At 29.8% G+C, this 72,089-nt stretch overlaps 5 protein-coding genes and 1 long non-coding RNA gene across 11 annotated transcripts; 3 read left to right on the forward strand and 3 right to left on the reverse strand.

The window, feature by feature from the left end:
* Nucleotides 1-7,212: 7,212 nt before the first annotated feature.
* Nucleotides 7,213-10,346, forward strand: LOC137812755 (NAD(P)-binding Rossmann-fold superfamily protein). 2 transcript variants are annotated; one of them, XM_068614943.2, is made up of 8 exons: nt 7,213-7,968; nt 8,051-8,282; nt 8,408-8,487; nt 8,616-8,772; nt 8,960-9,041; nt 9,290-9,377; nt 9,528-9,574; nt 9,780-10,346. In XM_068614943.2, exons 1-8 carry the CDS (start codon nt 7,845-7,847, stop codon nt 9,975-9,977), a joined length of 1,008 nt encoding a protein of 335 aa, XP_068471044.1. In that variant the 5' UTR covers nt 7,213-7,844; the 3' UTR covers nt 9,978-10,346. The 2 variants fall into 2 exon arrangements, with proteins under 2 accessions (XP_068471044.1, XP_090155277.1); XM_090299151.1 differs by having other exon boundaries at nt 7,368-7,968; nt 8,051-8,260.
* A 4,747-nt stretch (nt 10,347-15,093) lies between these two features.
* Nucleotides 15,094-19,877, reverse strand: LOC137812756 (uncharacterized). Its single transcript, XM_068614944.2, has 9 exons — nt 19,680-19,877; nt 19,431-19,584; nt 18,010-19,273; nt 17,789-17,879; nt 17,497-17,654; nt 17,356-17,407; nt 16,540-16,619; nt 16,331-16,424; nt 15,094-15,990 (listed from the first exon to the last, which is right to left on the reverse strand). Exons 3-9 carry the CDS (start codon nt 19,159-19,161, stop codon nt 15,458-15,460), a joined length of 2,160 nt encoding a protein of 719 aa, XP_068471045.2. The 5' UTR covers nt 19,162-19,273; nt 19,431-19,584; nt 19,680-19,877; the 3' UTR covers nt 15,094-15,457.
* A 10,565-nt stretch (nt 19,878-30,442) lies between these two features.
* On the reverse strand, nt 30,443-31,890 carry LOC150029205 (uncharacterized). 3 transcript variants are annotated; one of them, XR_016518877.1, is made up of 2 exons: nt 31,750-31,890; nt 30,443-31,366 (listed from the first exon to the last, which is right to left on the reverse strand). It is a non-coding gene; the product is annotated as an uncharacterized LOC150029205 (long non-coding RNA). The 3 variants fall into 3 exon arrangements; XR_016518879.1 differs by having other exon boundaries at nt 30,443-31,378; nt 31,750-31,887; XR_016518878.1 differs by having other exon boundaries at nt 30,443-31,306; nt 31,750-31,874.
* On the forward strand, nt 30,709-33,879 carry LOC137812764 (putative methyltransferase PMT18). The gene is made up of 5 exons (XM_068614954.2): nt 30,709-31,389; nt 31,729-31,939; nt 32,123-32,420; nt 32,941-33,405; nt 33,507-33,879. Exons 1-5 carry the CDS (start codon nt 30,709-30,711, stop codon nt 33,733-33,735), a joined length of 1,884 nt encoding a protein of 627 aa, XP_068471055.1. The 3' UTR covers nt 33,736-33,879.
* A 1,409-nt stretch (nt 33,880-35,288) lies between these two features.
* Nucleotides 35,289-41,577, reverse strand: LOC137812765 (serine/threonine-protein kinase STY13). Of its 2 annotated transcripts, none has more exons than XM_068614956.2 (3): nt 41,293-41,577; nt 39,534-40,528; nt 35,289-35,935 (listed from the first exon to the last, which is right to left on the reverse strand). In XM_068614956.2, exons 2-3 carry the CDS (start codon nt 40,442-40,444, stop codon nt 35,596-35,598), a joined length of 1,251 nt encoding a protein of 416 aa, XP_068471057.1. In that variant the 5' UTR covers nt 40,445-40,528; nt 41,293-41,577; the 3' UTR covers nt 35,289-35,595. The 2 variants fall into 2 exon arrangements, with proteins under 2 accessions (XP_068471057.1, XP_068471058.1); XM_068614957.2 differs by having other exon boundaries at nt 39,534-40,517; nt 41,293-41,491.
* A 9,682-nt stretch (nt 41,578-51,259) lies between these two features.
* LOC137812766 (SH3 domain-containing protein) lies at nt 51,260-70,238 on the forward strand. 2 transcript variants are annotated; one of them, XM_068614961.2, is made up of 29 exons: nt 51,260-51,423; nt 51,523-51,777; nt 52,026-52,085; nt 52,436-52,528; nt 52,930-53,158; nt 54,361-54,467; nt 54,676-54,738; nt 56,221-56,321; nt 56,462-56,556; nt 56,689-56,709; nt 57,032-57,127; nt 57,215-57,335; nt 57,443-57,583; nt 57,714-57,904; nt 58,727-58,998; nt 59,673-59,774; nt 60,014-60,190; nt 60,293-60,481; nt 60,719-60,960; nt 61,038-61,184; nt 64,040-64,256; nt 65,866-65,994; nt 66,087-66,224; nt 68,280-68,324; nt 68,645-68,824; nt 69,477-69,536; nt 69,668-69,747; nt 70,017-70,055; nt 70,133-70,238. In XM_068614961.2, the coding sequence occupies exons 1-27, from the start codon at nt 51,418-51,420 to the stop codon at nt 69,740-69,742; spliced, it is 3,552 nt and encodes a 1,183-aa protein (XP_068471062.2). In that variant the 5' UTR covers nt 51,260-51,417; the 3' UTR covers nt 69,743-69,747; nt 70,017-70,055; nt 70,133-70,238. The 2 variants fall into 2 exon arrangements, with proteins under 2 accessions (XP_068471062.2, XP_068471059.2); XM_068614958.2 differs by lacking the exon at nt 70,133-70,238 and having other exon boundaries at nt 69,668-70,059.
* Nucleotides 70,239-72,089: the final 1,851 nt, after the last annotated feature.

A 72,089-nucleotide genomic window follows, 5' to 3' on the forward strand; every position in this document is an offset into this window, starting at 1 on the left:
TCTATATACTTTAAAATTTCCTAAAATGCTCTTTATTCTAGAAGTGATGAAAATCTAAAATTAGAAATGGAAAAGCAAATATGGAATAGATTATTATAAAGAATTTAAAAATTAAAAAAATTCTGAACTGTAAAAATTATGTTCAATTTAAAAATTTAAATAAAAATATTTTTGTTACAAAGTGGATTTAAGCCTAATTCAACTCCATAAAATCAACTCATAGAGTTGAGATTTACATCCACTTATATACAATGAAAGACTCTAATATCTAGTCGATGTGGGATATTTCTATGTATTTCTTTTATTTAAAGATATTTCACGTTAAAATTAGGTCGAAGTTGAAATTTAATTGGAGGAAGTAATTGCCATGCCCATCATCAAACCTCGGAACTCATGGGCTTGGCGTTTTACCTAACAGATCTGAAGTCACAACCCTTTTTTGTAAAAGACGTAACAAATAAATAAATAAATAAGCAAAGAAGGAATCAAATTTGAAGAGGTTCGAGAATCTCTTCTTCCATCTATTAGGAAATTTATTATTCCGTGAGGATAAAAACAATCTGGTGATACTATATTTACAAAACACAAATGTGATGTGTGTGATGTACTAGTATTTAATATTTAGTAGTTGTCAGAACTCTGGTGGTAATTTATATTTTATTGAACGGTTCAGGTTTTTTTATTTCTCTGTAGGTGCTACTTTGAATCTGCAGGAACCAACTTCATTGGTTGGTTAATGTATAGCGTGTCCCCAGTTTGGCACTAGTTTCATTTCATTTTTTTCAATCCAAGATATGAAATCTTCAATAAGGTTATTTGTTGTGTCAAATTGCTTACTTTTTAATGTTTGGGTTCACGAGTCAGAAAAACTTCATTTGCGTTTCTGGCATGTGTCACCAACCATTCTCTCTTTCCTTTTACTTTTTTGGCATATGTTGGTGGAGATTTGCCTCAACCTTAACTCACCAATCAACAAATGTCAGCTATTATTCTGTAATCAATAAAGGAATAGACTATGGATTAAACAAAATTGGTGGATGGATGATTAGTCTCACTAAAACATTTTATAGTTTATTTATGCTGATTAAGAAAATTCAAAAACTTATTCCTAAAACCAAGGATGCGGGTCCTCCAAGATTCGACTCAAAACCCATGAAAGAGTGGCAATCATTGAAGAATTCTTGCATTCAAATGACACCACTCAATAATGAAAACAAGCCAAATGTGTTGTTTATGGTGCCTTTTATTATTATACATTTAGCCACCCTAGAATGAATGAGTGAGTGGGAAGTAATTGCACCAAATACCACAATTTAATATGTGATTTACTTAATGGATTTTGCTTCTCCTCACTCGAGTCCCACAATTGATTGGTCAAATCAAGATGGCTACAAATCACTAATCACCCAAACTAGTGCATAAGGGAAAGATAGATATATTTGGTTCATGATTGTGCCATATTAAACAATGCACATAAAATCTAGGGTTTGATAGTATGGGTTGTGTTTATATGCAGGAGACAAATCAAGAAGAAAACCACTTTTAGGCACAACTAAACTAGTTCTAACCGAGGTACGATTATGCCTCCCTCAGTCCATTACTCCTTTTTATCTATCATAAACTATGTTGCAATCACCACCATGTGCTTCAATCTATAAGCATTTTTTTTACCCATTACGTTTTAAAAGTAATTTTATTCACATCAACTAGATATTTCATTTTTTATAACTGGATGTAAACTCCATTTTATAAATCGATTTTATAAAATTGAGTTAGATTTAAAGTTCACTTTTTAGTATGATATTAGAGTCATTTAAAGTTTATAATATCGAGAGTTTGTTGGGTTTATTATGTCACCCGCTATCGAACCGATATCGGACCACCCATAACATATATTTCCACGTACAAGTTGGTAATCTCAGCGTGATGAGATGCGTTAAAAATCTCACATCAATGATATTAGCATATTTCAAACCTTATTTATAAATCACTTTTATGAAATTGAGTTAAATTTAAAGTTTACTTCTTATTATCATATTCATATAATGGATATTACCAAAATTATTGATTATACTTTTACCTTATAGTTTTTAAGTCAATTCATAGTGCATCCTTTCGTAAATATATATAATGGGTCCTTTTAGTTCACAATTATTTGGAATCACATGAGTCTTTGAATTCATTGTATCAGCAGAATCCAGGTCTCATGTTTTCATTGCACACAATGATGATAGACAAACGTTAAATGCATGCTTTGGTGTTGCTCAATTTATATCCATAGTCAAGTCAGTCTGCAAAACAATTCTATTTTAAGTGAGATCACTATGATTCATGTTACATATGAACTCGATCTATTAAACACCTTTAACTCTATTTTTTAATTCTACCACCTTTTTCTATTCAAAATATTTTAATTTGTTTAGCGTTTATGATATGTATTTATATTCATTCTTTTTATACACTCTTTTTTATTAGTCTTCTATTTTTTTAGTATTAGATTTTATTTTGTTTATATAAGAAATGTTGTACACTCTTGGACACATTTTTTTTTCTAATATGTTTCAATCATTGGTTAAAATTTATTAAAAACACAAATCATAACTATGACACCATAAATAAGAATTAAGACTTACAAAATGGTATAATTTTTAAATTCCACAATATAAAAAACACTCATAAAACATAAACAAATTATTAATAAGAAAATATCGAGGTATTGGTAAAGATATCACATAATATAAAACCAATATTAATGACATAAATAATAAAGACATATATATTTATTTTCTAAGAACATTTTCGTTAGAGGTGATACGAATATTATAAAACTTTTTATTGAATTTTATTGACATTATATAACATTTAACACTGAGTTTTAAAAAAGATCTCCATAAAATTTTATTAGACTTATTAATTAGAAAAATTACAAAATCAGTAAAATATATTAGTGTCAATAAGCTTCATTGAAATACCACTTATTATGTCATTGTTAATATTGTTGTGGAAGCATTGTGACCACCATATAAATATATACTTTTGAATTAATTTTAATATGATCTCTTTTTAATTGCCTGTAATTAAAAGAAAATGAAACACTTACAATAAAAAAACACGTTTGTTTATAGTTCATTTCGAAATAAATATGGTGCATAATCTATTTTCAAAAGATTAACTATATGAAGACTATAAAACTTGCTTCGTTTAAATAACTAGACTTGATTAAAAAATACAATTAAAAAATTCTTTATTAGAAAGATAATGGAGGAGTAGTGATTTAAATACAATTAATGTTTAGCATAGAAAAAGATAATTAGTATTTGAACAATAACGATTGACCAATAAAGGTTGAATTGGGAGAATATGGTGAAATCGAGGATTGACCAGTGTTTTTTAAAGTCTCACATGTTCATATTAATAATGCAACTTTAGATTTTCTTTTATATTTAATAAATATTTACTCGTGTTTTGTAGTAATCAAGAATTAAGTAAATTAACATAAGGAAGATTAATTTTATAAATTAATAATATGTAAAAAAAAATCATCGATTTTTCCACAATCAACATTTTCAAAATATTTGTATTAAAAAAACAACTTCATATATATTTATTTTATTTTTTATTTCGAAATACACTCTCAACTCTCTTATACTATATTGTACACTACAACTATAAATTTTACAAAGTTTTATTTAGTTTCTGATCACTTTGGATATCTCTATGTTGAATAATAAAATTAAGATTTGAATTTGATAAAACCATTTAATTGGAGTACATTGAGATGACATAAAAAAATCTTAAATTATATAAAAGATTATTATTATTATTTTAAATATATTTCTACTAACAATAAAACAATATTACTGAGATTTATAATCTCTTAAATTTTTAATTACATTCAATAATTTTCGCATGTATTTATGTATTAGACGAAAATAACAAAAATGAATAGAATAAAAAGTTGTGTAATTATTTTATTATAGATAAGAAAAATATTATACTTTTAGTTTCAATAAAATAATGTTAAGAAAAAAAGGGCGTAATATCAATTATTTGGCGTACATACATAGATATTGTGCAGCGTTGATCTCTCTTCCCAATTCCTTGCATTTATTGGATTTCATTAATGAACATAACGCCCATTACTCACTTCATTTCTTCTGCCCTTTTCATCTTCCTTTCTCTATCCGCAACATAATGTTAAATTATCATACCATCCAATCACAAATCTATATGTTAATAACCTTCATTCCTAAATAAATATTGTATTCTTTAGATTATATCATTTAAATTAAAATATTCAATATATATTATTTTTACACTAAAGAAGAAATCCTCTTCTCAAATAATTACTAGAATTGTGATGATTTTTTTTTTTTTATACATCTCTATACTTTCAAAAGACATTTGATTATGGTTAGAGTATTTATTGTTATTGTAAAGCATACATTTATTTTACTAGTGAATGTGTATTTTTAGAGATATAAGATAATGAGTCATTGTTTGAAATGATTTATCAAGTTAATATTGTGATTGGGAGAAATTATGTTCATGTAAGAATGACAATGCAATACAAGAACTACGGGCTCATTTTGTTGGTCTGATCCGCATAAAAGTTGTTATTCCTACTATTAAAAAATTAAAATTTTATTTTTGTTTCAATTCATTCAATTAATATAAAAATATAAATTCAAGTATAAGGGTTGTTAGAAGGTTTGATTAAAAATAATGAAAGTTTTGTTTTGCATCTATTTTTCCTATATATATAAATGAATAAAAGTATTTTATCAAAGTTTGGTACAAAATATTTTAATAAAGATGACTAATTTTTTATCTATTCTATTGATTTTTTTATATAATATTTTTTATTAATAAATTTTAAATATAAGACTTAACTTAAAACTAAATTCATTATCACTCTTAATCATAACCCTTTAAATGATTAAAATAAAACATTTCTTTTTTTAGTACATTAAATTCAATTATTTTAAAATAAAATAAAATAAATGTCACACTATAATAATGGATGAATGTAATATGATATTTCTTTTTTCTTTTACAAAAAAATAAAATAATTATTTTTATTTATTTATACGGGCTAGCGGACCAACCTGCGCCCGTCTTGTTGTTGGTCCGCATGGACTGCGAGTTATGCGGACGGGCATAAGATGAACTAAATTACTAAGTTTGTCCTGCACTTTTTGGTAGCAGGCTGCATACCAACCTATATAACTCGTTACACATTGTCATCCCTAGATATGTGTTTTTCTTTATTAATTGCCTTAAGACGAGATTTATTATTTGGTGACCAATGTATTCAATCTTCAAGCAATGTGTGTCGATAACTTTTTAGCCACTTAAATAACATGCATAAATATATATTTTTTTATTTAAAATATTTTTATTACATGTGTATATTATAAATAAGAATAAAAAATGTTTTCAAATATAATATGAAAATAACTCAAAATGTGTTATCATCAAGTATCTTATTTTTATGATGGGTGTGTCTTTTAATATGATTTTTAGTTTATCAATAACTGAAATTAGGAAAAGATTTTTTTTTTTAAAAAAAAAAGACTATTGTGATGAATAGGGTAGATTTTTTTTATACTTTATATACCTAGTATTCTAATTGAATAAAATGAAGAAAATATTTATGTTAGGTAATAACATTAATTATTTCCTAATTAAAATTATTTTACTCTCTCGTTTTATTATAATTGTCCCTACATAAAATCATGTCACTCAAATGCCGTTGTTAAACATTTTCTCTTTATTATTTATAATAAAGTGGAAGATGCAAGAAAAATAGTAGAACATACACAAATACAATTGAATTTTCTGAAGTAGAAGAAAAAATGGAAAATGATTTCTCTGGTAAACAAAAAGTACTAAATCAGTGTTATGATTTCATACTCTATTTTTTGTTCTTTATTATGATTATTCTGTCATTTTCTGTACAAAATTTAGTTTTGTATTTTTGTCATTAAATAAATTTAAAATGATTTAATTTTTAACTATTTTTCTAAACCAAAAAAATCTTTAACATAATTGTAAACTTTTACTAAGATCATATTAGTTTTTGAATGATGAGAAAAATTGCATTGATTGAGGAAAAATTGGATTCCTCTATGAAAGAGAAGCAATAAATGATGGTGTAAAAAGGTGAGTGTATGCATTGATTTAACATGCAGTGTGGACGTTTATTATGAAAAAGTCAATGGAATCCTAGAGAAGGGTGAGGTTTAAAAACACAGTTTTTTTTTTTGAAATAATGAAAATAGAAAAGTAAATAAAAATATGCAAACATTAATAAAAAAAATTGTGAAAAGTATTAAAATCTATATGAAAACACATTAAAACTTCATAAAACAGGGCATTTCTGCTATCTTAATAAGAAAAAGTTCTTTTAGTTTCATAATTAAAGACACCAGTTAAGATTTGGCATAATTAAATTCTAACTATAGTTTTTGTTATATTTTCTAACTTATTTTTCGCTTTATCTTTGCATACATTTTTTTTTATAAGTTTTTTTTTCTCTCTCTTAAAATATATAATTTATTGTATAAATAATGTTCGGATATGACTAAAGGTTAGAGTGGTGCCAAGAAATAAAAAGCACTATATCTCATCAGTGTCTTTCCCTGGCACATACATTTACACAAAAGCAAAAGCTCATCCCAAACCCTACCTTATCAAACAATTAATAAACACACTCAGTTTTCAAGATTAAATAATCAAAATTTTGATTATTTTCATTCTAATTATATATACGAAGATATTATTTATCCTTATTTTTTACTCCGAACATATATTACTATTATCAAGTCACGTTATTATTATATATAATATTTAAATTAAAATATAGATACACATAATTAACATTTCATATTGTAATTTTATTTTATAAGTTAATTTTTATCAGTTAAGTTTAAAGTTCAATATTTAACATGGTATTAGAGTCATTTCGAACATATTCCAACGAAGATATGTGTTTGTTGGACTTATTAAGCTATCTGTGAACCATTATTTAATCACCTATAATATATAGATTCACATACGAGTTGACAACTTCATGAAAAAATGTGTTAAAAATTCATAATATATAAATGCAAATTTTATCTTATAAACTGATTTGATGAAGTTGAATTAAATTTAAATAATTTTTTAATATACGCAGATAACTAAAGTATATTATTTTTTATTTTAGGTAATACATGCGTGAGAAATGTGTGTTTGTTTTTCCTTTTTTCTTCCCATTTTTTCCCTCTCTTCGATTCCTTCTTTCTGTAGTCTACCTTCCTCAGCAAGTGTCAGAAATTTATATAATGTCTAAAAAATCTTATATATATATATAATGTATATGTGTGCATCTTCTTTTTCATTGTGCTGTGTACCCTTTAACCAATCTGTTTGTGGCAGTATCAGTATCACGCTCACGCTCACGCCTCTTTTCCCCTTCCTCTTTATCATTCCCCACTCACTTTTCTTTCTTTTTATTTTCCTCATCACTCTTCTCTCTCTCTCTCTCACACCCTTTCATTGACATTAATGCAGAGCTGTATATTGCAGTAGCAGCATCTGCAAAACCTGACAGTGAAAAAGAGTATCACCTTTTTTACAGTACAACCCAAAGTCAAGTCCTAAAACTCCTTTTTCTCTGTCATCAGAAAAACAACCAGAACCAGAATAAGAAGAATCGCAACAACAATTTTATTTAATTTCCCCAATATTATACTCCCACACCACTCTCAAAACTCTTCCCTCGCTCACTCAAGACAAGAGTAACGTCCACTCCAAATCCAAAACCATATCCTTCATATATCTCATTTCCAACTACTAACATGATCGACACTCTTAAATACCTCCTCGGCTCAGCCGGTCCAAGCGGCTTCGGCTCCAAATCCACCGCCGAGCAAGTCACCGAAAACCGCGCCGATCTCCGCTCCTTCACCGCCATCATCACCGGTAAATTATTTCCGTAACTACTTTTAATATTCAACATATTCTCGTAAGTAATTATGAAAATTATATACGATGTTGTTATCAGGTGCCACGTCTGGAATCGGAGCTGAAACGGCGCGTGTGTTGGCGAAACGTGGAGTCAGGCTGATTCTGCCGGCGCGTAGTGTGAAAGCTGCGGAAGACGCGAAAGCTCGTATAGTATCAGAGTGTCCTGATTCGGAGATCATTGTTATGGCTCTTGATCTCAGTTCTCTCAATTCGGTTAGAAGCTTCGTAAATCAGTTCAACTCTCTCGGTTTGCCTCTCCATCTTCTCATGTATATGAAACAATAATCGTCTCATGCTTCAATTATTTTATTTCCATTTTTATCTACAAAAAAAAAGAAAAAAAATATTGAAATCAGTCTCGGGATTCTCATCCGTGAATTTGAATGAATATCAGAAACAACGCCGGAAAGTTTGCGCATGAACACGCTCTATCTGAAGACGGAGTTGAAATGACCTTCGCCACTAATTACCTTGGTGAGAAATTAACTAAATTAACTATTAGTTAAATTAAAGAAGTACTTAATGTGATTATTAAGAAATGATTAATTGCAATAATGTAAGATAATTAATTAATTAATTAGTGAAGGAAATGCTTTTGTTAGGTCATTTTCTGTTGACAAAGTTGTTGGTGAAGACGATGGCGGAAACGGCGAAGGAGACCGGAGTGCAGGGTCGGATAGTGAACGTGTCGTCCAGCATCCACGGGTGGTTTTCCGGCGATGCCATTTCATATCTGGCTCTTATAAGCCGTAACAAAAGGTGGCAATAACAACAACAGCACGAGTGTGTTGTGACAGTCATTTTTAGTTTCTTGCTAACAATACTGTGTTTTTTTTAAATTAAAAAAAAAATAGTCAATTTAAGTTGAAATGATGTGAACGTGATGTATACGTGTTTGTGAACACTGCACGCATCTTTGGACTGAAATTTGTCTCGTGTTCCCCAGCCATTACGACGCCACACGTGCTTATGCTCTTTCCAAGCTCGCCAACGTTTTCCACACTAAGGAGCTTGCACGTAGACTCCAGGTAGAACAGACACTTGCTATGTTCATAATCATTCCTCTTTTATTATTTAATTAATTTACATGCAATGCAATATCTCTCTATGATCCTATCCATCTCAAAAAGTCACATTTGTTTGTTTCCCTACTCAGTAATCATGTTTTTTCCCAGGATTTGGATTCGTTTAACCCGTTCTTGCTACTTGATTGGTTTATATCATATTTTATTTGTTTGACACAATATAATATTAATAAATTAAGTGATTTCTGCAGCAAATGGGAGCAAACGTGACTGTAAACTGTGTTCATCCTGGGATTGTGAGAACCAGACTCACCAGGGAGCGTGAGGGTTTACTCACAGGTTGGAATCAAACAAACAAGCCAATCTTGCTTTGTTGTTTTTTTTTTCCCTTTTTCTCTTTTCGGGTGATAGATTTAGCTTCTATTTTTTGTATGATGATGGTCATTGATTTTGGCAATTTCCCTTTCATGTTCTAAAATAATTTTGCAGATTTAGTGTTCTTTTTGGCTTCCAAGCTCTTAAAGACCATTCCTCAGGTAAATTATATTCAATGTAATTTCAAAATAGTGTATGCATGCATCATGGCTCATTATTGCCTATTGTGTCTGTCCTTCCTAATGAAATATTTTGATAATGACAACTGAAAATGTAATGTTATAAATAAGTAGTTTAATTCTTTAATACAAGTTTTTATTTATTTTTTCATTGTGCTGATTTGCTGCAACGCAAATAAAAATGTAGGCAGCTGCTACAACATGTTATGTGGCAACTCATCCGAGGCTGTTCGATGTCTCCGGCAAATACTTTGCTGACTGCAACGAAACCTCAACCTCAAAATTGGGATCCAACTCAACTGAAGCCTCAAGGTTATGGGCCACTTCTGAATTCATGATTTCTAGGGGTCCAAAAGCTGCCTTTGACCTACTCAAAGCACCTTGAATTTTGAAGTTTCTTGGGACACTGCAACACACACACACAAAGTAAGTCTGGAGAGAGCAACCCTAATACTGTTCTACTCTCTCTTGACACTCTAAGATAATGATAGGAAGGGTTAATATTGCACATATGATCTTTATATATATCTAGGGTATAATATACTTAACTATGTCATGTATAATTACTTTGATCATCACTTAGGCTAAACAAAAGGAAACTTGCTGGTTTTATTTTATTGCTGCAAGCAAAAGTCTAAATATGATTGCTTTAGATGCTAGTTAGATTGGGTTGCCATGATGATACAATGATTATGGATTAAACTTGGATCTTAGCTAGATTAGAAATGAAAGTGCCAGGAAAACTCTAATTGTACATATTGTTTATTTATTGTTCTGTTTCTGGGATGTGTATCTGGGGATAATACAAAATTATTCGAGAAAGTTCTGTTGGACTTATTATAAGTGGAGAACAGAGCTTGTAAATAGAAGAAAACAGGTAAATAAGAGAACAAGAACATGGGTCTGGTTGCCCATGTGGTGGTTGTTCTTCGAAGAGTATCTTTCTCTCATGGTTTTTGCGTGGGACCTACTAACATGCTCCCACTGGAAGAGAGAGCGTGCTTCTGAAGAAAAATAATTTTGCAACTACATTTTTGGTTAAACTAATCATAGCAATCCATGGACCAGTGATTGCTCACTCGTGCCATTCAACAAATCAATTTAGGACCATTTCACAAATAATATCATATTGTTTAAAATCTCTTATTTAAAAGAGATATCTTATTCATTTAATAAAAGGTCTGTACTAATTAGTATAAAAATTAGTAACAACGTAGTCACTATAATTAGTTATATTATTGTTATTACATAATTAGTTCTTTCATACATGATATATTTCTTGATTATAATAACAATTAAAAGTTATATTTGAAGTTACTTTAAATCAGTTGACTTTATATTAATGATATATGAAAAATAAAGTGATTTTTGTAATACTGCTTTTTTCCTTCTCCTTTTATCATGTCATCCCATCCTACCCTTTTGCCTTTTCTTTTTAATTTCTCTCTTTGTTGTACAAACTTTTGTATATTAAAATTGTGCAAGTACAATTTGTCTTATTTAAAAAATAAAATAAAATCTCTAAGTATAAATTTATAATGTTGATTTAAACGATTTGTTTACCGTTTCTCCTTATTATATCTTACGCGCCTTTTAAAGCATTTACGTCTTAATTGCTGAAATCGTTTGATTTGTATTATCATGTAATAATGTAGGTTTCAATAAATAATTTGGTGATATTATAGAGAGGTTTGACAATCATAGTAGATTAAAGCTCATTGTTAAATAATGCAATAAAACATTATGATAAGAAGATAGAATCAGACTTATTTTGGTGTACTAGAAATAAGAATCCTTGAAAGTGCTAAGTCATAATGTGGGTTTTGTAATTCATATTTTGGTTAAGTTAGGAGGCGAAAATCTTGTAAGGAAACAAATCAAAAAATAGTGTAAAGAAAAAGTTGTAGTGGTTGGTTTTTGGGAATTCTAAACAAAATTGGCATGGGAAAGATTTTTTGTGGGTGAGTGATCTTTGTCACTTTATCAACTCCTTATTACTTTATAACTTTTCAGTTTATTAGTAGTTCTCGCGTCACTTTATAACTAATTTTTTTTTTCTTTTTATCCATCGCACTTTTTTTTATGGCATTTTACCAATAGTTCTTTAAATGAAATTTCTTATTCATGTTTCATTTAACATTGCACTGCTTATTTTAATAAAATTATCACGTTATATTTGAATTTTACCTATTTATTTCAAAAGTAATTAATTTTTAAAACATAAACCTCATATATATAAATATTATTGTTGACAATAATGACTTTTTTATGTGTGCATTATAATAGAGAAGCATGTGTGGGTATCTTATATATAAAGAGTATATAAGGTTTATATATTTGTTTCATTTAATATTCCTATTATAAAATAAAGTCGTTAAGAGTTTAAGAACATGTGAATACAAAAATATTGAGAGTTAAAAATACTTCTTGAGATGAAATTTCCAGAACTTTGAACCTATAAAATATCTCTATTATCAAATATTAAGCCAACTTTCATAGAAATGTGAATTAATTACTTTTCAGTATTAGTAAGATAATTATGTAAATAGAACTCCGAATAATAATAAATATGAAATGAATTTACTAAAATAACGTCAATTTTTTTAATAGACGTATTTTTTTTATCTACGATAAATATAAAGATCGATGCAAATTGGAATAAAGTAGAAATAAAATGAATAATATTAAAAAGAATCAATTTAAATATTTTTGAAAAGTTGTGGAAGTTAAAGTATCCACTTGGATGGTAATGTTATGATGGATTTGGCACTTTTATCCAATGACTTCACCAATTCAGATTGCGTTATCCACATGATAGCACCAATACCTTCCATCAACCTCTTCTGGCCCATTTTTTTTATGGTCCAAACATGGCCCAAAATTAGATATTTATTTGGCATCCATGTTTTGCCTAAAAATCATTAATTTGGGCAATTGATTATTAACTAAAATCTGGTTGGGAAAGAAGACTCTGTTGAAAATGAACCCTAATATTATTATTTTTTTTAAAAAGCATTAAAACTTCAAAAGCCTTGCTTTGATTTTATTTAGTATTTATTAATTCTAAATGTTAGCAAATATCATGAAGAAACTCATTTGCATTTGTTGCTTTGGTGTAGGTTTGTTCCTCCCAAGTTGAGTTGTCCCACTCCTTGTTTCTTTATAATTTCTTTCAATTTCACATAACAAAAATAGAAGAAAAAAATTGTCCTATTTTAATATAAATTTTACGAATGAATAGTTTATGAACATTGATTATTTAAAAATATGCTTATTGTTTTTTGTGCATATAGGAAGTCTAATTTAAGTAAATTATATTTAATTTTTTTATTAAAACTAGGTTATGTCTCGAAAGTTTATGAGCTGTTATTGAATAAAGTTTTTATTTCAAATAAAATATTTGTAAGATAGAGAGAGGCCTGGTTTGACCAACTAGACCTACTTTCATGGCATTTATGGCTAAACACAAAACGAATTTTGTTTAATACTTGACTCGTTGTTTTAAACTTTCTTTTTAATTTTTTTCTTTAATTTATTCATATTTTTATTAGCCACAACGAGTTTGAAGTTGTTAATTAAGAAATATTAAATAATTTTATTGGAGATTTTAATAAATTCAAAAATATGAAACACCTATATTTATCTATAATTATTGGTAATAATTTTATTTTTACTTCTCTCGTCAAGAACGGGTCCATTAATTCGTATTTAGGTGTAATATTGTAAATGTTTGTGTTTTTTTTTAATTAAAATGATAAATTTACTTTTATAACATATATGATAGTAAATATGGGTGTTAAAAGTTAGTGCATACAATCAAAATAACTTTTTATTTTAATTAAAAATAATGTTTAATATTTGTAACTTGTTACTAACTAGTATTCCCTTTGCATTCAAATATATAAACATAAAAAAAGTGTATTTAGATAAAAATAAATTTCAATAATCTCAACACTATTTAATGTTATCTTAAAAATAATTTTATCTTTAAAAATCTGAGAACATTTTTCAATCAATCACACTTTTTTTTTCTTTTCAAATATGAACAAATTTTAACTTGTTTTGAAATATAATTTCCTTAACTATTTTCATTGTATTTAGTAATATTTTTTAAGAAAGCATTGAACTTAAATTAATATTTCATTTTTGGTTACATCATTATAATATATTTTTTATTTTAAGAAAAAAACATTTCAAAATAATATTAAGAAATTAATAAAATTTAAGACTTTTATGGTAGACTCCAATCTTATTAGTAGACATAACACTTTCACTTTATTCCTTTTATATTCCATTAAGATGAATGTAATGATGAAAGGACCTAAATTAATGACTGTTCATGAAGGCTATGTATACAGTTTCATCCACTTCATTATGGACCTTCTTTGCTAATTCATGCTATTGATTTCATTGAGATGAGTATTCAGATGAACATTTAAAGTATTTTAATGACATGAAAAATAAAGTTGATCATAAAATATACTTTTTTTGACAGCAGTGAGAATATTCTGACATAATACAAATATATAATTTTTAATGTTTTTTTGTTATTAAAAATTATTAAAATAGAAAACTATGTCTCACTCTGAGTCCAACATAGTTGAACTCATTTATTTCAAGAATAAAGTTTATCAAATGAAACTAAATTTAAATATCTGAATTGTGAAGTACCATAAATACTTGTTTATTCACCACTATTACAGCTGCAAGCAAACATTGACTCATGAAACAAATGCTTCCTAGGTCTTCTCAAGATCAAATCTACTTCCCATTTTTTGTGTTCCTTCTAAAAAAAATTAGTATAGAGAGTCATAATAACAAAGACTGCCACTATAGTTTCCATGTGAGCATTAAAAATAGGATAAACCAGCAACTTTTTATATTAGGGTAATGTTGAATTCACAAGCATCTTTTATACTTATAGCTTATAGAAAGTAATACTAGTTGCTTCAAACAGTGTCATCCATTACTTTACATGCAGTTGGCATTTATCTACTTTTTTTATGCAACTGACACGTGCCTCCTGATTATAAGTTTGTAGTGGAAAACAACTATCACAAGAATTTTATGCAGATCAAAGGAGGCTGCACCAGATCAATTGTGACCACACCCAACACTGCACAGAAAATATTTATTTTATTCTGAAGGAAATTAGTATTAGAGACAAAATATTATCCATATTATAACTTTTAAACCATTCTCCCCTCAGAATCTTCTTTCAACAATTTCTTGTCTTCCAATACTCATCTAGATATAATGATGACATTTTTGTTTTATATGACGACTTTCAGATAAAAATAAGATAAATGATCAAGTATAAAACATTAAATATGAGATCAATTACTACAATTTGCTACCTTTCAGGCAGTAAAACACATGTTTGGATAGCAGTTCAAAATTCACTTTAGCATTGAAAGTAATTTTAGAAAGATAGTCTTGTGTAGTTTTTCATTTTGGCTATTTAAACATGCACAATGTCATTAGCATTTCCTGAATCCAGGTTTTGTAAACCAAAAAATCTTGTATAACTTAAAATAGAATACAATCCTCTGTATATACACATGGTCATGAATTACATTTCGACCAGGACCATCAGCAAAAATGAAACTTACAATTCTCTCAACTAACAGTCCTTAAAAATTAAAGAATCATATAATGATATTGACTTGGTATAAAGAATACTATCATGTGAAGGCAATCTCCAATCAGGTACTGAAGTATTGCCCTGGCTGCTATACTATTACACTTGAAAACAATGAAGTTTTGCATTGTAGCAAACTCCACTGTATGCAAGAACCCTCTATTGCTATGTGACCATAGAAACTAACCTTAGAGTGCACCAACAAATGAGCCTAAACCTTGGATTCAGCCACGAACAGGTAATCCATAATTCTGATACACTCTTATGTATCCATCCCATCCTGCTGTCACAATTACTTGGCCCCACAAGTGGGAATTAGACATTCCCTTGCAAGCACTTTTCAAGAACTTGTACTCTGATTTACACATTGTAGGAGAAACAACAGTTTGTGTTTGATTTGAGTCCACAAGTGTCTCCTCGGGCCACGTTGCAGAAACCTTTGGGATCAACTCTGACAAAAATCCCCGACTCAAGAAGAAACAATCCGGTGAAGGCAGCGAACACCTCTGATTTGCATCCTCTCCTAGCGAAGGGGATAAGAGTGTTCCTGGAATTGACTCAATGCCACACCAAGGTACAGCGATTACCGAGTTGTGGGAGAGAAAACTCTCTGAAGACCAAATTTTCTTTGCTTTGGAAGTACTCCTATCATGGCCAGTGTAATTCCAGATACATACATTTGAATCCTCGCTAACGGAGATGATATGTTTCCCGTCAGTGGTGAAGGAAGCATGCATCTGACCTGCACTTCTTAGGCCTGCAGGCAAAGAAGAGGAATAATAAGTAACAATTTGTGTACTATATTTCCCAAATGCAACTATATAGTAATGCTTGTTTCTAATACTTAAAAAGGAAGAAACATAGATGGGTTGTAGCTCCTTGAGTGTTTTTGGTGCTGTTCTCCAATCTGAATAGGAGCTCTACCTCGGTAACCCAAGTTGATATTTAATGCAAATCTTAATGTGCAGATTGGTAATATAAAACTCTAATTTGGATTACAGAACAGCAATAAAGATGCAGCAAGATAAGAATCAGGCATAAAGATGGGATGCACTTCAGAAAGATTTTTCAGATACGGAAAACATGTATAAACCTACCCTTGAATTTGTAGATTATGTCAACTCCAGAAAGTATACAGACATGTGAATCAGCAGAAGCAACCAATAATTTGCTTGGGTCAGTTGGTGAAAACTGCAAAAAATAATCACATATTATATGATTAAATGATCAGTATTCAATAATTTTGTATAGGGCGGCATAGAAAAGCAGATTCCAAACCAGAAAAAGAGTGAGAGAAGTAACCAACCTGAACGCCAGTGATCCTTTTCCCTGATGTCTTCTTTTTTCCTCGTAAACACAACTGAGCATCCAATTGCAGATGATTATCTAGACAAGAGAATGGAAAAATATAAAGATTGTTAGAAGCTGCTACTCATAATCCTTTTTGAGATAAATGGTTTAAGTGTGGACTCTGTTCTATATACTACAGGCAGAATATAACATCAAACAGCAATTCATAGTTTGACCATATGAACATCGACCTCATAGTTGTCCAACCAGTGTAAGTCCATAATTATTTTATTTTTTTGTGAGAGGAGATGTTTTAAGGCTGGGAGAAAAACATAACAAAGGGGAAGGAGGATAAGTAATCCTTAAAAAGGATAAAAAAATAAGTGCACATCAAGGAACAAGGGATATCAACAAAATAAGTTTATCCAGTCCTCAATATAATGGAGCTACTCAAAGTAATATTGACCTGCAGGCCTAAGAATATATACAGAACAAAGAGCAATATACAACTAATAATCACTCACACTAAATGTAGACCTGAACCAACAAACCCATAACCAAAATATACTTTCATGAAGCCATTTATGTTTCTCTGTTTAAGTAGCTAATGATCACAAACGTGGAGAGCATTTGATAATTTACGATGTCCCTCTATGTCCACAAAAGACATTCAGTTTATTTGAAGATCAACAACTAAAAAATGCTCTCAAATAAAGGGGAAACAACCTAGTATATGCCCAAGTTAAATTGCAATTTTTGTTATGGTTCTAAAAGACTTCAATTTAAAATACAACACAGATCCAAACAGTTATCGAGCCAAATATGTGCATACCTTGGATATTGTAGAAACGGCAATTGCCTGCCATGGTGCCCACAATTGTGCCCTGAAAGAATGAGAAAACAAATTTGAGGAACAAAACAGAAGATATATTCCTGCCACAATTTTTCAGAGTAAATGTATAGTGAAACAGACCTTTCCATCTGGACGGAAGCACACAGCTGTGACTATCTCTCTGATATCAATGTAATCGCTGACCTTACAGTGAACAACTTCCCAGATGCGCACTTTTCCATCTATTGAGCCACTGATGAAAAAATTATCATTGATGGGATTGAAATTCACGCATGTCACTGCATCAAAGGCAAAAATAAGAAACTATTATCAGCAAAAAAATGAAAATATAGAGGAACACGTTACAGAACAACCAATATTATGCAAATCATGTATCAACATACATAACTACACCAAGACAATAGAAGCTCACCATAATTATTGTGGGAGAAAACTCTAAGACATCTGTCAATTCCCACATGCCATAGGCGCACTGTCTTATCAACAGAGGATGACAGTAGAAACTACAACATATAAAGAAGAATGTATAAAACAGCAAGTTCAATTTTATAGAAAACTAAATGATAAGCAAGTTTAAAGATTGCACAAAATATAAGAGGACAAATAAGATCATGCTTTCTATGTGAAACTAACCCCTCTTTTGGACCAAGCAAGGTCCAAAATGTCACCACTGTGACCTTGGAACTCGTGCAAAGGTTTTGCCGATATACGGAAGGTCCTTGGTGGGACAATCACACAGGTTGCTTCGGGGGATCTTTTCAACTTCTCCGTTTTGACTAATTTCTCTTTATCTACACCAAGGGGAGCAACACATGAAAAATTATTTATTTTGAAATATATATTTGACGGATCATTGTCCAGAATGTCCAGTTCACTTGATCTCTCATCCTCAACCACCTTCCACACACGTACCATGCCATCATCACCACCACTAGCCAGATATTTTCCATCAAGACTGAATTTCATTGTCAAAATAACACCCTTATGTGCTTTGAACTCCTGCTCAGTGTAAAGGGATGAAAGCTCCTTAAACCGCTTCCTATACGAATGAACTCGAACTCTTTGTATCCCACTTCTATCCACTGAATCACAGTCTTTGCATTTAGTTTCATGAAGCCCATGATTATGAACAAAACAAGCAATAGAATCCAGTTTCCTTAGCCAACCCCTTTTCATTTTTCTTTTTGCAACTCCTAACAAACTAGTGTTTTCAGCATCTCTCTGCAAATGTCTGCGAACCATCGATGAAGGCAAAGTATTTCTCTGAAACTCCTCCAAGCTAATCAATTTGTTTGAACCCAAAACACGCAGGGTACTAAGAGTTCCATCCTGACCCAGCTTATCCACAATATACTGTGTTCCATCATCCAAATTCCTTATCATACACGCCAAATTCTCGCGATTTTCTCGGGAACCGGGAGCCTCGCCTGACAAGGAATCCAACACAATCTGGTTTGAGGTTGAGGGAAGACCCTCCTCAACAGCAAGAGAAGTCCTCAACACCGCCCCACTTGTTGCAGTGATTCGGTCAATCCCACAAGGTTGATCTTCAAACTCCTCTTCCTTAGGTGAGTAATTTAAATCAGACTCCAAATCCATCCATCTCAAGAAATTGAGGCGTCTCTGGTTAACACTTTCAAGGTCTTTTACCCAAACCTTGTGCCTGGTAACATGTCTATTAATACCAGAACTAGATTCATCCGATTCTGAACAATCCGAACCCCCATCAGAGGAAGAACACAATTCCTCACGAGTATCATAAAATTGATCCTCTCCCCCTTCCATATCCCACTTTTCCCCTATTCCCACTTATAATCTCAAGCAGATTCCTTTCTTAATGAACAAACAACTCTGAGTTGAACGGATGATTTTTACTTCAATTGGGGGGAAAGGGTATCTGAAAGCACACAAATCATCAACAGTTATGGCGAATCCAAAAGAGAAACAAAAGAGGAACTAAGAAAGAGACAAAACAAAACATGAATTTGGAGAATGAAACGTAGAAAAACGATAAGAGGCATAGAGGGGAAAGAAAACATGGGATGTTTGCTGACCTTGGTTATCTTCAAAATTGGAGCTTGATCCAGAAATCGAAACAATTTTCATAGGGATCTTCGCTGTGTTTGTTTGTTCAGTCTGCACTGTGCATCCACAGGAATACCTACCCACACCCACCACTTTCTGGTACGGCAAAGAAGGTTAAACAAACTGAAAAAAATGAAAAAAAAAAATGCATTATTATTATATTATTTAGTTAAACTATAAAAAATATTATTATTGGAGAAGAGAAAGAAAAAGATTGCCTCGTTGTGTGCGTGTCCAAGAGTAGAATGAATGAATGAATGATGAGTTTGGAGTTTTTAAGAAATTTACAATTGACTCAGTCTACTCTTACTTCCACTCTGTTATGTTTCTCTGTTTGTTTGATTCCAATTCCGTGTTAATGAACAATTTCTCTCTAATTGGATCAGATACCTTTCTTTTCCACCTTCATTTCTTCCACTTTTTTTCACCATCTCATTTTATTATTCTAATATTCCCCTTCTTCTCTCAATCACAGTTATTTCCCTCTCTTTCTACTATTTAATTACTTGCTTTAACAATATTTAAAATAGCAATTCTCCAATTCCAATTAACCATACAAAAATCCAGAGAATTCAGAATTTGTTATAACAATGATATAGTTATTAACTAAAAGTCAACTGTTGAGATTAATTTCAGTTTATTACTGTATTATATGTTCCTACTTTTATATAAAAATCAGATCAGTTCTTTTGAAGTGGAAAATAAAAATATATTTAATACTAACTTCTTATCTATTTGACCCTGAATAAATCATAAATACATAATTTCTTTTTTTACTTTATATATTTATTTATTTTCAAAAAGTCAACTGTTTTAATTGCAATTCTTAACCGTAACATTTTATTTATTTTCACTGGTATTCAAACATCAAAACACAATGTGTAACATTTTTTTTAACTCAAAATATTTCAATCTACGTTAATTAATTCAATATATTACAGTTTATATCATCTTAAGTATGTAACCATGTTTTAAATAATATTATATTTGTATTTATTTAAATAATAAGTATTACGTCAAATTTTTGAATTAGTAATGACCTAAACCAATAACATCATTTGATCAATACTATTTTACTCGAGTGAATTACAAATTATAATACAAATATTTTACTAAATTCTCTTTGTTTAAACTAGGTGATGTCTTTAAGTATGAATTCATGTGACTTGATATTTTGTCAAGTGATAAACTCAAATAAAACATCACTAGTTCTCACATTTTTTATTGTTCAAGCTACAATATTATATTTTAACGATATATAGTTGTAAAATCTTAAAAAATAAAGAACATAAACACATGTAAATCTCTAAAGACTTACATTGTTTGAGTAATGAACTTTCGGAGATGAGGAAATCGCCACCAACTTTCTCTCACTCAACTTTCTCCTAATTGAGGGAGAAAACTATCACTTGAGCGTTTAATTACTTAAAGGTTGAAGTCCTCATTTTAGTGACACTCAAGCGACCACTCAGTATTCAATAGAGATAAAACAAAATTATGCAAAAAAAAATTGATAATTCATCCAAAATCAAAACCTACCCATCTAACCAACCAATCAAGTTCAAATATAGTTTTAAGCTTAATAAAATGCACATTTACTCGAAATAACTAATCATACTCATTTTAATCTTTCTAAATTCATGCATCAACATTCAGTAATTTTTATTTTAGCACATCAACTGTCAAATCAAAACCAAAAACAAACTCACATTATTCAATCATTCAACGAACAATTTGTTGATTGAAATAATTTTTCTACCTTTAAAGTTGCTTGAATTTCAACAATAACTACAAATAAGTTAAACTTTGTCAAAAATACAAGAGACTTACAATAACATAAAAAAAAACACAACCAAAACACTAAAAATTATAAGAAATCAAACTAATTTAAAATATAATTTTTATCAACTAAATCATCTAATATTAAACTTAAACACTGGTAACAAAAAATAAATTTCGGACATTTTCTAAAAAAAAACATTTATTCTAAATTGAATTTTACTTAGGTAAAAATATCCTTGATTAGTTGATAGAGCATAATAGAATCCGAATTTGAAAGAAAATAAAATTGAAGTAAAAAAATAAAAGAAAAATAATAAAAATGAAAAAAGCAACAACTTTAAAAGAAAATAATAAAGAAGAAACAAAGAGAAAAAAAAAAGGATAAATAATCTAATGAACTTCAATATGTACTTCCTACGTGGATGGATTAATATAAGGATGTTCCTATAATTTAATTAGTTTTTTCAAATTGAAGTTTTGCAAGTAGAACTGTTTTAAATATTCATACAATGAGTTTATTGTCAAAATAGTTATGTTTTATCTTATGATATATGCAGTAAAATGAATTATAGTTCACACTTTAAAGATTATATTTTTAACTTAGGTTTGATGGAAACATTTTACTAAATATATTTTTTTAATACGAAGGTTAGGAAAATAACTATTAATGATTAATTTTATTACATAACTCATATTAATATTAAAAAACTAGACATACTCTCAATAAATTATTCAATTTTTAGACTTTTTAGTTTTAATTGTTTATATATTTTCTCACAATATAATTTTATTCTTAACACTCTCGTGTAAAAATATTTTTCCAAAAAAAGACAACCCATTATTTGGTATACGCGTCTTTTTTTAGTGAATATGGTGAAAGCACGTGTAGAAGCTAAACTCTGATAGCATCATATTAGTAGGCTTCTTCAAATTTTCAACTTTACTCTCTAAATTATATATATATATATATATATATATATATATATATATATATATATCAGAGCTTTTTTTATTGCTCTTATAGTAAAACAATAACATTTAAGTATTATTTATTTTCATGTTATTTTTTATGAATTTAATTTAAGACAATTAATGGTGTTTGTTATTGTTAGATAAATGTTCTATTTTCATAGCGGCTATTTGTAGAGTTAGTTTTAGACAAAATATTTGTATTTGTATATTTATTAAATAAACAATATTTTTTTTATTGATCTCTTCTAGATATGAAAGCTAGCTCAGGATTGATATAAAATTTGATTTTCTTATTTTATATATATAAAAAAAACCTTTGTTAAAGTTTTGTTTGTTTCCACGAAAGACATGTTTTGTGAAAAGGTGAAAAAGACTTGTACAATTTCTTTTAATTTTTGTTAAAAGTACAAAAACAAAATGAATTGTGAGAAGATAAGGAGGACTTTTAAAAAATGAAACAATAATAAGAAAAACTAGAAAAAAAACTATTAAATAATAACTAATTTTAAAAAAATAGTTATTACATTCAATAAAATTAATTTAATTTTATAAATTAATTTTTTAATTTTTTAAAATATTTTTTATTATTAATATAAACTTATAAAATAATTTTAAAATTTAATATTTAACATTAGTTTACAAGCTTTTAACTATAAGTATTTTAAATTTTAGATTAGTTAGTATACTAAAATTTGATTAGTTAAAAAAAATTACAAACTATTATATAATTTTTTATTAATAATATAAATTATTTTAGATATCAATAAAATAATATATTAATTAATGTAACTATTTTTTTAAAATTAGTCTTTATTTAATTATTTTCTTATAATTAACTTTTATTATAATGAATTATATTATAAATATTTTATTAATATTCATATTATTTTTAAAGTCATTTATTATAATTAATTTTAAGTATTTTATTAATATTTATATTGATTTTAAAATTATAATTAGGGATTATGATTTGAATAAATTTGTTATATTGTAATTTTTAAATTTATTATAATGTAAAAAAATTTACAAAATAATATTTAAAAAAAGTATTTTAATTTATTTTTCACTCATTTTTACATTTTTTTCATTTCTCATTTTCCATAGTATTATCCTAACAAAACATAAGAAACACTATTTTTTAATTGTGCACGTGAAAAAGGTTTACTGAGAAAAATTAAACATCACAACTTAAAAACTACTATAATAATTTTAGCTTTGAAAGTATCTTATTTTTCACAAACCAAAAGTATGTCATTCTGAATTGCAATTCTTTGATATTATAATATTTTTAAATTTAATTCCACTACAAGATAGTATACAAAATTAAATTCCTATATAATTATGCATAATAAATTTATTGATTTTATAAAAATCAATCTAAAATTGATAAATAATTTTTTTAATTACTTGAATTAAAACATGTACCCTTGGGAAGTATTACAATTGAATTGATGTTTTAGTATTTATCAATTAATGTCTAGTTTAATATGATTATATTATTACAAAGCGTATTATACAAAATCTCGTTCATATATTACAAACATATTATCGTCTAGTTTATTATAAAATCATCAAAAATTTAATTGAATACCTTAATTTACTAATTATTACTTTTTTGGTAATATAATTTATTTGTAAGACAAATAATTTCAAAATTTAGAATTTTAAAAAAATAAATTTTTAAAAAGATAAATTTTTAATAAAATAAATGAATATTTATAATTTACTTGTATTTTTTTTTTTAAATTACTCTAAAGAAAAAAAAATAGGGGTGTTAATATGCACAAATATCTCAATTCCTCATTTTGTTGGTTAATATAAAGTAAAACATGAATTGCAAATAGTAAGCCACCAAATGGTCAAAATCAAGCTTTTAAGAGATAACAATGCCAACACTTTTCTTCTGTTTACCCTTTTATTCCAAGCCAAGAGATATTAGACTACTCAACAACATCTTCCTATTATTTTACCAACAAAGAATATCTTTGACTAAATTGAAAAAATTCACTTGGTCAAATTTTGGCTTAGTGTTGAACTTTTTTAATCCAAAGAGATTATTCAATTTGTTATTAGAATAATAGAAGATTTAAGACTCAGATGAAACACAAAAATATCAATTTATATAAAAATAAAAATATACATTGATGAGGAAAATAAGAATAATACACACATGTATAGTTTTTAAAAATAATTTAAATGTAAAAATCAGGGAACGACAAACCCAATTTCTTAAGAAAAATTAAATTAGACATAATATTAATCTTTCATGATTTTCTATTTTAATAAATAACAATTTTTTTCTTTTGATGAATGAGAATGAAAGGATATCTCTTATATAAAATATTGTTGAAATTGGTTATGTTATAAATATTAATTTATAAAAAGATTTTTTCTATGTAAAATCTGAGTCATAAAATTATAACAAGTTAACATTCTAGTTCTCTACATCTCAAGCCATTGAAACTCCAACATCAACATAAGTAATTGGTCAAAGTTTTGACCATGTTTCTATGGCCGTCGTATATGATTTTTATTATACCAATTTCTTTGTTATTTAAAAAAGTTATATAGAATCTTAAATGTATCTGAAGTAGCTTAAAAGTTTGATAAGATAAAAAAAAAACCTTCGTTACACATTCAACCATTACATTTATAAATATTTTTCTTAGTTTCTGAATGGTCAAAACCACTTTTCACTTAAGTCAAATAAACTCATCTATACTTAGTTTCAACAAAAATATTTATAACAGTTTATAAAAATTACAATTTTAAAGAAAACATTTTAGCAACAAATAAACGATGAAATTAATACATTTACAGGTAATAGTTTTATTTTATTTATTTTTAATTTTGTAAAAGCATGCACTAACATGATTTTTTATTGTATTTTGAAATAGAATTAAATATGTTTTTTTTTCATGTAATTTCACACATCACATTAAATCGGTTTTTTTCTTAATTTAAACTTTAAACTTTCTAATTATTTGTAATATTGAGATTATTGAAATATAATATTGTTTTTTTTATGTAATAAATTTTCAATGCAAATTATGATATTAAAATATTTGATGTTCATTCAAAATTTATTTGTTATATAAAAAAATTAATAAAAACTTATTTTAATAGTTTTTTTTTTACAAATATTAAAAAATCTAAAATTTGAATTAATAATAAAAATTAATTTCACCTTATAAGCCTACTGAAACGAAAAATAAAAACATATTTAACCATTTAAAATAATATAAAATAAAATTAAGATAAAAACAAATAATTCAACAATTTGAATAATTTCAAAATCATCTAGGTTGGTAAGGTGTCACTTTCATTTTCAATGTTCGAGGTGTATGTGATGGAAATAATAAAGACAAAAATAATCCAGAATTAGAATGTTAAAATAGACTAATTCATCCAAACTTATTATTGATTCACCAAAAATAGCTTAAGAATTTCTATTAATGTTTGTGATGGTGGACACCACGCCTTAAGGATTTTATAAGAATCTAAAATATACTTAAGAATGAGGTTTTTTTACTAATCAGAATTTATTATAATTTTGTTTAAATTTCAAGTTTTTATCAATTTTTGTTTTGAAAATTTCATTTCCACCAAAACAATTGATACTACAATCGTTAAAAAAATTATATGAACTATATATGCATTTGGAAAATAATTTATTTTATATAACTAAGAATGTCAATTGATTTATTATTTTTAATCCTAAGATTTTTAAAGATGTGTAATTCTGAACATAAATCTAATCCATCATCACCCCAAAAATTATGATGTTTCAAAAAAAAATTAAAGGTTTAGGTATTTTTCTTTAAAAACTATGTTACTTAGTGACTTTAATTTTTTAATACTAAAAAACTATTTTCATATATTTTAAATGGATCAAATCGGGATAATTGATTTATCTACTGTGTATAAAAAGTAATAGATTATTGAGAAGATTGCTTTCAACGTTTTTATTGTTTTTTTATACAACTTATATGTTTTTTTTTACAAAACTTAAGTTGTATATTAATTTCAAAAGTTTTTTTTTTTACAAAAGTGAATGTATTTTCAAATCCAATTTTTATATACCTTTTTAAAAATGAAAGAAGATCTTGTAAATAATTAAATGGCATATCCAATCCACTTATTTTTTTCATTGCAAACTTTTACTAAAGTTTTGTTTTTACCGAAGATAGAAATACGAGAGGAATCATGTTTGTATTTATCAATTTACACTGATTTAAGGGTGTGGAAAGATACGAAATCTGCAAAATAGTTTCTACTCATATATAAAGAAAATCAAAGAAAGACACGTAAACATAACGAATTTTCCTTTTTATCCTCTTTTTTATCCTTAACAAAAGTAGTTGTATTTTCATGGTTTATCAGTGAATTTATTTTTTAACTTTTAAAATATAACAATTTTTTTAAAGATAAATAAATTTATATAATAATAATATAAATATATTTATATAGTAATAGAAAATAAATTAGTAATAATATAAATATAAATACTATAAAATAATAGTAATATATTTAAAATTTAAAATAGGAATAATATATAAAAAAGTAATAAAATTATAAATAATACTAGTAACTAAAATAATTTTTTAAAATAATAATAATAATAAAAATAAATTACATATTTAACAATAATTAAAATAAATTTATTAAATAATAATATTAACAGTAATAAAATTTAATTTTTATTTTTATTTGATTTGATTTTATGAAAATATTTTTTATATATATTTATAAAATTTTAATTAACTAAAATTTATACAAAAATATCTCATATTTTACTATTTAAATATTTTTTTTAAAAATGGTAAATTTGTAAACTTACATTTTACACATTTAAAAAAAATTAAAAATTTCTTTACAACCATTATATCACTCACAAACTTCAATAAACTTTCTTCACAAATCCACTTTATTATATCCTAATCCAAACAACCTCACTTTCTTTACACTTTCCTCTCAAATCACTCCAAATACACTTTTTCAAATCCTCTCCCCAATCTAAATACACCCTATGTTATCCACAGGTAATATATCATGACAAATAACTATTTCTAACTAAAATTCAAAATTTCAAACTTGAAAAGTTGTTAAACATCCAACTTTATTTCTTATTTAGGATTATCACTAATTTCAATCAATTTTAATAAAACATTTCTTATTTGTGAAATATGAAATCTGATCACTTTCATACTGTTCATAAAAGTATATTTAACTTTTTTAAAATATCATAAATTATTTTTTACCTTTATTATAGAATTAAAAGAGTAATTAAGTCTATATTTTAATTAAAAAAAATATGAGTTTAGGTCATTCTCGAGTGTTTATGTGAGTTGGTAACTAGTTGGACTATTATAATGAGTTTGTGATCTATTTTTTTTAAGAATAAAATGCATAGCTAAGAAGCTTAAGTCCATAAATGATAAAGTTTTTTTGGTATATACGGGTTGAAAAATTATTGAAGTGTGACATTTTTAATTTATTTAATTTTTTAATGATAAAAAAAGTCAAAAAATATATTTTATTTATATAATAGACTGTATGTAAATATTTTATATTATTATATTTATTAATTACTTTATTAGTTAATTTTATCAAATACTTTTAATCTAATGAACTAGTTCATAAAGTTAGAAGTTATAAATTGTAAGATAATAGCTTATCTAGAGCTACCAACTAATTGTTTTACCAAACATATTCATAGTCAAAATTTAACTACTTTTTACACTCTTTTATGTAAAAACATTAATATTATCACTTAAATGACACGATATTTTGAATTATGAACTAAAATGTATAACTAATTTGCTTGTTCTTGAAATTTGAAGCATGTAATTCGTAAAGACAGCATGAAACCCGATTTTAATGACTAAATTTTCGTTGGAAAGAAACCAAATCATGAATGAGAAGTATATTTCTTACTGTTACCTAGATAAAAAAAAAATCATACTAAAAAAAATCATTAAATAAAAATTAATTTTAAAATTAAAAAATAATTAATTATTATATTAATAAAATTAAATATTATTTTAAATATTAAAAAAATTAGTAGTATCTAAATTAATTTTTATTATTAGTAAATAATTTCTAAACTGGTATGATACCAAGTTTTTAGATACCAACTTTAAAATCTAATTGGTATATAAAACTTAGGTAACTAATTAAATATTAATTTAAAACTATTTATCAATAATAGAAAATACCAATAATTTTTTTAGTATCTAATATAGTATCTAATTTAATTATTAAAAAAATTAATAGTTTTTTTTCTTTAAAATTAGTTTTTATTAGTTGTATTCTTTCCTAATATTTGTTAGCTAAGCTTTTCTGAATTCAAGTTTTCACAACTTTTCTGCACATGCCTAACCTTCATTTAATGTTAAGAAATTGTAAAATCCATATCCTATTTAGAATACTTCTTCATAATTTTGTTAAAACTTAGACATAAAATGAATTAATTTTTTCCCTAATTATCATCAGTTTATTAACTTCAATTTTTATAAAAAATTTCAGAGTTAGATACATATTTTTAGTACTTTTTTTTCATAACATGGCTATCATGCAAGTATTATTCGAAGATCCAAATTAAATATAAAATAGTTGATAAAAAATAAAAATTAAACATAATTATTATATATTGCATATGCAAATGTATTTGTGTTTGTTATCTAGTTTTTAAGGAACAAACAATTAGCAATCTTTATAGAATGAGTGACAGAAGAGTAAATAGAGGCTACCATGTCTCATCATTTGCCATCTCAACAAATAGGTTTGTTGACTAAATCCAACTTGGTTTATGTTCTTCACTAATTTCTCTGGATGAACTACAAGTTAGGGACGATGGAAGATGCAAAATTAAGCTACAAACAAACCCCACATTCATTTTTTTTCTACTATTTTTTTTTTTTCCTTTTGTTTTCTTAACATCTTCTTATATAATAAATTTACACATTCTTCCAGTCTTCTCAACAAGAGATTCACCCTCCTTTTCTTTTCTTTTCTTTTCATTTGTTGCTTTAGTCTTCACTTCTAAACCTTGTCATCTATGGATTATTTAAATAGGGTACAATAATAGTTCCCCAGTTATTTATATATGAGCAAGTTTGCATTCCAAGAGTAGAACATCAACAGCATATTTCACTTAAAACTTTGAGGTGTGTTCTTTTGTTCCCTTTTTCAATTTTTCATACAAATTGCTTCTGCACTTTCCTTGTTAATGTAATTACTATATTAAATCAGCATATCACAGTAGTTTGTGTGTAATATAGAACACTTAACCTTCACCCTTCCCAGATTTTTTTTAACAAAGAAACATATATAAATTAAAGCTGTTCAAAGAAATAACTAAAAGAAGAACCACTTAAATATCTTTAATCTAACACTCCTCTATTCTGTTTTAATCTCATATGTTCTTTCCAGTTTTTTTCTTCTCTAGCTTTCAGATTTTTCCATGTATTCTTTTGGGTTAATAGTAAATAAACAGTGGTTGCCAATATTCCTTGTTTGATCATTATATTCATTTTAACACTGTTTTTTCCAGTTTTTTAAAAATATATTTGATTTTGTTTCTGTTACTAAACAAGAGCATTCATCTTCAACCTTGATTACTAATATTGCAGTAGGTTTTTTTTTAAGATTTGGTTTACTATTAGTGAAAACATTTTACATCATCAATTAACAAATAAGAAAGCATAGCATCACTATGCTAGGTGTTTCACTTGCATTAAACTCTTTGTAGTTTCTTATATAAGCAGCATATCTTAGTGTAAAGATTCATTAGTTAGCAGTAATATCAAAATTAATTTCTAATACGCACACATACATATTCATCCTTCTTTAATTAACTAAATATCATAAATGCATCTTCATCTTTTCAAGTAGGGCAGAATCACTGTTCATCTTCCACCTTTTGGCTGTTGGCTTAGTGTCTAGTTGTTTTCTTGGTTTAAAATCATCTCATTCAGTTTAGCTTTCACTCATTAGTTACATTCCTCTTAAACCTTGATTACTACAGTTGCAATAAATAGCAGTTTTAAAATTTGATTTGCTGCCAGTATGGTCAGATCAATGTATTAAATAGAGCTTTTCACTTCCTTTAAACTTTTAATAATTTCTAAGTAGATGATGCAACATAGTTCATTCAATAAGTTAACTTCTTAAATGAATTTTAATATATTAAACTATATCTATTCTTGATCCTTATACACTAGAATTATCAAATGAGCTTTTACAGCTATGACTTGTATATCAAAACTAGATTCTAATATACAATAGTGAAGGTAGTTTGGTAGAAGAATGCTGCTACTAAATTTCACAATTCATATTCCCCCTGTTAACATGATAATGGATAGTGCCTAACACATTCAATTGTTCAATTGTTGTTGTTGTTGCAGCTTCATGTATCACAAACAATTGTGATCAACATAACTCATATTACTTGTTTAAAATTTTCTGGGTGGTGAAAAGGTAGAAGGGAAAATGGGGAAGGATGGATCACCAAAACATCATAGTCCGTTTGATTCAAAGAGAAACCGTCTGACATGGATTTTAGGGGTTAGTGGGCTATGCATTTTATCATACATAATGGGTGCATGGAGGAACACTCCATCACCCAATAGCCAATCTGAGATCTACTCCAAAGTAGACTGTAATGTTGCGTCAAATTCACCAGGCATGGCATCTTCAGCAGTTCAATCATCAACAAACTTAGACTTTGCAAGTCACCATCAAATTGATATCAATAATTCTGGAGGGACACAAGAGTTTCCACCATGTAACATATCCCTCAGTGAATACACTCCATGCCAAGATCGAGATAGGGGTCGCAGATATGACCGTAACATGTTGAAGTATAGGGAGAGGCATTGCCCCAGCAAGGAGGAACAACTATATTGCCTTATACCTGCTCCACCAAAATATAAGCCACCTTTCAAATGGCCTCAAAGCAGAGACTATGCTTGGTATAACAATATTCCACACAAAGAGCTTAGCATTGAGAAAGCCATTCAAAACTGGATTCAAGTTGAAGGTGACAGATTCAGATTCCCTGGAGGAGGTACCATGTTTCCACGTGGAGCTGATGCATACATTGATGACATCAATGAGCTCATTCCCCTCACTACTGGTACTATCAGAACTGCAATTGATACTGGGTGTGGTGTAAGTTGCTCTATCTTAATCCCAAACCTCACCACTAAAACAAATCTATCTTCACTTATGTTTATGGCTCTATTTATTTCTTTAGTCCAATTTCTATTTAAGGTGACTAATAGATAAAGTTCACAAATTTATTATCATCATATCAATATCTGATTCGATTATACTGTAAAAATCTGTACTCTCTGTATGCTATTTACTTTTGTTTATTGAAGTGTATTTGTTGTAACCTAGTGTTTGCATCTTTGGGTAGTTGATTTTAATAGATGTTTACCAAATTCAACTTAAACCTTAGGATGTGTTGCTTGTACTTAATTCATTCTTTCACATGTAATTGTAAAGGTTGCAAGTTGGGGTGCTTACCTTTTGAAAAGGGACATCATAGCTATGTCCTTTGCACCAAGAGATACACATGAAGCTCAGGTCCAGTTTGCATTGGAAAGAGGAGTTCCAGCAATGATAGGTGTCATGGCTTCACAGAGAACTCCTTACCCAGCAAGGGCGTTTGATATGGCTCATTGTTCTCGCTGCTTGATCCCTTGGGAGAAAAATGGTATTCACAAACACTTCTCATATTATGATGGCCGTTTCAATAGAATGGGACCATTTTTTTGCTTGAATCCATAGATTGTAACTCTTTGGTTTTGTTCCTAAAAAAGGGGTTGTGTTTAATTTGAAGTAAAAAAAGAAAAATTGGAACTTTAGTGGTCATAAAGTGTGTAATTTCCATTGACAGATGGTTTGTACTTGATCGAAGTGGATAGAATTCTGAGGCCTGGTGGGTATTGGATTCTCTCTGGTCCACCTATTAGATGGAAGACCTACTGGAGGGGATGGGAGAGGACCCAAGAGGATTTGAAGCAAGAACAAGACAATATTGAGGATATGGCCAAACGCGTATGTTGGACCAAAGTGATTGAGAAGGGTGACTTATCCATTTGGCAAAAGCCAAGAAACCACGTTGGATGTGCACAAACTAAACAGATTTATAAAACACCACACATATGCCAATCCGACAATGCTGACAGGGCTTGGTAATTCTTTATCTATTACAACTATAATACAGTTCCACAACTACTTTTGGTGGTGTGTTAAAATCAACATCTCATCTTGGTACATTCTTTTACTAACATGTTAAATATGCTAAGGAGTAGTTTAATGCTCTAGTTTGTGTACATGGAAAAACACATTTATGATAAGTTGATCTTAAAAATGTTACTTTAACAATTGGAATAGACAACAATTTATAACTATGATTTGGTTAATGTAATTTCAAAATTGTTTCATTTCAGCAAAATATTTTTTTTCCCAGTTGTAATCTGGTGCAGGTTCTTCACATATCAGCACTCATCACTTAAATAGATTTGTGTTCTTTGAGATATCTAAGTACATTGTTTTCGTGTTGATAACCAAATAACTATTATCAAGACCAAAAATGTTGATTTTGGTAAATGGTGTTATGATTACTGCATCTGAGATTGGTAGGATCGCTTTATTATATGATTAAAATCTGGGTTGTTCATGCTATTATGTTTGTTTAATTGCATTGAAAAGGTATCAAGAATTGGAAAAGTGCATAACTCCTTTGCCAGAAGTTAGAAGCCCAGAGCAAGTAGCTGGGGGGGCAGTAGAAAAATGGCCTCAGCGTGCATTTGCCGTCCCTCCTAGAATTAGTAGTGGTTCAATACCAAACGTCAATGAGGAGAAATTTCAAAAGGACAACGAAATATGGAAGGAAAGAATTGTTCATTACAAGCACCTGGTTCCTCTTACCCAAGGGAAATATAGAAACGTGATGGACATGAATGCTTATCTTGGTGGGTTTGCAGCAGCCTTAACGAAATATCCAGTGTGGGTTATGAATGTTGTTCCCTCAAATTCAAACCATGACACACTGGGAGCAATTTTTGAACGAGGTTTTATTGGAACTTACCAAGATTGGTGTGAAGCTTTCTCAACTTATCCAAGAACATATGATCTCATCCATGCTGCTAATGTATTTAGCATATATCAGGACAGGTGGGTAAAGATTTCCACATTATCTAATGAACTCTCTGGCTTATGTTATTTCTCTCCATGTTATGATGTGGTTTTGATTGGATTAATTATTGTGTGTGAAGGTGCAACATTACTCTTATACTACTGGAGATGGATAGAATTTTGAGGCCAGAAGGTACTGCTATATTCAGAGATACAGTGGAGCTTCTGGTGAAGATTAAAAGCATTACTGATGCAATGAGATGGAAAAGCAGTATCATGGATCATGAAAGTGGACCCTTCAACCCTGAAAAGATTCTTGTTGCTGAAAAAACTTACTGGACTGCCGAAGTTAAAGAGAAAACAATCTAACAGATAGGGTTATTTTTAAAAAATTCTGTGTTCTTGTACCTTTTTGTTTCACTTCTTAGAAATTTAATTGTAATTAGATGCTTGCATTTTTGTCTTATTCCCTGGTTTAAATTTCTTTATTAGAACATCCCAAAATCATTATCTTATTTTATTGTCGATTTATCTTTTTTAAAGATAAGGTTTACACTTTTCATTGATCATTGCCAAAAGCCCAATGTTAGTTTTATCACTCACATAAGAATATACAATAAATTAGGCTTATTTCACTTTTGTGAACGATAAAAGTCAAATATAAAAATGCATTGTTGAAATTAAATTAGAATGGAAAATTGTTATTTGTACATCCTTTAATCTTTCTATACCCTTGAAACATTTACTAAAATAATAATACTTTTATTTTATTTCAAACTATTTTTATATTTTAAAATAAAAAAATACCATAAAATAACACGTGTCATGCCAATGGTGTTTGGCGAGTGTTTAATAAAAAATAGAGTATTTATATCAAGTAGCTTTAGATTTGGGGTTTTATCATATACTTAAGTATTCCATTACCGATATATCAAGGTTACAAAAAAATTACACGCATAAGAAAGCTGAGGTTCACCAAGGTAAATGCATAAAAAAGGGACAAATTCTAGTGGATGGTGATAGAATGCAACGCCACATAAAAAACCTTGTGAGAAGAAGTATTTTCCTTCCCCTACCTCTTTTCTACCTTTTAACCTTTAACTAAAAAAAATTCTCACAAGATTGGTGTGGCATTAGTTAATTTATTAACGCAAGAGAAAATCTTTCTTAGCAAATAATAACGTTGATAGTTTAGAATATATGCAATTTCCATGCAAAGTTGAAGTTTCTAATTGGACTACACATTAATATTCTGCATCAGAAAAAGAAACTTCAGGAAATACTCTGTTTGGACGGAAAGAGGAGGGTGATGCAAAAATATATTTAGATATACAAAGAAAGAGTAATATCATTGAATGAAGAGTGTGAGAACATGATAGAATGAAAAGTAGATATTATTGGATGATGAATGTGAGAATGAAGAGTAGGGATACAAAAAGGTAGAGGTATTATTATTGAAGGATGCTCGTGAAAGGAATAAGCAGCAACATTGGATGTTCAAGGACCTACTGCAACAGACGATGTTATAGAGTTTAGAAGTTATTACTTGTCAGTCACATAAAATGTGAACATGCGAAATATCACTCCATTATTAAAAGTAAACTAAAGTTCAATTTAAGGACGAGCATAGACTGATAACAGGGAAACATCTAAAAAAATAACATTTGCCAATGGCAATGAGATCCACCTGCACAGAAAATATAAAACGTTACACGTTAGTTAGCTTTCAACACAGTTAACATTTTAACCAAATCTCATAATGATTCAATTGCCACCTTTGAACCTAACAAAATCGAGCATAGAAAAAATTTGTCGATAGGAAGAAAAAGATAACTCAGATTTGTTTTACTGGTTGAATTTGAGCCCTGCTTCCAACGAAAAGCGGCAAGTATGTCAGTAGCCAGGGTATGGTGAAAGCGACATACACAGAAAAAGTTTTCGCCCATGATCTCATTGCCTTCTGAACTCAAGCTATACATAACTGTAAAACATGCATGTATTACATACACCGTCTCCTCTTTACTAATTCAGAACAGATATTCAGTAATAAGAAACCGAATAAGCAAAAGGTCTCCAGATAACATTTTCATTTTTTTTCTTCAGAAGAAATAAATAAAACACACAAATACACAAAGCTATTATATAGTCACCCTTCACTACCAGAGTTTCATCTTGCCCCCAAATTTTCCAGTCTATGTTTATGTGACTTTTGCATTTGCATTCGCAGGATCAGTCAGCAGTCATTGGTTGAGTCATGCAACACCTGAACCGGGCCTTCCGAACTGTTGTCAAGATCTCAGTCTCCGCATTCTCGAGCATTCCAACAACTTCAGCAAATGGTGGCCTCACATCAGGGTTGGGATCCCAGCATCTTGTCATGATGTCACGGAGAACAGGTAGGCAATCATTGGGTATGATGGGGCGAACATTTTTGTTGACAACTGCAAATGCTGCCTGCACTGCTGTCATGTTCTGAAATGGAAGCATACCGGTGATAAGTTCCCATAGAACAATTCCGAAGCTATATACATCCACCTTTTGTGTGTAAGGCCTGTGCTGGATCATCTCCCTGCAGTTCATCAGCGAACAATACATCTCTAAATAATACACCAAATTAAGTTTTAAACAAGCAAATAAAACATTTAAAACTAATTATGAATTTCTACACTTCAAACATGTTAAGATAACTGGATTTTGGTAATAGCAGAAACATGAAAACATGCAGACTCTGAATCCGACTTGATTAAGTAATATTATGTGTGATGAATGGAGCTGTCCATACACACTATAATTAGCGGTACAAAATTGCATAAATTTTCCACATACTATTATGATTACCAGCTAGTTCTAGAAAGCTAACAACATACCTCATTCAGGAGAAAGAATAGTCTTAGAAAGAAATGAGAAACACAAAGAAAGAAAACGGTAAATATCATTAATCATTATGAGAAAGTAATTTAAAAAAACAACTAAATGGCAATCCAAATCATCTGAATATCTAACAGCTAATGCTCAATTACAAATGATACACATCTGAATCCCTCCTTTACCCTTACATGCACCCCAAGCAAACAAATCAATGTCCTGCCTTAAACACTCTCCTTTACCCATAGTACTATCCTTCCGAGTACCAAATTAGTCCCTCAAAGACTTAGTATATCACCAAATTAATACCTCGGTGATCTAAAATGGAGTGAAGAAATAACTAAAAGAATATCTGGGAAACTAATATGGTAACAAATTAAATCTTTCATAGACTAATTTGCTGACAAAATCTTTTTGGAGGGCTAAAATGATGATAAGAAATTTTGAAGGATCAAATTGAAAGCCTACACTGTTAATAAAATGAGTTTAATTTTGAAGCATTTGTAAATCTGTCAACAAATTAAACCCCACATGTGACTTTTAAAGTGGCTAGTACAAAAATCAACCATATATTTTAAGTCATGATTAGTTGAAAATGTAAATATTATTACACTACCAATGTATTTCAAACAAGTTAACAAAATATTTCTATGTTTAGACGAATAAAACTGAACATCATCATAATAGATACATGCACTGTTTCACAAGTAATGACGTGAGCTTCTTCAAGCCATTTAACAGTTTCAATGATATCTTTTATGCACCAAAATAATGTTAGAAATGCATAAAAAAATATTTGAAAAGTATTTGAAAAGAAAAACCCAAACATTTACAAGGGTCAGCATGACTCCTTATTTGCATAGACGAGATGCTCGTCAAGACACCTAGAGAATTACAGCAATAAACACAAGCTTTTTTATCCTGTGTTGAGTCAGCCACAAGAAACAATCATCTTAACCATTTATATTCCTCCATATACATTCCATGTTACCATTTCTGTAAGAAGACTAAATCATACTGCCCAATACAGTTAAATTAACTAATCAAACAGTGTAGCAGTTCAAATAAAGACATTGGAGACATGTCAATAAATATTACCAAAAAAGTAATTAATGGGATCTATTTCAAGGCAAAGAGCATGGAAAGTGGTTAAAAGAACTCAACAAATTAAATGTCCAATAGAAACATAACTCACTCATCATGCAATCACTGTGACCCAGCAATACATGACCACCTGCGTCATGATATGCATGAGATAATGCAGGAACGTAATACGATATGCCCATAATCAAACAGTTTCAAACTTCATAACACTACTAAAATATTGCTAAACTGTTAAGCTTCAACCTAATATACTAAGACAAGAAACCAACACATAAAGCTTATAGTGCGGTCTAGGGAAGGTCAAATGTATACAAGGTATATGGGCAAATATAGGTCAGCCCAGCTGGATCACCCAGAGATGGGCTAGTAAAAGGAGAGGCCTATGGCTTATTTCTTGAACCAAAATCTCTTCTTCACTCGAACTAAACATAAAGAATATGAAAGTTATCTAAAGATTTCACCATCCTGTCTACCTCATTGCATACAAGCCAGGCAACTAGATGCAAGAGTAATCATAAACAGCTGTCAACCCCCTATCAGTTAAGTATACGTATCAGTATTTATAGGGTATATATATGTATACCCAATATTCACCTATGGACTAAGTATATAGGTTTGATGCAAAATGAAATGCATACTGCAACTTCACTTCTTCCCAACTTTCCCTTTCTCTAAATACTTCTGCCCACTTTGAGTAAGAACTAATGAACATTTTAGTTTTTTTTTTTTTTTTTTTTGATGTCATTATCCACATAGTCACCAAATCACACCATTATTAAAATAATACACACATAAAAGACCAGAACATACAACTACTCTCACTTCCCCAAGCCAAATACAAGAAACAAAATTCACTCTGCCCAAAATGCCCTACAGAATACTAAAAGTGACAAAAAACAACTTGGCCTCATCACCCTGGCGTAGCACCTTACCCTAAACCACAACAAGATCACTAAATGAAAAGCAAGCAGCGGCAAATTTGATTCATTTAACTTCTGGCTGGCAAGGGGTAGTAACTAGAAAGACTTTTCTATTAAGACAAACACATGAATATTGGATTTGTCTAATGGATTACCAATGGGTTTTAAGCATTGTTCTAGGGTATCGAAAACTAGGTCAATGAACCCCTGTGCAGGATTGCCGACTCTGCCACCAAAATATTTACACCATGGTTAGTAGCTGCTAGCCAACAGAGTGTATGCATCAACACAAATAAATCAAGCCACAGGGATTTGAAAACTTAATAAAAGAAAAAAATATCCTGTGATTCACAAATTCATCCAGCCAAAATTTTCTGATGTCAGACTAAAAGATTGACCATTAATTCAGTACAGATGCAAAACACATCTATCGTCTCCCAAGTAAGGATTTGGGCAGGCTGGTGTACACAAATAAAACAGACAACAGATGATAGAAAAAATTGATAGCACTATTGTTAAAAAGAACTTCTAAGGCCATGAGTGTGTACAAGTCATAAGAAAAAAAGGAAAAAGTTTAAAAAGAATATAAACAAGTAGGATCCAAAAACAAGAGCTAATTTTTAAAACTTCCAATCATGGCAACTTTCAAAATATAGCATTATCATTAAATCTTGCTTCTAATATAAATGCCGACAACACTCAAGCTTCACTTTGATAACCTGACTGCAATTATCTTTCTGTAGGGTTATAGTCTAATATATTGTAGACATGCCCTTACCATTTCGGTCAAAACAAAAGAGACAGAAGGAGATTTCCTTCCATTTCTTGATGTATGAAAGAGTATAATAAGAAGACTGAGTGAAAACGTGATTAAACAAAATGTATATCATAAGTAAATTATATTGAAAAATATTATAGCTAAAACTAAAAATTATAAAATAGTACAACATGGTTTACCAGAGCCATGCAATATTAAAGCCAGAAGCAAACAAAAAAAGTTGCACAGTAAAAGCATATATCTCATAAGGAAGTTGCATAATTACTATTTCAGCTGTATATGCCATTTCTGTTCAGGATCACAATTCACAAACAACTGATTAGGAACAAAGAAAACAGGATATAAAAAATGAGCAATAGTTTGTTAGCAGCATTTAAAATATAAGCAATATTCCCTTCAATATCTATAAAAAGTTTATAATAGAGAAGCTGTCCAAAATAATTCGAGAAACACAGAAGCAAAAAGTATATTAATATTAAAAGAGCAGTAAATGATCTTACGGAGCCATCCAACGGTATGTTCCAGTCTCAGGTGTCATTCCTTCAGTTTGCACCTCAATTCGAGCAACTCCAAAGTCAGCAATTTTAATTGACTTGTCACCAAAAATCAAAAGATTATCAGATTTCAAGTCCCTGTGGATCAATCCGAGGCCATGAACATAAGCCATCCCCCTTGCAACATCCAAAGCTTGCTTGACAGCCAATTTGAGAGGGACTGATCGCTTTTGACGCTTCATTAAAAATTGTCGAACTGAACCACCTTTGGCATACTCGGTTACAATGCACCACACCATTGGCTTGCGGCATGCGCCAATGAAACGAACTATGTTAGGATGCTTTAGTGTAGCCAACATCATGACCTCCTGCTGGAATTGTTGTTCCATCAATTGAGCCTTTGCTGGATCATTTTCGGGCCTCTCCAATATTTTGATAGCAACATCTTCACCATTGTAAGTACCTCTGTAGAGTTTCCCAAAAGCTCCCTGCGCAAAAGGCTCACCCATATTGAGTTTCCTCAAATCAATTGTCCACTCATCAAAATTGTCAAGCCCTTCAGTAGGAGAACTGTTGTCCATTAGAGCTTGAGCTAAAGCATCATCACTCAAAGCATGGGTAACTCTTCCTCGACGATTGGCACTATGTGCAACAGAGTAGTTGTCATTGGCACGCCTCCGCAACCCTTGGTGGTCCAACATGCGAGTATGGGAATCATTGGACCCAACACTGCTATTATCAATAGACATCGCAACAGATCCTCCGCCGTTACTTGTCTGTAGGCTCCCAACACTGTCAATTGACATATTGGTACCCTCCCCAAGCTTATGGTAGAAGCCTTGAGAGAAATCATAGTAGTTGTTATTATTTTTGTTGAGATCTATTATTCCCGGGAATTTCGCACCGCCTTCCAACATTTTTCACACAGAAGAGCAAAGCCTTCACACGTTATTATTTCTTCAGCATCAGAGATTGTAAATCAAACCACACCTGGAGAAACCCTAAAACCAAAACAAAATCAAATCGAAATTTAGCATTTCAACATAAAAATCTTAATAACAGCAACAATGACAACATCCATGAAAGCATTTGTCTCATTATCATTTACACATGTCAGTAGGGGGAAAAAACTAGTGCTATTCCAATTGCAAACAAGATTTATGAAATTGGTAAAAGCTGGTGTAGATAACATCACCAAATAAAAAACACCTCCAGTATCCAATACCATCAGAAAATACATTTTGCATAGTTGTTTAAAATAAGAAAAACAATAAATAGCGCTCTTTCAAAACAGTTCCCAGAAGCAAACCATCAAGGTTAGATTTACAAGTCCATCCTTGTGCAAATCAAGGCATATCCAGTCTTCCACAGAACACAATCACTTTCTAAGATAACAATTAAAAAATTAACAACAATTAAATGAAATCCACCGATTAAAGGCCACAAAACTCCAGTAGCTACACATGCCTAGCACATCAAACACAGAGCAAGCAAAATTCAAATAGAATTTCTCAAAACAACACACAGAGAGACCAAAACACAGAGAAGACACAAACAAGTCAATAATTAAGAAAAATTACAAAAACTATATATAGAAAACTCTGAAGCCTCTTAAACCAGCTTTGTAGTCAAATCTCAGACAAATATTGACGAAGCCATCACTGATCTTACAGAAAAAATAGCAGAAACAGTGAAACCATGAACAAACCCTAAAATCTGAAAAGGGCTTAGCAGCAAAAGGTTAAAAAGACGCGGAAACGCGTACCTCAAGGGAGAGGGCTCAAGTTAACTACCAGAGCTGTGGTAAGAGAGTATTTGAACAGGAGATGAAGAGATCGAAGAGATCGAAGAGAGAAAAACCAAACGAAATGGACAAGACTGAGTTCTTCCCGTACAAAGGAAGCCAGAGACCAGAGAAGGAGCGCAGAAGGAAATGAAATGGATGACTTTCTTTTGATTTTTCTATTTATTTATCAGGTTTTTATATGCCTAGTCTTTTTCCCCTTCCCTTCTAACATTCCAAGTCTTCACTGCTTCTTTTTCTTCACCCCTTTATTCTTTTTATTTATTAATATTGGATGCACATTTTCCTTTTTTACTTACTCAATTTTTACAATAATTAATATATATATTTAAATAATTTTGAATGAATTAAAATTAAAAAGAAAAAATAAAGTATAAAAAGTAATTAAAAGTGAAGATTATTTTATTTTATATATAAAATTTGGTGTGAAAATGTGTAAGAATATGTTTTATTTGTTGTCTTAAAATAAATAATAAGAAAAGAGTGAGAAATTATATAAAAACTGTAAATTAATATTAATTTAGAAAATTAAAAAATAATTTTATTTTTTAAATAATTTACTATTATATTGATAAAACGAGATATATATTAAATAAATGTATAATCAGAAAAAATATTGTGTACATTTATAATCGAAAATCTCTTACTATAGATTTACTTTTAACATTATTAAATATACTCTCTTATATTTACCTCACCAAAACACACTTCTTCATCTCAGTATAGTTATCAAATTAAAATTTAATTTAATTTTTTAGGATTTTACTGTACTACATTATTTTTTAAAAATTTGTATAAAATAATATGACACAAATTTAAGATTACTTGTATTAAAAAATTCTAAATTATAAAAAAAGCTATTTTAAAATATAAAAAAAAAATATTAATTAAAATGTGAGTCTTGTACAACTTTCTAGCTAGAGTAAAAGTTGCAAAAAAAATTAACAAATTAAAACCCAAAAAAATAATTAAAATTTTATATAATAACTCAAAAATAATTTTATGAACAAAAATATTATTTAAATATGAATCTTGTCCATAAATTATTTAAATTTTAAACAAATTCACTTACAAATATAAATATTATTTTAAAACTAGTATGATGAATTACTAAAATTAAAGAAAACTGGTTACATATTAAAGAAAATTGCTAGTATATATAAGTATTTAAAATTATAAAGAAAATATTTGATTATAAATAACTTATGTGCAATGTATCATAAGTATTTCTTTAATTTTAAGCAAGTGAAAATTGCATCAAAATTATAATTTTATTTTTAACCACTATCTTTAAAAAGTATTTAATAAATTGTTGAGTTCCTGTACATTGAAAATGAGTTCTGATTGAAATTCCTACTTTCATACTTCTTTTGTAATATCTTACTTTTTAAATTATATTAATTTTGTTAATACCATTTGTCAGTATTTCATCAAAATAATTATATGTTGATTTAAAAGGAATAAATTATTATCATGAGTAAAATTAATATATTTATAAAATATTAATATTAAAATACTAAAAATTAAAAGTTACTAGACTTTTCTATATATAATTACCCCAAATTAATAATTTCTATATATAATTAAAATTTACATTTTCTACAGTGTTGTGGGGTAGAATTGAGTTCCCAAGGGACACTCACATTTTTTGTGCGTCCCCGCTCAATACGCTGTGCCTTGTTACGTTTCTTGACTTTTTGAACAGAAACCTACGTCCGTTATGTCATTCCTAACCCCACCCTTTGTCTTCTTCTTCCACCGTCAACAACGGAATAAATGCACATATCAATTATAACTATTAAATACATAAAATAAATAAATGTGCATTTATTATCAGTTAATATATAATTTAAATGTTTAAACAAGAAACTTATGAAACTGCTAGTTATTTAAGTTTTATTTTACGGTTATTTTTATATCTATTCCCACTAATCAATATGTAATAAATTTTTATGTAAAAGTATAATAAATATAAGTCTACAGTTGAGAAACGTAAATGTAACTTTAATAATGATTATATATATAATTAATTCAAACAGTTATTAATATATTTGGCTTAGTTTATCTCTCATTTGAATGTATAACATGTGTATTTTGCATAAAGTTTTTATTTTAAGAATTTAGTTTGAGTTTCTTAGTTGTTAACATGTGCATTCTCGCTGAGATAACTTTTAAAAAGTATATTAACTTTTATTTATATTATTAAATCTTTTAAGAATTTGAATTGAGTCTTTCGTGTTATTCTACTTATTTATTATTTTAAATTTATACGTTTTTAAATTAAAAATAATTTGAGACTTTAATATTTAATAAATTAAAAATAAAATAAATACATCGTATTATTTATTGGTTGATAATAAATTGAAAAAAAAATATGTGAAAAATAATATTTTAAAAATAGCCAAAATCAATTTTAATAAGGCATGTTATTTTTTTTTTTTTTAAAAAAGAGGTATTTCCCAACAGATTCATGGTTGTTGAAGCTTTTGTCTTTATTGCATGTTTCTTCTAATTTTGTAAATATTTTTCAAAATTATGATATTTTCTTATCAGCATCTCTCAAAATTGTGATGACTTTTATTATGACAAGATAAGTATGATTATTCAAAATAAATATATATATATATATATATAAATAAATAAATAAAGTGATTCTCTATTACCGTTGTTTTATATAGACAAACTTTCACTTTTTATATACACAAACTTCTATTCTACTTTCCTTTCTATTATTTTTATATATATTACAATGATATATTTTCTCATTTCATTTCATATGAATTATTTAAAAAATATATTTTAATTTAATATTAATGTACAATTTTTATAGGCAAACTAACTCGCTATTTTTTCTTAATTCTTTATTTTAAGGCATCAACACGAAGAAAGAGAGATTCTCACACGTTTCTACATTAAATCTCACATATCAAATAAAATAACATTCATTTTCAATCACTCTCTTCACTCAATTTCAAACAATTATATTATTTAGTAAAATTATTATTTTTTTGTATCTACCATCAAGTAAACTTTAACTTTAATTTGAACATTATCACACTCTCCGATCCCAAAACTACCAATGAAATAAGAGAAAAAACTTGAAGAAAAAATATGTTGTTTATTAAATTCATTATTTTTCTTTTACATGTTATATTTCTGTTTTTCATTTTCGACTCATCCAAAATTATTTTTGTATATATGTTAAATTTCTATGATGGTGAAAGTTGAGTAAAAGAGAAAAATGTTGATACACAGGTACTATTACGTCTGTGTTTCGGCTAGTCTAAATAATAATATTCATAATTTTTTATTGTTTATTTGTATTCTTATAACTATGTTATATTATACATGCAACATAAAAAAAACATTATAAGATAAATTTAAAAATATTTATTAATAATATAAATTAATTTAGATACTAATAATTTATTTTTCTAAAATAATATATATTTAGTTAATATAATAACTAATTATTTTTTCTCTAAATTTATTTTTTATTTAATAATTTATTATAAAAACAAATTATTTTAAATATTATAATTTTAATATCCACTAATAATTATATTACTATTAATTATATATTTAATATCTGTATTATACTTTGAAATAAATTTTCACCCGATTGATGATTATAATATATATATATATATGTCTTAAAAGAATAAAGCATGAAATAATTTTTTTTTTTTCTTTTCTCAATCTTTTTCTCCAAAAATATCATGCCTTTCCTGCAACATATAATTACGACGATTTAACAACAAACACATAAATAAAGTAAATTAGTGTTTTAAAATGCATATAGATGAATATATTAAAACTATACCATAACACATATTTTTATAATTAATTTGTATCTCATCTATATGTTTTCATGGATACACATTTAACTGTTTCAACTAATTCTCACTTTACTATCATTACTCACTAATATAACACATACATCACAAACACTTCGATAGATTATTAAATTTTCACATATTCACTAAATTACAAGGAAATATAATAAGAATGCATTGTAAATCCTCATTACCTATCAAACAAAGTTTTCTTTTTCACACTATAAATAGGTTTTAAAAATCTTCTTCAACTTTCATCACCTAATATTTTAATGTGAGTCTAATATCACTAAAGTTAGTATATATCTTTTGTAATCATTATTTGAATACGTATCTTAAACAGGTCAATGAAGTATTTTTTCCTAAAAATAATTATGTCTACAACCTATTAATATATTCATATTCATATTCATATGCATTTCGACCCAATATAAATAATAACAAATCTCAAAAACATCGCATTATAATAATATTTAATTATATTATGCTGGGAAAATATACCAATTTTATAAAAGATAAATAACTTTAGCATTTAAAAAAAATGTATTATTTTGGAGTTTATAAAATATTTTTTGGACAACCACCAATTTATTCTCTTAGCAAATTAAACACATGTTTGAATTCGTTAGACCACATTTTTGTTTACTCTAATCACCTAACAACTAAACATCACAGATTATCAACTAAAATGAATTTCACTCATGATAAATTGCTCACCCAATGGCTAAATCTCTTGAAATTTTAACTAAATGAGTTTTGTCCAACGATAAATTGTGTTGTCCAACAACTCCATAAATCATTTTTTTTGCAAATTTCACTGGTATCAAGTTGTTCCAAAATTTTGTCTACTTCTTTTCTTATACATTAATTTGAGCAATTCATTTTAAATAAGAATAAGTTAAATAAATTTAATCTACCCTAAACATTCTACATTTTTAACTATTATATATACAATATATCTTACTTACAATTCACTCGTATATATTATTTCATTTATTGTATCCATCATTTTGAACTATTCAACATCTCATTCATACAATAGATTACTAATGAGTATTGTCTATGGTGAAATATTAACTATACTCCAAACATAGAAGTATTATAAAAAATATTTCAAAATTCATCACCAAATATACTATATCAACACTCTAAATATTTTTAAATAAAACATAATTCATACACGAAGCTCAATATATTGACAAAGTCATATTCATGGTCGTGGTATTTAAGGTGCTATAAAAGATATATCTAGTTTCACTTATCTCTCCCTCATAAGGCGGGGTTTGTACTCACTCGTATTCTATAAAATGTCTTTGTCTTTAGTCTATGTAGGATCTTACACACACCCTTCATCGTGATAAGTTTTAAATGATCCTTATATCATCTCAGAAAGTGGACTTTAAACCTCAATCTTACAAAATTGGTTCATAAGATGAGATTTGCATTCATTTATATACTATGAAATGTTTTTATCTTTAATGTGGGATCGTTAACATTCACTATGTAACGTTATAAAGATTTATATACATAGTTTTGAATTAACTATATGAGACAATTTGCATGTATTTGGTTGAAATTATTTACTTATGCAAATATATTCTCATATATTCGGGACTTTAAAATACATAATATTTGGTGCTTAATTTTTTAATTTTTTGAGTTTTCTATCTTAAAAGCTTTACTCTCAAATTTTTCATAAACTCACTCAAGCAACTTTTTGATTTTTTTTTAACCATTCACTTTGCATTGGGTGGTCATAGATTGAATTTTTCAAGATCCAAGCTAGATCCAATAAAATGGATTGGATTTAAAATCCATATCCATTTTAACTAGTTAAAATTTATTTGAATTTTTTCAAATTCATTTAAAATAGATTAAATCTACTTAGTTAATTAGATTAAATCCATCTCGATCTAGACCCTGGCCGACTCAACTTAACATGGATCCGGTTAGACTCGACTCAACATCATCCCGGGTAAAAGATCGACATGGACCCGGGTCGATTCAGCTCGACATGAACACGGGTCGACTCAGATCGACATAGGTCTGGGCCGACTCGTCTCGACACGAGTCAGACCAACTTGACTCAACATCGACATGGACCGACTTGGCTCAACATGGGCCCGATTTTGCTTGACCATGTCTGGGTGCCGACTCAACTTGGGCTCTAGCTCACTCAGCTTGACTTGGGTTGACTCGACTCGACTTTTGCCTGAGCCGACTCGACTCGACTTGGGTCTAGACCGACTCGGCTCAACTTGGGTTCAAACGGACTCGGTTCGACTTTGGGTCGGACTGACTAAGCTCGACTTGGACTCATATGGACTTGACTTTATATGAGCCCAGACCGACTTAGCTCGACATGGGTCCAAATTGACTCGACTTAACTTGAGCTCGGACGAAATCAAAATCCAACCCAAAAACCATTTTGGATTATAAAAAAATATATCCAATCTATATGTATTGCATATTGAATTAAATTGATTAACTTAAAATCTAAAAATCTAAATTTGATTTTAAAATAAGTCTATTTAAATAAATTAAAAGTAATATGGATATAAATAATAATAAATTAAATTTCGCAATTTTAATTTTTTTTCCTACCCTTATCTACATTATATTGTTTACCAATAAATGAATTACTCACATTATAGTCAGTCCTAAAATTTCATGCACCCACCATCAAATAATAAACGAGACTCCTTATATATACATTTTAAAATAAAAATATCTTATATAAATAAATAATTGCCCAAATTTTAAAAATAGTTTTTTTATCACATTAACGGAATAACATAATTGTAATAATTTTCAAAGAAGTATATAAAATATTTTCTTACATATTATAATATATTATTTAATTACATCTCAGATAAAAAAAAAGACACACATCTATCTATTATAAGGTACGACTTTCTGTCTAGGACACCATTTTTGCCACTGATTTTATAAAAAAAAAATATTATTTAATCTATAGGAATTTAGGACAATATTAAGATGCATACTACCTTTATATTACTATACTTAATTCAAATGATGAGCTATATTACAAGGATTTAAAAGAATAACTAAAATTAACTAAATGTTTTTATAATTTTGAAATAAGAAACCTGCATATGAATATTGTTGGGTTAGATTTTCCCGTCTCATTTTCTTATTTCATTAATTTACATTATTAAATAAAGACTTTTAATATTAGTTATTTTTTTATATTTTATGTCAATTATAAACTCATGTGAATGCAACTAATATAGAAAGTGAAAAACTTTTTACTCGATTATGAATTTATGTAGAAAATGAGACATACTACATCGTTAATATATATCACACGCCACATGATTTAATATATATACAATAAACTCAGGGCACTTTAACTCATTTCCAAAACATAATTCAATTTCATTGGTTAAAAATAAATTTCAACAATTTATACTTCCCACGAAATAAAGATTAGAACCATGAAAGAGGAGAAGAAATTAACAACATATAAATATATTGAAATGAAAGGTTGGATTAAAAAATAAGGAAAGAATAGATTAAAATAAAATATTGGACTTCAATAATAAGGTTGCAAATGTGATTATGTGAATAAAATTTTGATCACTACGAACAAATGTTTTGGTTAAGGACATATTCAAATATTATAAAGGGTATTCATTATGAAAAATATTCTACATTTCTTGCTTCCTACTCTTTTCTTCTTATAAATCTGCTTGTATTTCTAAAGTTAAATGTATATGTTGTTTTTCATGAATCTCAAATACGATGAATGTTTGAGATATTAATTTTGAATCTTCTTCTCGATAATCACTCTCGACGATCTAATTATTTATGTATCTGCTATCATTTGTATCATATGGTACATCGTCATCAATTAATATATTATACATCATAATCAAATTTAAATAAAAAACAAGGAATTATTTAAGATTCCTAAAAAAATTTGTTATGAAAAAAAAAAATTAAATGTGAGTTACTTGAAAATGATATCACATACTAAACTTACCTTCCGCATGTTTTAATGTGAGAAACGACCCACGCACCACCTACTAAATTAAATTCAAAAGTAAGTTGAATAAATTGAGATAATAACTTTTATAATATAAAACCTTGAAATATTTTTAAAAAAGGTAAAAAAAGACTTTAAACAAAAAATATTTTGCTTTAAAACAAATTCTAACTAGTTAAAAATAATCTTAATAACCACTATTTCACCCGTATTAAAAATATGACAATATAATATCTTAGAAAACTAAAAGAAAATAAAGGAAGAAAAACTAGTTAGACTAGAGAGAAAGAAGAGTTTTGAAAAAACACAAAAGTTGACATACTCTTATTTTTATTTTTTATTTTATATATATATATATATATATTAGTTAATCACTCCTAAACCTATAATATTTTTGAGACATTAAAATTAACATAAGTAGAGTGATTTCATTCATACAAAGAGATTTTTTTTTTTCAATTTTGATGTCAAAGCTATTTCCATATCTTCCATGAAATAGTTGAAGTAGCCTTTATATAGGATTTTGAATTCAAACCATGATTTCACAGCGTTAACTTGTTCCCATATGTTGATTACAAGTTGCATGTCTTATTACTTTTATTCTATATTTTTTTTATTGACTTATTAATAATTACCTAGACACTGGTACGATAAAGACATGTATAGATATGTATATATATATAATTTTTAAAATATAGGACATGATAACACAAATCTATATATTAATAATTATGAATTATATAAATTAATAATAAAAATTTATGTGAACAAATATGTTTCAGTTTTTTTTAAGTAGAAAATTGTTTTTCATGATGGGTTCAAAAAAATTTGTTATTTATTTTTATAATCATAATAAAAATTTATACAATAAGTTTGAGTTTTTAGAAAATGAATGTATTAATATTTTTAAAATTGTGTTAAAACCGTGCTAGAATGGTAGAAATACAAATATTTTTCAAATTTGACACTTCATAGATACATGTCATACGAGTCACTTAGAAATATAGTGTCCGAACCTCATAAATTATACCTAACTTAATGGAATTCTTATGAGTTTAAGGGTTTACTAATTGCAATCAAGAGGGATGGAACACTCTACATAATAAAATATTAATCCTAATAAATTGAGTCTCTCTAAAATCAAATTTAAATAAGTTCTCCTACAAAATATAAGTTTAAAAATATTACTTCTCTTAAAAACTTTAATTTCACAAATGTAAATAAAAAATATAAATATATAAAATCAATTTTAAAATAGTTTTTTAGTCATTAATATTTCTTTCATCAATAATTTTATTTTAATTATTTAACTTTTTAAAAATATTTAAATAATTTTTTTAATAATAAATAATAAATATTTACTAACATGATACTTATACTGATTCTATTAAGAAATAACTAAAATACATATATTCACTGCTCAAGATATCTATTAAATATTCATTACAAATTTTAGTCACATAAATTCATATTTTTTTACCATTTGAGTCATGAAGGTTGTTTTCATTTTTTTTTAATTTGGAAATTATGCTAAGTTTTCTTTAAAAAAATAACTCTAATTTTAATTTTCTCAAGGAAAAAATCATAGACAACTTTATAACATGTTATAGTTATTGTTTTTTTGTTTGAAAACTATATTTTAACTCGCAACCACCCAATATCAAGATTGCACTAGGCTATGTTATTTTAAATACTTGTGAATATTTTTTTTGGTAGTCCTATGAGTAAGTGTTATACTTTAATAAATCGACATAAATAAAAAATTAATAATTTAAATCCAAAGCAGGTAATTAATTTTATATATTTAATGAAAATTGTATTTTATAACTACTCTTTTATACTCTCTCACCATTTTATTCTTATAAACACAATTAATTTTGATTAGTTATTATAATTAAAATTATAATAAATAGTAAAAGATAACTATTTTATTTTAATATTCCTATAATAATTAAATTTTGAAATACATATTTTTTATTATAATAAGAAGTCGCGCACTTATTTGTTTATATAAAAAGGTTAATCTTACCTTTTTTTTTAATTATTAAAACATATTAATTAATATTAAAAATCCTAAAAAAAAGTGTCAAAGGGCAACTAGAGTTTTTAAAAAAAAGACGAATAAAAACGATGGCGGAAATAGTCCATTCTCACGGTTGGCCACCCCGCGGTGACGAATTAGCGTAGCTCGTACAATAGAGAAGATAGCGAAAGGGTTCCTTCCATCACACCTCAAGCAAAATGGCCGTAAATCCTCACTCTGTGCTTAGTTCTTATACGCACTCATTACATTTCCTTAGCAATTCCAACTCTAACCTTCACTTTCTTAACTTTGATTTTGGTTAGGACTCGTCGGGAACAACACTCATGGATCTGATAACGGCGGACCCTGCGCCGAAGACAGCGTCATCGTCGTCTTCGGCCGCATCTACGGCGCCGACGCCACCGGCATCTCTGCCCTCGGCGTTAGGTAGGCCTACGGCGGAAAAGAGATCGAAGAGAGCGGCGTTGATGCAGATCCAGAACGATACCATTTCTGCTGCTAAAGCTGCTTTGCATCCAGTTAGGACCAATATCATGCCGCAAAGACAAAAGAAAAAGGTACAGCGATGTCGCCTCTTCTGCAAGAATTTGCGTTGCTTCGTAATTGAATTTGTTTTTGGTCGTGGATCAGTTAGTTTTGAGTGCAGCTACATCGATTTTGCATATGTACTTGGAAATTCGGTGTTATTATCAAGTAGAGTTTAGTTGATATGATATTGCACATTGAAGTCTGGTCTTATGCGGAAGATAGTATTGGTGGTGCATGATTCTGTGCGTTTGATCTTCGTTCTCGCTTGCTTTTGCAGCCAGTTTCGTATTCACAACTCGCTAGAAGTATTCACGAACTAGCTGCCGCTTCTGATCAGGTGAGTGTTGTCACTTTCTCTGTGAGATTCCTGTTTGGATAAACTTGGCTTCTCTATCAGCACTTAGAGAAGAAGTAAATTAAAGGAATTGAGCTTCTCCAATAAGCAAAATTAACTTCGGCACTTAAACTTTCGGTGAAGCTTAGAAAAAAAACTTCTATAAAAGTTAAGTTCACAATTCTATAAAAGTTAAGTGCATAAGTTGATTTGACTAACCTATGTCATTTTATCTTTTTGTTTATTTCTCCTATTAGTGCTCACAAAAATGTTTGTTGAAATAGGTGCACTAACGTGCTTTCGTGGTTGGTATATTATCTCATGTTTTGTTTATTATGGTAATTTGGCTTCAGAAAAGTTCTCAACGGCAATTAGTGCATCATGTGTTCCCAAAACTTGCAGTGTATAATTCTGTGGACCCTTCATTGGCTCCCTCTCTTCTCATGGTATGCTCCAACTCCTTTGAACTCGAATATTTGCTTATAATTTGTTTCTGGTCTTCTCTTATGCATGTGGTATGTCCTGATTTCCTAAAGCTGCTTTCATATTAGTATTTTTGTCTTCAATGTAGCCTGTGTTGTTCTTTTTATTTATAAGATTGAAACTTCTTACTCCCTAGGTTTGTCTTTGTAGGCCTATGGCATACTTGTGGCAATTTTTTTAATGGACAGTCCTGCTGCTGAATTTATTATTATTATTATTTTTGAATAATAATGTACCATGTAGCTTACATCATCATCACTATTTCTATTATTATCATTATGTCTTAATGATTGTTCCTTTTGGAATTTGTTTACCCCTGCTTAATGTGTTGATGAAGTCTTGTATCTTTGTCTCTGTTTTGCAGCTTAATCAGCAGTGTGAAGATAGAAGTGTTCTTCGATATGTCTATTACTACCTGGCCAGAATTTTGTCTGACACTGGTGCCCAAGGTTTGAGCACCGGTGGTGGGATACCCACTCCTAACTGGGATGCTCTGGCTGATATTGATGCAGTTGGAGGTGTTACTCGAGCTGATGTTGTGCCTAGAATAGTAGAGCAGCTTACTGCAGCATCCAATAACTCTGAAACTGAATGTGAGTGGTTACTCATGTTTAGTTTAATGGTTTTATTTTATTAATTTTAAGCGTAAGGTCGCATACATGTATATGTATTTGTGAATGGGCTTATATGTTTTAGCTTGAGGTGAGAAGGAGTTATAGTTTCTTTTGGGAGGTTAATTTGAATCTTAAGTACAAATATCCTTAGAACTCATGTGGGGTGAATTAGTACTCTTTACTCCTTGTTCACTGCAGCAATTTTGTAAATGGTTTTACCTGAAGATTTTAAGAACTATGGCATACACTCACATATATTATGTTGTTTGTTGACAAGGCAAAAGGCATTTCTTCTGTCTTGTCTACTGTCCTTTACAAAAAATGCATTCATGAAAAGAGTTTTGGATAAATTTTTGTCTGAAATTTAAAGCATAAAGTGAAATTGGTACATTAGAGGAAGGAAAATTCAGAGAAATGAATTATTCCAGTCAGGTGGGAAAGTTTGGACAAAACCAATAGACTAAATAAATAAATTGGATGGGATTTTGCTCTGACTAATAAAATTGGACAATTGCACTAAAATGGCATGATTGATGCACTCTTTTATATTTTAATTGTGCAGCATAGCCATTCTTAATATTGCCTTTGAATTGGGACCTCTTATTTGGTAAAAAAAAATATCTATTTCACAAGAGAAAGGAGGAAAATAGAGTCTGAATCAAACTTTTCTGCTATGATGGTGATATATTATTTGGATTGGATTCAACAATTCTATTATCTATTTGGATGTATTGATGATTAACTCTCCCTGCATGAGAATTATTTGAAATTATGGTTTATCTTGAGGGGCATATTTGTTGTATTCATACCATTTGACTAGAAGAACTTTTATTGAAGCTTCCGTAGTTGTATTGTAATTGGTGCAAACTGCAATCAGTATTTTGGATTTTGCATCTCAGTATGTATGTCATTGTGGCAATGTTGTCTTTAAAAATGCAGTAATACAGTACAATGATACTTGGCATCTAGAGTTAATATAATTATCTAAATTTCTTGATTAAATTATTGGAATTATGCTTATGGAATGATTTTCTTTTTGGTAAACATAATTTTGTCCTGTTGATAATTAACTTGGTCATCTTGTTAAAAGATGCACACATTTTAGTTTTTGAAGTAGGTCTTCAATTTTCATTTGAGATTATGAGTCAATTAATGACTTGTATTCAACTTATGTTTTGAAGTTCATGCTCGAAGATTGCAATCGTTGAAGGCACTTACATATGCTCCTGAGACCAACTCTGATGTTTTGTCCAGATTGTATGAAATTGTTTTTGGCATACTAGAGAAGGTTTGTGCTTCCTATTATCTTTATTGTGTACGATGTTGTTTTTTTTCCCATTTATTTTTAGTTATTCTTGTAGGCACCTCTATCCAGAATATAAGTTGTTTTAATTATTCCTCGCTTTCTCCATAAGTATTCTTTCTTTATTAAAAAGGTTTTTTGAAATTATGGTACTTGAACTTTCTTCACTTTTTCTGCCTTTAATGATTTTTAGGTTGGTGATGCTCAGCAAAAGCGAAAGAGAGGCATACTTGGGGCTAAAGGTGGAGATAAAGATGTAAGATCACTGATTTGTACTATTTTTTCTTCTATCCTGATATTTGTCTTTTTCTTTTTAAAATTTAAAGAATTTTTTTATAGCTAATGGAACTGTGTCCTCTTTTCATTCAAAGGAATGTAGAATTCAAGGTCATAAAAATGTAGTCAGAGCAAGCAATTAGAGCAACTGTGATGCCTATCTTTGTTCCTGATAGTATAGTATTCTTTCACTGAGAGAAAACAACAGATTTTGACACTGAGTCTTTATATTGCATTTTGTAATAAATATTTTGATGCTCAAAAATATATTCCGAAATATATGTAGATCCTCAAAAAGTAGGACACGACGTAAAGTAGACAGCCAATCAAGGTGGAAAAAGATCTACAGAAAGAGACTTTTCAAAATTGAATGGCAACTCCTGACAAGATTAAACTTGAGAGCTGACAATGTCCTGCAGTATGAGAAAAAGATAAAATAGGGGTTTAACACCAGGATGAATATCTCTAGGGGATAACTTTTGTAGCATAAACCTGTCTTTGAATACCTTCTATTTTAATCAGACCATAATGCTAGAGCTTTTGACCAAATATTGTTATAGTTAAATATTTTACCGAATAGGTGTTTAGCTTCCTTGTGGTTTCTTGCTAATTTATTTTATTGGGGATTTTCTTTGTCAAATATTCAGATGGGGTTCCTTGAGTCGTACATCTATAACTGAAAAGAACCTTGCTAAAAGATGGAAATACAGTTGCCCCAGAATTCATGATTGCTGGTACTGAGTATACTGCATATGAAACACCGACTTTTACTGATATGATATGACATAGTAATGGGGATATGTCAGCTCTGCTGAAAAAGAAAAAGGGGATATGTCAGATTTTGAAAGTTACATGACACAGCTTGCTTTGGCATAGATATGACTTAACCACTTCTGTTTTTAGGTGAAAACACTTGAATGATTTTATGTTACATCTCTAACACACCCGCTCATTCAAGAGCCATGGATAATTAGAAAACATAGATCTAGGGTTCTAAGAGAAAAGAGAATTTAGGGAAACTTTGTAATTGTTATTGATATTCTGATTTCTTAAGAGAAGAGATCAGTTTATATAGTTATAGAGAGGGAGTATAAGAGAAGCTGTTGATGTGGCTCTAACTAGTCAATCAGCTTGCAAAGAAAATAACTAACTATGCTGATGTGGCAAATAGCCAATTAGCTTACAGTGAACTAACTATGTTGATGTGGCAGATAGCCAATCAGCTAACAGAGAAACGAGAAGAACTCTCTATTACACTATTAAGACCACATCCCTAGTGCTGATATTCAGCTATTTATTAGATTGATGTGTGTGACTAAGATCAAACTCTAGACCTCCTCTTGGTCATAGAGGCTTTGATACCATTTCACAAACCAATAGTCCCAAAAACTAAGTTATTAGATGAAGACACTTGAATGGTATCATATTATGTTTCTAACGTGTTATGTGCTTGATCATATAGTCTATCATCCGAAGCAATCTACAATATGCTGCCTTAAGTGCTCTGAGAAGGCTCCCTCTGGATCCTGGAAATCCTGCATTTTTGCGTTATGCTGTACAAGGGTAAGTTACCCCTACAACCAAAACTTTGAGGAACAAATAGTTCGTGACCTCTCTTTGAGCAACTTTATTAATTATTCACTTTTGCATTCTTCCCTTGTTTCTTGTCTGTAGTTTTCAAAACTAAACAAAGTTGAATGCAGGATTTCATTTGCTGATCCAGTTGCTGTGAGGCATGCTCTTGAAATTGTTTCTGAGATAGCTACCAGGGATCCTTATGCTGTTGCAATGGCCTTAGGTAAGAGTTTAAATCTTCATAATATTTTTCCATTAAATTGTTTTTAATTGCACATTCTTTTGTAATATAATGTTAGAAACAATTTTCTTAAAATTCCCTTAAATCTAATGCTTCCTGGATATTCTTATGCAGGAAAGCATGTGCAGCCTGGAGGTATGCTAATTGGATCTTCATTGTTTCTTCCATCTTTCCTTCTATTTTGTTTGAATTTTACATTGATGGGGAATCTTCTTTGTTCGGTAAAAAACAGTAGATAATGATTATGAACCAGTTTTTGGTCAGTAAAGTATGTCAAAACACTTATATTACTTCCATCTCATGATTTGTTTGTAATTGGAGAGGAAAATTTCTGCATACTTAATTAATGAGTATTTCTGCAAATAATAAGGCTTTGTGAATATTTATAACTTACTATCTTTATGCTGTTCCACCACAATTAAATAGGTTTGTGATGACTATTTTGGTCTATGTACAGGGGCGTTACAAGATATTCTCCATTTGCACGATGTTCTTGCTAGAGTTTCTCTGGCGAGGTTGTGCTGTACAATATCAAGGGCTAGAGCTTTAGATGGTTGGTGTATTAAAAAATTGTGTTTAATTAAAATTGATCCTTGGTAAATATGCTATGATTAAATTTCTGTTTTGCATGCATATACAGAGAGACCAGATATTAGATCTCAGTTCAATTCAGTGCTCTACCAGCTTCTGTTGGATCCCAGTGAACGAGTCTGTTTTGAGGCAATTTTATGTGTACTAGGAAAATATGATAATACTGAGAGGTGGAATTTATCTCTACCTTCCTAATCATATTTTTAGTTTTGATTTTACTGTTAACCTTCTGTATTGTGACTGGGAGTTGCAATCTTATTATGTTTACACATTCTAGGACTGAGGAGCGTGCAACTGGGTGGTATCGACTGACCAGGGAAATTCTCAAGTTACCAGATGCATCATCAAAAGAAAGTTCTAAAGATAAATCTCAGAAGATGAAACGTCCTCAGCCTCTTATAAAACTTGTAATGAGAAGGTTCAAAAACTCATTTGTGTATTTCTGCATGCATGTTGATTTTTCTTGTTGAATTATGAAGTCATTGACTTGGGTGATGTTGAAACTGTCTAATTTTTATGCACCTTGTCTATTATTTAATGCTTTTCAGGTTAGAGAGTTCTTTCCGTAGCTTTTCTAGACCCGTGCTTCATGCAGCAGCTAGAGTTGTACAGGAGATGGGGAAAAGTCGGGCTGCTGCCTTTGCTATGGGCATACAGGATATTGAAGAAGGAGCAAATGTCAACACATTTGCTGATTCTACAGATTATAATGATTCAGATGAAAGCACACATCCTGAAAGTAATTTTTATTGTGTGTTTAGTGGTGCATGCTTGCATATCATTGTAAACAAGCCTTTTAGTATGTCTTGATTATTATAGATAATTAGATATAGCACAGATAGTTACAAAGGTTCTTGGATATTAAATAGAATTGTCAAGAGATATAAAACCAATATTTGGCCTCATGAAATGACTTAAGCTTTTTGGACAGTTGATCCTTGACAATCATAATATTTATGCTCAGTTTTATATGGTAATGTCTTCATGTTCTTCGCCCTCTAGTTTTTTTTTTTTTTTCGGTTGTTCCTTTTGTTTAGCCATGCTTTTCAGATTGTATTTTGAGATTTGTATTGATGGTAGGTATTGCTTCTGATTACTTTTTTAGAAATAAATGTATATGCTTGTATAATGAATTCAATTAATTAGGCTGCTTGTGTCTGTGTTTGTACTTGTAAACTTGGTTTAGTACACGCATGGTTACTATCTGTGTTTAATACTGTTAACATACACAGGATTCTTCTGTAACACTCCTTTTCATGCTGGATAATATAGGTTAATCTTAAAAGACTTTTGTAAAGAAGTCTGGTAGTTCTCCATCCACTTGTAGTCAAAATGAATCCTTGCTGAGTTTTTTGCACAAAGAAAATTCCAATTCAATGTGTCTTTGAGTTTCATGTAAAGTAAGGTCAGACACAATAGAAGTGCAGTTTGATTGCCTCTCAATAGTTGCACGGGATTAGTTATCCTAAAACAAATCTAATACACAAGTTTAGATACAGTCTTAGTGATATCTTGGTATGTTGAAATATTATTTATGTACTTAATTGATACCTTGATGTAGGCATCCGAAGAACTTCTTCAGTATCTAATGGAACTGCTGGCAGAGATACCGTCGCAGGTTTGTTGGCTTCATTAATGGAAGTGGTACGGACGACTGTTGCCTGCGAATGTGTTTATGTCCGAGCCATGGTGCTCAAGGCATTAATCTGGATGCAAGGTCCGTTTGACTCATTCGATGAACTAGAGTCTATAATTGCATCAGAACTTTCCGATCCATCTTGGTCAGCATCACTTTTGAATGACGTACTACTCACCTTGCATGCTCGTTTTAAGGTATGTGGACTTTCTCTTGTGAATGATATGTCATTGTTAAGCATACTTGAATATATTCAACAAAGCATTACCTGAAAAATGATGAGGCAATTGGCAATATGGTTGAATTTTAGCAATCTTTTTGTCAATAATATAGATTGATCCGCTGGCTGTAAAAGGCCAACTCTATTAATTTTAATCTGTCAAGTGAAGGCTTATAGATGATTTATACCTTGCATGACCCCTTTCACACGTGATCCTTTTGAGCTTGAAGCATAGAATGTGCATCACTTTTGCACTAATTCAACCCTATTTGAAAAAAATAGGGTCAAACTCTTGATCATTTGGTCATGTAGGGTTTGATATCATGTCAAAGACCAACTCTCCTATTAAGTTGTTAAGTGAAAGGATCATTAATGATTTTATATCTAACATTCCTTTTCTTTTAACACCTTGTTAGTAAATGGTGAATTATGTTCATATATTCAGTCTGTGTGCATTCTCCCCACCCCACCCCACCCCATGCACTGCAGGTATAAAAGCCATGGGTGGTATAAAGGAGGGGGTATATGAACTTGAATGTCAGTGAGATTTTTATAATTGTGCTTTTCTGAAGTGACAACAACATCTTATTAGTAGTCTTCCTCATAAACTTTGTAAGTTTGCTCACTAGTTTTTTCATTTTTGCTTTGAAGGCTTCCCCAGATATGGCTGTTACTCTTCTTGAAATTGCAAGGATATTTGCTACGAAAGTTCCAGGAAAGGTTGATGCTGATGTGTTACAACTGCTTTGGAAGGTCAGTTTGCCTTGACAGTTTTTTTTAATTGATGTGCTTGGTACTCTGTTTATAATGGAGTGGTCAAATAATGTTAAGTAGAGACAAATGCAAACTGCAAAACTTCTGAAGCAACACATCCACATGACATTACATAGTAGATGCATGCACAGACATACCCGGTTCATTTGATCAAATTTGAGTTTCCTTGATGGTTTTTACTTGTAATAATGATTGACTAAATGAATATCTATTTCCAGACTTGTCTTGTTGGAGCCGGTCCTGATGGGAAACATAAAGCTTTAGAAGCAGTGACAATTGTACTTGATCTACCACCTCCGCAGCCAGGTTCTATGCTTGGTTTTACTTCAGTGGATAGGGTGTCTGCATCTGACCCAAAGTCTGCTCTTGCATTACAAAGACTAGTCCAAGCTGCAGTAAGCATTGTTATTTATTCAGAAGACCTTACTCACTCTTTGGCTTCTACAACCAAAAAAAAAAGTTGAATCAAGTCTTTTTTTGACACTTGGTACTGTTAGGTATGGTTTCTTGGGGAAAACGCAAATTATGCTGCATCTGAATATGCTTGGGAATCTGCTACCCCGCCTGGTACTGCTTTGATGATGTTAGATGCTGATAAAATGGTAGCTGCTGCTAGTTCTCGTAATCCTACTCTAGCTGGTGCCTTGACGAGGCTCCAGAGGTGTGCACTCAATGGCAGCTGGGAGGTATATATTACCATTTGAGTGTTTTTTCCTTTCTTTACTTGTTTGGTTGTTTAAATGGTATCACACTACACTATGAGAACAATGATATACTTCATTAGTTAACAGTAGTGTTGGTTGGCCTCCCCAAAATTTTGGTCTGATTCAGCCACTTGTCATATGTATCATTGCATATTTTTACCTCATTGTTATTTTCTCTTGCTGTTTAACTTAAGTATTCTCTGTTAAATGAACAAGCAGATTAGAATTATTGCTGCTCAGGCTCTCACAACGATGGCAATAAGGTCTGGTGAACCTTTCAGGTTACAGATTTATGAGTTTCTGCACACTTTGTCACAAGGTGGTCTTCAGTCGCAGTTCTCTGATATGCATCTTAGTAATGGAGAAGATCAAGGAGCAAGTGGTACAGGCCTTGGAGTTTTATTAAGTCCTATGATAAAGGTTTTGGATGAGATGTATAGAGCACAAGATGATTTGATCAAGTGAGAGCCAGATCTTACATACTTGTTTCAAAATGGATGATCCTGATTACTAATGTTCATGTACTGCTTATAAACAGGGAAGTACGCAATCATGACAATGCTAAGAAAGAATGGACTGATGATGAACTGAAGAAACTATATGAAACCCATGAAAGGCTGCTAGACCTTGTTTCATTGTTTTGTTATGTTCCAAGAGCAAAGTATCTCCCTCAGGGCCCGATAAGGTACCAATTTATTGAAGTGCATTCCGTATATGAGCTAATTTTGCATATTTCTTATGTATCTAAAGAGACTTGTAGGCTCTTCTGCTTACAGGGTAGTGCATCAGAAGGATAACTTTTTAACATGGGCCAAGGAACCTTTTTTTGGCTTTCAGTGTTGACATTTTTTGTGGTTCTGTTTTTTTTGTCATTATTTGAACTTTGTCCTTAAGTTCATTAGGCATTTGCAAAAATTAAAACCTTAGTGTATTTGTAGCTTAGTTATTACCTTTGGCATGTTTCAAAAGTAAATCTAATCTGTATTGGTTTCTAATTTCTCAGTCTTGGTGAGAACATCTTCCAATAATAATTTGAATTGATGAAATTAGTAGTAATGTTGCTATATAAGATGTTCTCCTAATGAAGTGACAGTCTATCTCAATTGAAATGAATACAAAAGAATAGAGAGTAAATTACAGAGCTTGATTCCCCTCTGTCAAGTTCTCATATTTATAATGACATTGGAAGTTCAGATACAATGGATGAGAGGAAAGAGAAAAAAATAAGAAAGGTCATATCTAGAAGCTAGGTAGAACACAAAGCACATAGCAACTTTTCAATAAAGTCTATTTAAGATTACCTGTTCTTACAGTTTGAGGCAATTTAAAAGGTTGTCTGTTTGTCACATATGATTATCATTTGTGTAGCCTCCCCAAATCTCAATTCTTTGAGTAGCTGTTTGAGACAAATAAGTTCACAACTGCTGAAGCCATGACTTGATAACCAGTTTTGTGCTTGATTTTGCAACATCACTTCAATTTTTTATTTTCCAAGAAATCAAATTGTCGCTAATGTCAGAAGTGGATCTTGTAAGTCGGATTGCCCAACCTGCATTTGAGTATCCCACAATCAAGTATGACCTTTGTCTTCTTACAAGAGACCTTCTCCTGAAACTCCTGTAATATATTTTAGGATGCTAAAAACCACATTCCAATATCCTTCAAAGGGTGAGTCAAGTAAATGACTGATGACAGACAACAAAGGAGATCTGGACAAATAACAATCGTTCAGTTTTCTGTACCCTTTGAGATTGAAAGTGACTTTCCTTGCCTTGGCAGAAGTTTGGCACAAGGATTCATAGGAGTGTCCTCATATTTGGCCCCAATTGTCTGAGATATCCATTTCACACTTACTATGAGAAATCACAGTACCATTCTTGGATTGTACCTCCTCTATTCTTTGGAAGTACTAAAGTTTGTCAAGATCTTTTTGTTTGAAAATGGTGACAAATATATTCACATGTGTAATGCCATGTAACCATGTTGATGACTACTTGTAATATAATTTCATCAACATACACAATCAAGTAAATATATTTTGTGGCTAAATAGCAATAACAAACTGAAGGGCTAGATTCACTTCAATTCTTCAAGTCCTACCAAGCTGTTGAACTACAATGGCAATTCTATCAAACTAGTTCTAAACTAGGAGTTGACAAACTCCCAAGTCTTTATCATCAGTACTTCAAAAGGATTTTTGGTGGTTACAAACTAGTCCTAAATTGCCTTTTATATAATTAAATTAAAATTTTCAATATTTATTTAGTTCCTTTTTATGTATATTAAATATTATATTTATAAAACATTCTTTGTCTTATATTGTATTTCTTACATTTAACAATTGATTAGGTTACCATTAATTATTGAAAAAATATTCAAATATTTTTATTTGAGTTGTAAATCTTATGATTCACCTCTTGATTCAATTCTTGACATGATTTACTGTTTGGTTTCCTAATTGACATTGACAAATCTGTGATTTGGTGGTGACACTTGGTTTACAGAACTAGAAAAAGCAACCAATCTCAGTTAAAATTAAAAGTATATATGCTTTTATACAGACAGAAAGTCCCTATACTTTTTTGGAAATTATTTTCCCCGTATTTATTTAGTAATTTTCAAACCTGAAAAGTTACCATCCTATTTGAATCGTTTTTTTTTGGATCCCATTAGTTTTAGTCTGGATATAAAATATGTTACTCTATAAAATATTTATTTTAATACTTGTCAATGTTATATCTTAAGCAGAAAATATATTTTAAAGGGAGATGCAAAAGTGAAGCAGAAGCCTTTTTTGGTTTCTAGGAGTGGACATCAAACAAGAAATCCCCCGTTTCTGTAGCAGTGGTACCATAATAGATGACACTTTTAAGGTCGTCAAACTCAAAAGTTTATGTAAAATTGTGAAGCTTCAGTAAAGTTGACTTGTAAACTACGAGTTTACATAATAAAAAAATAATATTAAAAACCTATTAATGACATAAAGCCTTTACAAAATACTATTAACACAATATTTCTCAATTTCGATTCCATAATAAATCTCAATAATAAAGTGTAATATGTCATTATAATTAAACAAGATCAAACTGTACAAGTGACTACATTAGATATAAGTTCATAAAAAACGTAAGTAATTAAAGTGAAAACATTTTAAAAAGGAGTTAATGTCTTCCAATATCAGTAAGTAATGGTAAAATGCTGTCATTGTAGCTGTAGGGTCCATTTTGAGCAAAATCTACAGTTAATTTCATATTTGTGGACTTGCTTCTAATTCGAGAGTTTATGTGAGTTGATATGAACTTACTGAGTTTACCAGATTCTATCCAAAAAAGGATTTGATAGAGTTAACTTGTTTTTGTAACAATTTTGTCTACTTAGAATCATAAAATTGTTAGAGTTAACTCCAGAGTTTAACAAACATAGACACTTCTTCCATAATTTAGTCATAATGTTTTGGTGAAACAATGAAACATTTATTTGTTGTGGCTATGTTATTAGTGTTATTCTCTAAATGTGATTTTACTGTAAATTTTTTTATAGTGCCAAACTCATTGACATCTATCGAACACGCCACAACATTAGTGCATCCACTGGTTTGAGTGATCCAGCTGTTGCCACTGGTATATCTGACCTTATTTATGAATCCCAACCACCACCCGCTGAGCCTGATACACTTGATGATGACCTAGTAAACGCCTGGGCAGCAAACCTTGGTGATGATGGCTTATGGGGAAACAATGCTCCGGCAATGAATAGGGTGTGCTTTTTATCTATTTTGTCTTGCTTCTCTTTAATTTGATAAAATGATATTTACTAATGCTTAAGTGGTTGCAAATTATATTCCCTTCTCCCTCTCTCTCTATGCACACACACATAATAGGTTCTCAAATTGTGAATCTCCAAGATAATTTTTCAACCGTGAATATTGTATTGAATCATAAGATTCAAACACAATGACAAACTGCTTCAATTATGTCATATAGATGAGGATATATAGTGAATAATGTAATACTTATGTGAGTAGACAAAACAACCTAACCATATCTTATGAAAAAAAAATTATCAGCTATATATGAGTTTCTGAAGCCTGTGCTTTTTTAGAAGAATTGAAAGAAAGCAATGAAAAATAGATTGCATTCATTGGACGAGAGGGTGGAAAATAAAATAGTGAAATAGTCAATTGGGATAAGTACAAAAGTGCCCCCTCAGTTCCTAAATTGTGTGACTCGTAATGATGACATGAGATTGCTCATATTTATTCGTACAGTAAGACACAGATAATTTAAAATTTATCTTATGATATAAATTGTGAGGTAGTCAAATTGTACAATTTGAGTTGTGAATCATAAGATTCTGATAACATTCTACAAACAGACACTTTTAATCACAGTTATAGGAAAAGATAGGATAATTGAGACAAGTGTCTAACTTAAACCACTGAATCATGTGATATTATTTTGATGATTATGTGTACCTAATTTTTAATAATTTAAACATTTGTAGATATGTAATGTAATAGCAGAAATTTATTTATTTTTTACATAACATGTTATACATTAAAATAAAGTGTCATGAAGTATCAATATGTTTTTAAATTATATGACATTTTGTAAAGTCTATCTACTTCATGAAATATTATAATACCATAGTTGGATTAATAAAATTATCCTTTTAAAATGTTATTAAAGGTGTCATCTTGTCAAGTTTGGCACCTGATGTCAATTGATCTGGTCTTTTAAGTTTTAACACACATTGCTAACCTTCTCACCTTGCTTTGGACATTAACACCTTTACATTTTGTTTTGGACTAAAAACTTACATAACTTTTTGTTAAAATAAATTTAAATAATGGATAATATAGCCATTTTACTTTTTTAAAATTTAAATATCGTTTTTAATATTTTCAGTTATTTCAACCACACTCCCCTTGCCCTGGTTTTTTTACATTTTCACATTCCCATGTTAAGAAAATTACTTTTCAGGTAATTGAATTTTGAAAATTAGAAACGTTTTCTTTACTTGACTCTTCAATGTTCTTATTTGTAAAAAGGCATGCCAGGCCAGAAAACTGCAAATTGTTGAGTGGTGACTACCAACCAGCCTCTAAATTTTTTGTTAGAATCCAGTAGTCGACCATTAACTTTTGCATTTGGTGAATGAGATGCAAGTGGCGGTTGAAAAAATTAGCAGCAGAATTCATATTTTGTTCAATTTATTTAATAAAGAATAACAACTTTATAGTCCAAATCAAAACGTGGACTATGCTAACATCCCATTGAATGTGTGTATTTGTGAGCAAAATTTAAAGCTAAACATTCCTTGTCATTTGTAACTAAGTTGAAAATACTTTTTTTCTTTGGATTTAGGTAAATGAATTTCTGGCAGGTGCTGGAACAGATGCCCCGGAAGTTGATGAAGAGAATATGATCTCTAGGCCTTCGGTTAGCTATGATGATATGTGGGCAAAAACACTTCTAGAATCTTCGGAGCTAGAGGTAAGGATTAAGCCAGATCCTTTTTAACCCTGATGCATTGGGTCTTGAACTTTGCGGTTTGTATCACTTGCATCCATTACTTGTGAAAACAGGAAGATGACGCAAAGTCATTGGGATCATCATCTCCGGATTCAACAGGATCAGTTGAGACTTCAATATCATCCCACTTTGGTGGAATGAGCTATCCTTCACTGTTTAGTTCGCGTCCATCCGGACATTCACAAACTACGGTACCAAATATTAAGATTAAAATTCAATTTGTTTTGCCAAATGCATCGTGCTTCTAATTTGATGCTATCCTGAATCCTCTATATTGAATATTTTATGCATATTTTTTGAAGCAATGAGAATAATGAATGGTTCAACTCTTAGTATTAGTGTTAGTTAGAAACATAACTTTTTACATTGCCCCTGAACTTGAGATTACAAACTTCATAAACATTCTGAAATCAGGTTACAGGTACAAAGAGAATTATATATATTTTTTGATCTGTGAAAACCATTTGAAAATGGATTCCGACATTAAGATCATGGAATCAATGTTTGTATGTAGGCAATTAGCCTTTAGACCTCATTTATCTGTCTTTAGGGACCACTAGTATAATTGTCAGCTTTCTGTATAGTATTCTCTCTTCAAGTTGTTGGTGGTGGGTGAAGAAACATGGGATGATGAGAGGGTAAAAAACTAATATGTCCTGGTTTTAGAAGGCTCGAAGAGCTTGAGTCTCTGGATTTGAACCCATGACTAACTGGTCTACAAGGCGAAACTTTACCACTGTGTCAGCGCTTGCCTTCCATTTTTGGAGGGTCAAATATAATTTTATTTGGGTTAACAGCACTTAACCCTGTAAAATATTACTTTAGTTTCACTTTCCACCCCATATATGAACTTAAGCTTTATGCGCCCCCCAATTTAACTCAATTTATTGTAATTTTCCCTTTCTATTCAATTTAATAGAGAGTTTTGATGGAGTCAAGTGTAGATTCCCAGTTGCACACATTGGTTTTTTTAATAGAAAAATATGTTGAAAGATAAAAAAGTTCTTTATCAAAGAAAAGTTTAACCAGGGAGTTTGGCTACCTTGTTACCCTGTACATGTTTGTCACTAACTGCATCATTTTAACCGCACTTTTATTCATTACCTCTCATCAGAAATGGTGAGGTTGCATGTGGCTCTTATAATTTGATTGTATATTCTTCATGTGAACTTCTCTAGTATACATTGTTCCTTTTTTGGATAAACCCTTGAACAGTGCATCACATAAGTTGGTCCCATATTCTTCCGGTGAACTTCTCTAGTACACACTGTTCCTTTTTTAGATAAACCCTTGAACAGTGCATCACATAATTTTGCATAAAAAACGGCTTGTTGATTTCATGTGATTTTCTTTTTCAACTATTTGAATACAATATGAGAAGCTTTTAAAGCACTAAAAAGTTTCCATATCAGCTTCTACAGTGAAAATATGGAATAGGCACGTATACTTGTCTTGTAATTTCAGCCACTTCAAGAATTTTGGATTAACAGATTTCACTGGCATTTATAATTGCTTTGTAATTTTAAATGAGATTCCAGATTTCCATGTTGTATTGATACCTTTTTGCGTTACTAATACAACAAACCAACTAGAGTAACAAACAATTCAATCGTATTCTCTCAGGTTTACGTTTTTGTGAGCAATATACCCGGTTAGGAGGCAAAATTTAATATAGGGTTTTATCGTCTTTTAAATATATATTTAGTCAAAAAACATGTGCACTATGTAACTGTTCAAATTAACTATTAAATATTGAAAAGGAAAATTTGCTATAAATTGTATTAAATTTGGCTGTATTATGCTTAAATTGTCATACAAGGGTGGAAAGTGCCACCAAAGTGATATTTTAGGATGATAAGTGCCTTTTACCCCATAGTCTGTAATATAATTGTTGGAAAGGTTGTGGGGTTTAGGCAGGGAAGGAAAAATAGAAATAATAGAAACTCAAAGTATGATGATAAACTGATATGGTGTTGAATTATGGGAGTGAAAGGAATAAACAGAATATATAATAAAGTGACATGAATGGAAGAAATTATGGGAGTTGTGCATCATTCTCCCCCACTGAAATATTTTGTAAATACTCTAACAAATTTTTTGCATCAATGAGTTCTTAATCTAATTACCTTACCTTGAATGTTGTCATATTATCACACATTTATTCACTTTTTATTGAATCATAGCTCTGCCGTTGTCAACTTTTGTATTTGAAAATTACTTATGGAAATTTACATTATCCATGGCAGGATAAGGCACCAGCTAACCGAGGTAGTGAGGGTCTTGGTTCTCCGGTAACATCCCTTTTCTTGTTTTAGAGTATATTTGGATGGATTTCTATAAAAGTACAATTAGGGGGGAGAAAGAAAGCAGGAAATAAATTTCTCCATAATTTAAAATTAACCTGTATAAAAGTTACAAGTAGTATTTTAGAGAAATTAATGAGAGAATTTTTGCGAAGAGTTTATGTATAAATTAAACTAATTGTAGTTTATGGAGAAATTTATTTATTTATTTTCCTAGAAAAGCCTATACAGAAGATTTATCCAAATAAACACTTCGTTTCATTTTATCCTTCTGATCTAGTTTTAATATTAAATCTCAATCTTTTCAGATAAGAGAAGAGCCTCCTTCATATTCATCATCTGTCGTGCAAAGATACGAGTCATTTGAGAACCCCCTAGCAGGAAATGGGTCGCACAGTTTTGAGTCTCAAGATGACGAACGAGTTTCATCCGGAAATCCTCAATTTGGAAGTGCACTTTATGACTTTACAGCAGGAGGAGACGATGAAGTAAGTTTTAACTGGAAAATTTGTGAATGGGTTAGGTCAGATGTCTAAACAATCCACAAAAGTTGAATAAAGAATCGATGCAAAATAGTTGAACTAGTGCCACTAAACACAATTTTGAACCTTGACCTAAAAGCAAAAACGACACAAAACTTAAAGAAAATGGTTTAGTAATGTTAGAAATTAGAAATCAACTTTTAGTAGGGGTCATTGAGACGAAAGATCTATGGCGGCAAGAAACATGCAGCTGTACAATGCAATGCTCGTAAATGTGTTAACAAATCTGAACCTGAAATGCAAAAGTATACAAAACTTAAAAAAGGGTCAGTAATATTAGAAATTAGGTTCACATGTCGATGACTATTATTTAGCGTTTTCGTTATTGATTTTTTTTACATTTCAAGCCTATTTAGTATGCTCATTTTATTCGAATTTAAATTTTGTATTATATAATATTAAAATATATATAATTAACACTGATTCAACCAGTCACAAATGAATCATAGACCTTTACATATTCAGTGACTAGTTTGATGCATGTTCGATATTTCTTTGGACTATTTCTTTCGGCTTCTTCGTGTTCGTGAATTGATGTATCATCTAGAGGCAGGTATGGATATAATGATATAATTACTTTCATTGTTTTTTCTGGCAGTTGAGTTTAACCGCAGGAGAAGATGTTGAGATTGAGTACGAAGTAGATGGCTGGTTTTATGTATGTCTTCAATATTTGTATTTGTATTTCATCTCAAGTAGATACCTAGATAAGTAGAATTTACATGGATTCCTCATGTTTTCAATTATGCATAGGAGAATCAGTTGTTGATGGCCTACTTTGTGGTGCAGGTTAAGAAGAAACGCCCTGGTAGGGATGGCAAGATGGCTGGATTGGTCCCTGTTTTATATGTTAGTCAATCTTGAATAATGTACGTAAGCTGTTGTAACATCCGAGTCATGCACATGGCTTTTTTTTGGTTTATTTTTCCAGTATTGCTTTCTTTCAAAGTTTCCTAGTGCTCCTTGTCCTATGCCATTCTGGCTTTTCTCCCTCGATATCTTGTATCCTGGTCCCCAATTTGTTCAGTTGTGTGCTATATCGATGTATCATTTTCTATGATATTTGCTTGCGATTTTTAGTCATTTATCATAGTATAGGAGTTTCGAATTACTTGAATGAGTGTTTATTCTTATACAGGGAATTCAATATACCAAGCGAAAGTCTCATGATTTTGAGGTCAGACTTATATCTTGTCTTTAGATCTATTCAATACTTGTATAATCACATCTTCCTGATAATATTTTCACGTATAGGTCTTCCTAACATCCTTTCGAGTTTCAATCACACTTTTTCCCCGGAATGCTAATTTTTATTGGTCCTTGGTTTGGTTAAATTACAAACTTCTTAACTTTAGAGAAATATGGGATCATGGGGGCATACAATATGGAATAAGACAAGAAGTACATGAAAACTATGACAAAAGTAAGAGATCATGGGGCAAAAAAATATGGAACAAGACGAGCACATCAAAGAAGTGACAGATATGTGAACGTATGTAATTTCTGATAAAATAGCAGAGTATTCAATTTAGATGCTTCTTGAGAATTAGACATAATTATCAATATACAATGAGCCAATATAGTGTACATAATGTCCTAAACAGCTGAAGTTTTAGTAAGTCTAAGAGCTTGCCCAATAAAAATCACTTATTTAACACATACAATTTAACACGTGAACAATGGAGTTGGTGTTTTAACGTTGTCAGTATTTTTCTCTCAAGCCACGTAAATGCAATAGTGGAGATTTCACAATTAAATTGAAACACTGTAAGAATCGATTGTGGACAAAGTTGACTAAATAGTTTTCACAAAAAACATTTATTAGGTTATTTCTTTCTATAGCTTGCTCTATACTCATGGACACGTAATTTAGAAAAGGATTACAGTCTCTGATTTTTTTTTCTTGTTATTTTTTGAATAAGATTTTTCAAAGTATTGAATGAACTTTCTGAATTGTATAATTTGAAGATGGACGGTCTCTAATTTAATTATCTGAAAAGGTATACCATTGCAATAAATTTTGAAAAAGTTGATCCGAAATTTTATTTTATTTGAATTAGATAATTCAAAACACCTTAGAGCACAAATTTAGATATTGTACTATTTGGATTGTACCATGGACATGAAATATGGCAGAGCTACACAACATGATGCCATTGCTTGAAGAGCTTCCCTCCCTCCACATTTCTCATTCTTCTTTTATTCATTGAAAATGACCGTGCCGACCCCTTAAACATCGAGGAAAAATGTCCCATAAACTCTATAACGTGATTCGGTATTTCTTCCTGCACCCTATCAGTATCCCAAAATACAATTTTACTCCTATTTTTTAAATGACTTCCGGATCAACTTTTTTGGAATCTTTCCAGACACCCCTTATTTTGGAAAACGTTTTAAAAAAATAGGAATCAATTTTTGGAATAAAATTTCCAGAATGTATATAATACATTTTAAAATGTGTTTTTTTGAATAAATTTTCTGGAATATATTCTGGAAAGAACTTTCCAGGATGAGACTGGATTAGGGATATTTTTACCCATTTGATGGGGTGCAGGAAGAAACATCCCGCACTCCATGTGTTTTTCATATATATATACGTATGTATACGAATAGAGAAAGGTAGTTTCTTTCTGCACCGCTACATTTTTCTTCCTGCACCCCACAATGTAATGCAAAGATAATAATATCCCTACTATTTTTTAAAAACCCCAAAATACACATAAAATTCACATTACTCTTTCTTCTTCCGGATAATGCAATTTGGTAATTTTATGAAATGGGAAATTCGTATTTATTTTTTTGCATTCCGGATTGGAAAATCCATAAATATTCCAGATTGATGAATCCGGTAATCTTCTGGATCCATCAATCCGTAACAAAAATTAGACTTCTGGATTCAGCAATCCGGAAATCAACAAGTTGCTTTCGAAACAAGGTGAAGGTAAATTTTGAGATTTACAAAATTGTGGGGGTGCAGGAAGAAAAACGTAGGGATGCATGAAGAAGAAGCCATAGAGAAAATGAGGAGCAGGTGAGAAATTCTACAACGGCCCATAAAAAGAAACCGTTTTAACTTTTTTATTTTGTATCTTTGCCTTTTCCTACATACTTCCTTCTCAAATAAAAATGAAACGTGCAACAAGTTGGGGATGTCGTGGCTGAACATCAGGACAATTTCTGACACAGAAAGCTTAGAATCTAACAATTTAGT

This window comes from Phaseolus vulgaris, chromosome 2 (genome assembly GCF_051622355.1).
Source record: "Phaseolus vulgaris cultivar YP4 chromosome 2, ASM5162235v1, whole genome shotgun sequence".
Classification (NCBI taxonomy): Eukaryota; Viridiplantae; Streptophyta; class Magnoliopsida; order Fabales; family Fabaceae; genus Phaseolus; species Phaseolus vulgaris.

What these genes read in the sequence shown, in the direction of transcription:
- LOC137812755 (XM_068614943.2), top strand. Translation starts at nt 7,845, where the DNA reads ATGATCGACACTCTTAAATACCTCCTCGGCTCAGCCGGTCCAAGCGGC. An exon ending in CTTCGCCACTAATTACCTTG is followed by an intron (nt 8,488 to 8,615) that starts GTGAGAAATTAA and finishes TGCTTTTGTTAG; the next exon opens with GTCATTTTCTGTTGACAAAG. An exon ending in CTTATAAGCCGTAACAAAAG is followed by an intron (nt 8,773 to 8,959) that starts GTGGCAATAACA and finishes CGTGTTCCCCAG; the next exon opens with CCATTACGACGCCACACGTG.
- LOC137812756 (XM_068614944.2), bottom strand. Translation starts at nt 19,161, where the DNA reads ATGGAAGGGGGAGAGGATCAATTTTATGATACTCGTGAGGAATTGTGT. An exon ending in TTGCTTGGTCCAAAAGAGGG is followed by an intron (nt 17,880 to 18,009) that starts GTTAGTTTCACA and finishes TATATGTTGTAG; the next exon opens with TTTCTACTGTCATCCTCTGT. An exon ending in GCTTCCGTCCAGATGGAAAG is followed by an intron (nt 17,408 to 17,496) that starts GTCTGTTTCACT and finishes TCATTCTTTCAG; the next exon opens with GGCACAATTGTGGGCACCAT.
- LOC137812766 (XM_068614961.2), top strand. An exon ending in CGCAAAGACAAAAGAAAAAG is followed by an intron (nt 51,778 to 52,025) that starts GTACAGCGATGT and finishes TTGCTTTTGCAG; the next exon opens with CCAGTTTCGTATTCACAACT. An exon ending in CAATAACTCTGAAACTGAAT is followed by an intron (nt 53,159 to 54,360) that starts GTGAGTGGTTAC and finishes TATGTTTTGAAG; the next exon opens with TTCATGCTCGAAGATTGCAA.
- LOC137812764 (XM_068614954.2), top strand. Translation starts at nt 30,709, where the DNA reads ATGGGGAAGGATGGATCACCAAAACATCATAGTCCGTTTGATTCAAAG. An exon ending in GACAATGCTGACAGGGCTTG is followed by an intron (nt 32,421 to 32,940) that starts GTAATTCTTTAT and finishes TGCATTGAAAAG; the next exon opens with GTATCAAGAATTGGAAAAGT. An exon ending in TTTAGCATATATCAGGACAG is followed by an intron (nt 33,406 to 33,506) that starts GTGGGTAAAGAT and finishes TTGTGTGTGAAG; the next exon opens with GTGCAACATTACTCTTATAC.
- LOC137812765 (XM_068614956.2), bottom strand. Translation starts at nt 40,444, where the DNA reads ATGTTGGAAGGCGGTGCGAAATTCCCGGGAATAATAGATCTCAACAAA. An exon ending in ACATACCGTTGGATGGCTCC is followed by an intron (nt 35,936 to 39,533) that starts GTAAGATCATTT and finishes GATGAACTGCAG; the next exon opens with GGAGATGATCCAGCACAGGC.